Source organism: Sceloporus occidentalis, unplaced genomic scaffold (assembly GCF_023333645.1).
Source record: "Sceloporus occidentalis isolate IW3139 unplaced genomic scaffold, rSceOcc1.0.p SCAF_18, whole genome shotgun sequence".
Taxonomy (NCBI): Eukaryota; Metazoa; Chordata; class Lepidosauria; order Squamata; family Phrynosomatidae; genus Sceloporus; species Sceloporus occidentalis.
In genome coordinates, this window is record NW_028316998.1 from 13305195 (window position 1) to 13377283 (window position 72089).

Sequence of the window (72089 nt, forward strand, 5' to 3'; positions counted from 1 at the left end):
ATCTATCTATCTATCTATCTATCTATCTATCTATCAAAATGTTGGCTGGTGCAGTTCATTTATTTATTTTTCATCAAATTAATCTCATTAAATTCAACTCATCAAATCAAGTTATTTTATTTGGCTGGAGGGAACATTTTCATCCTGGCAGCAGGTAGATTTAGGTGACAAACATATAAACATTTTCTTACTCAGGACAGGTTAAGCTATTTACAGATTCCAAGTTTAGGGCAAACCATGCATCTGATCACACAATGTAGTGGTAACAACTCCAAACAAATCCAAAATCATTAAGAAAAAGCTCCCCACTCCCCTTTGGTAAATTCATCCAATATATGTGATTGTATATACATGTAGATTGCACATACAGCCTATGTAGGTGACAGTACACAATACAGTTTGGGCATAATTTAAGGAAAGAACCGTTAGAACAATATATATATATATATGTAAGTCCACACATATGCCATCATTTATTGCTCCTCTGGTGCACCCATAAAACTAAGAGTTCTGCCGGGATCACTATGGCATTTGGGGTTGGTAAGCCTTGGTCTAGTTCTGTCCTGGCTCAGCTATTATTACTTAACCTCAGACACCAGCTAATATCTATGCCAGACCTTCTGCGCAGCCACTGGGAGCACACTTTTGAAATTAATTAATTTCTAGCAGCTGAGCTCCGCAGTGAACACAGGCACACCCTTATCCATGCCACTGGCATATTAGCCGGCTAGACAGATGTGCCATTCCCACTGTAGGGTGGAATATTTGGTTCTGGAATTTAGGTGCTCTGCAGAGCCTTTCACATTTTTATAGCTGAGGAACAGTCATTAGGATGACTGGATGCTTTAACCAAAGATGCTTATATCAAATATTTGGTGTCCTATATAACCCATTCACGATAAGAGCCACCTGTTAAAAGGACATAGATGAATACCCTATAAAGTACTTTGTGAGCACTTTAATATTCTTTCTTTAGCTGAAAGAAAAAATACTCATGTTTAGAAGAAGCTGCACTACACCGCTCCCTCTATTGTGCGTTTTTTGTGAGGGAAAGTGTTGTCATTTAAATAAATTTGAGTGCTTTCTGAAGCATTTGTGTCAGGGGTCTCGTTGAGCAAGCCAGTGCGGGAGCTTCCTGCCGGTGACAGTTATTTTGTTTCTTCCATGTGTGAATAATCGCACCAACTGTTGTCACCTTCTCACCAAGCTGCTTGGTGATGGTCTTGTAGCCCATTCCCGCCTTGTGTAGGTCTACAATCCTGTCTCTGACATCCCTTGGACAGCTCTTTGGTCTTGGCCATGGTGGAGAGTTTGGAATCTGATTGATTGATTACTTCTGTGGACAGGTGTGTTATTCTGGATTTTTTGTTGTTATTCTGTCTCTCACTGTTCAAAAAAAATTATAGACTGATCATGTCTTTGTCAGTGGGAAAACGTACAAAATCAGCAGGGGATCAAATATTTTTTTCCTTCACTGTATCATGCACATTAAAGTGCGTTTGATGCCTGGAGTTTCCCATTAAAAGAACCATCTGGTCAAAGAATCATGTCAGCAACAACAATTAATAATAATATGACCGTTCCTTGAAGCCCAATTGTTTTCATTTAGAGGTTAATGTCTTCAGTGTAATGGTAAGCACCTGACATGGATGAGCGTTGCTTGCCTGAGAGAGAGGAGCAGAGAAACGCAATAACCGACCTGTCAGGTCTGGGGCTATGTAGATTATTTGTTTTATGTGGAATTGGGTCTTTTGCACAAAACCTGTTGTGTAAAATTTGCAGAGGAGCTAAATCTATCTGAACTTTATATCCGGTATGATGCCGCAAGATGTTGGACTCCAGCTCCAATAGCTTTTGGCCAATATACCACCTTCAAAGTACATTGGACAGACATGGTTTCACTCATAACCATGGGCGTAGGAACCCCTAAAAATCTGGGGGGGACAGCATTTTCCCCCATCAGATCCCCACTTTCTCCCCATCCCTCACACTATCTACCCCCTCTCCCCCTTCTCACACTATCTACCCCCTCTCACACTTTCTTACTATCTACCCCCTCCCTACCCTCCCTTCTCACACTATCTATCCCCTCCCTTCCCCCCTTCTCACACTATCAATCACTAGCAATCACACTCCTATCATGCCAAGTCAGCCAGTACATGCTGGTACAGGGTGGCTGTAAGTGATGTGCAGACCCCATACTGCTGGCAGCATCAATACACAAGGGGGGCAGCTAGCTAGATTTCAGCATGTACTGGCTGACTTGGCACGATAGGAGTGTGATTGCTAACAGCAATCACAGTCCCATCATGCCTAGGTTCCAGCACTTACACATCCATGCTATCACACACACACACTCATTCATTCATATACTCATTCATTCACAGATTCATTCCCTCACTCACGCATACTGATTCAAACACCCTCCCCACCCCCTTACCTACACTGCAGCTCCTCGATGCCGCTCACAGGCTTCAGCAGGGGGCGCGGCCTCCCTCTGCGTTCTCTGGTACTGCACAGAGGAAGCAGGATGTGATGTCACGTGAACTCTGCTGGGTTCCGCTTCCTCTGTGCAGTACAGAAGACCCTCCCACAGGTAAGTGGACCGCGTAAGATCGGTTGCCCTGGCTGCCGATCTTAAGCGGGCCGCACCTCGAGGTCTCGCGGGCCGCATTTGCGGCGTTTCTATTGGGGGGTGTTCCTACGGCCCTGGGGGGGATTTCTTAATTATCGGTCCCCCCCGCATGAGTTACTGGGGGGATCTGTCCCCCCCGTCCCCCCCGGTTCCTACGCCCATGCTCATAACCATACTAACCCTAGTGCTAAGCACAAAATAACTAGACCAGGCAAGGTAGCCATAAAGGTAATTTTTTGTGTCCACATTTCAATTACTTCTAATATATTTTTTATTGAAATGCTTCTTGTCATCAGTATATTATGCCTCCTAACTGTCCTACTTTACACAGGACACTCCCGATTTTCACCACTCTATCCGCTGTTCAGGACATAGGTAGAGCTCAGCGGGATTCATGGTAGAAGTTGGGAGGTATGAATATGCATGTCCTTACTAAAATAACAGCATGCATTGAATTCAGTGCATTATGTTTATTTGAGCTATGCACTAAGCAGCCATATCTGTACTTTATTGATATTAATAATATTATTATTCCTTTTAACAAGTAGATCATGTAACTCTATCGCAATGTGGATAATATACAAAATTAATAATAACAAGTTCAATATATGAATCAGCAGCACTTTCTTGCAGTAAAAGGCAGGTCTCTCCTTATTCCTTCGCAGGACATGCAAATTCAGCAGCAGGTAGTAACATAGCCGACTTAATGTATTAATTGCATACTGATGGTATTGAGAATTTTGTTTAATCATTAAAATTAACAATATATATATTTATATATATATAAAATAACATGAACAAAGGAGACATACAAGTACACATGGAGAAGAGGGTCCTGGTCTTGCAAGCTTAAAATCTGTTATATGTTATGTATTTTAATATGTACTTTATATACTAATTTAAAAAACATCCAATCATTACTGCAGTTTTTTAATGCTATATATATTTTCTTTTTTAGATTACAAAGATGGAAGAATGTCAGATAATTGTTCATTTAAGTAACAGGATCAGGGGATGTGCTAAGAAAGCTGCTAGTATATAGAAACATAGAATTTGCTGGCTATTAGGAACTATTTGGCCCATCTAGACTGCCTGTTTTTTTATGTAAAGACTCAAACCTTATCCAGTCCTTGTTTTTAGATTCAAGATATTGAATAAGATATTGAACACTAAACCATGCCTGTTTAAATCCCCTTACTGTGTTAACTTTTACCCTTACTGCTGGGAGACAGTTCCATTTATCTACCACCATCTCAGTGAAGTAAAATTTCCTTACATTACATCCAAGTCTCTGAACCTTATTTCCTAACATTTCTACTCCTTTAAAAATGTACTTCCCTCTATTACATTGTTTAAATTCCTTTTCAGTGTCCTGTCATTCCAGCTATCTTCAGTCGGTCTTCATTCATCCACTCCTGTCTAAGTGTAACAGGTACATGTGATGCCCCCAGTTGGCACACATAAAATGCGGCCGTTACAGACAAGCGGTTAAGCGCTACAGAGTATAGGAGGTGGTTTGCAGTGCCTGCCGTTGCATAGGACTCAGCTTATATAAAGTAATATTTGTAGAGCTAGAGTATGAATTCAGTAGAAGTATAGAGTAACTTTGCAATGGTCATTACCAATGTGCAAACAGCGTGTAGAAGAAACGTAGGGCTTGATTACGGGATGATTGTTCCCTGATCAGGCGGGGCTGTTAATCTTCAATGAACAATGTTTGTTCCTGTTAGTGTGTGCTGCATGGTACAGTATCGGTGCTTTCATGTTGTTAGTGGAAGTCAAATGGACTGGGAAGGAGGGGCACCAGTTAACTCTAAACCCTAGGACACAGGCTAACAAGCCTCTACTGCCTCTACTACAGGCTGCGTATAATCACGCACTGATATGTAAAGTTGTTGGACAATGTCAACTTGTGCTCGGTATAACCCTTTGTATGGCAGACAAAGGTGCTATACAATCCTCTGAGGACTGCTCCGACACTTGAGTTCCGAATTACGTGAGATGGTTGAGTAATCTTGTCGTGTCACACGTACCTGCCGCCTACTACTGAACTCACTCAGTCGTGCCTCCAATAAAATGGTTAAAATACTTGTTAGAATGAGCAAATGCGGTAAGATGAGTAGACAGGTACTTTGTGTCTTGCAATGCGGAAGTAACGTGACATTAGCTGCGTGACAGTGGGAGAAAGACACAGATTTGGGGACAAGGTCCTCTCTACCGTACCTTAACCATGCTTAAGAGGTAAGACTCTGACATATTACAGAATGCACCTGTGAACAATCACAGCTGGTACCTGGTAACGTACCTTTGGATGTATGTTGGTTAATTTGATCTTGGTTTGTTAATACAAGATAGTCATTAACGTACAGCTAATTGTGTGGCCTCAAAAAATATAGACTTTGGCCTCAGGCCAGGGAGTGGCAAAGGTGTAGGCGATGGATCAATCCTTCAGCTTTCAAACAAATGTTAATTTGACGTGGTTACATATTATTATTATTATTATTATTATTATCCTTTTATTTTGCTCTGGTTAATTGGGTACATCTATTGCTGCAAGTAAAGGCTGCAGAGGAATGAATTAAGCTATAACAAGAACATTTTTAAAATATGATGGTTTCATTGTCATCATTGGAAAATCGGGGAAAACACAAAAAGCACAAAGAAAAAATGCGAATTGCTAATTAATCAAAATTTTGTGTGTTAATAACTGCTTAATTCCTAGACAATAGCTATCGGCACACTAATATATTTATGCACATAGTTCATTTTTATCTGGATGTTTCACTTTGTAAATATTTGTGAATGCTCTGTTTTAATCTAATAAATAAGTGTCAAAAACTATAGGAAAGCGGTATTGTTATTATGTTTCCATCACATCTCCCCTCTCTCTTCTTTCCTTTTGGGCTCATATAGTTAATATGTGAGTATGGGTCTATGCTTCTTTGTCCACAGTCCCCTGATCTAGTATAAGGCTAGCAATGCCTCCGGCATTACTGACTTAAAGGAAAACTACTTCCAATAAATATAGTTTAGGTATTTAAAAATACATAAATGTAATGACATAGACCTTGATGTGGGTGGATAGCTACAAAAACATTTCAGTATTCAGTAGAAGGTCATATGTTGTGTTAAAATTTTCACCAAAATATTTGTAGTAAATTATTTCAACCTATCTGCCGTATGATTTTGGCACATACCTAACCCTGTGGTAGTATAAAAATGTTGCAAGGATTTAAAAAGACACAAAAGACTGAGTAGCCAATCAGGGAGTGGACCTCCAATGCATGATGGGAAGTATTACATTTTAAGTAGACTGCAAATATGTCATCAAAAACATCTCACAATGTACATGTTTGGGTCTTTTGTGTAACCCCTGGAGAGTTTGTAGGTGATAGGTTGGAATTTTTTTTTTCTTTCAAGGAAAAAAAAAAGTTGTAGAAGTTTTTGTAAGTAAATTGCAGAATATATAGTGATACTGTATGCAATCCTTTTACAAGAACTTTTTCCAACAGAAAAAAGTGAACAGACAAGCCACTTTCCTGTTAGACTCAACTGGCCAGTATGGGCATGTATCTGGTGGCTTTGTTTTGGCACAATTAATTAGGGTAGGAAACCAGCAAATAACTGGTTGTCCCTAAGGCAGTGGGTAACTAACTATGGCCTCTTACTGAACATGGACAGGGTCTACAGAGGTGACCTTTACGGCTGGTGTCATTCAGGGTTGTGCTAAGGTGGGTGCAGCAGGTGCACTGCATCCAGGGGCTCACTTGGCAAGCTTGCCCTCCAGACCCCGCACCCCCCAAGGGGCCAAGTGAAGGAGATCATAATATCTCCTTTCACCAACACACTTTAATTCAGTAGTGCATGTCTGAGGCTGGGCTGGTCCCATGCGGCTATATCAGAAGTGTTCAATGTGATGTCACATCCACCGCTTCTGATACAGCCGCGGCTTCTACCCCAGACCACAAGGGAACGGTGCCCCTTTCAAGAAAAAAAGTAGGCAAGTTGATTATAGGAGCTGGTGGGGACAATACAGAATTTACTGTAAAGTTATTTAGTGGAAGAGAGATAATATGGAGGCTGGTGTTGGATATATGTTAGAAAGAGAAATGATATGGATGTTGGAGCATGTGACTTGGTGAAAGGAAAGAAAATATAGAGGTTGGTGTAGACCAGATCTACACAACTGTGGAGCGACAGATTGGATTAGTGAGTGGCGCTTTTGGCCAACAGCCCACTGGACATTTGCCTGGTGTGGAAGATGATCAGTCTGGACATTTATATGTGTGTGTGTGTGTGTATATATATATATATATATATATATAATATATCAGTATGACACACACATATATATCTATATTAAAATTCATTCGGCTTTGGCTATGATTTATTTGCAAGGGCTTGACTTCCTTACAAAGTGGGGGGTGCTCATCTGGATCACGTAACACAACACTATGTGACCCTGCATTTGCGGCTCGGCAGCCTGTTCAGCCTGCTCACCCACCTCTGCTTTGCTTGGGTGGCTAAGAAACTGCATGTTCCGCTTGAAACGTATATAGTTCTTTGAAACCTTATTAACAGGTTAAATACTAAAGCGTCATATTGTCAATATTTAGTGTTGTAGCCGCCATCAACGGAGGAAAAAGAGTATGCATATCATTAATGAAGATATCTATTAAAAAATACTATTTTCACATATGAGTATTATATTTCTTTTAACGGGTGTTCTCTTATAAGGTGCTTTTTATTATTAGAAGGACAAGACTGTAACAACGAAAGAATTGCTAAATGATCTTAGTCGTGTTTTTTAATTTTTAAATGAACACATTTTGAGTGCAACGCGCAGAAATCGTGCTATGTTCAGGTGTATGGATGTGTCATCTTTCAGAGGTGGAGGGTAGGGCTGGGAGACAGACAGGATAGTTCAGGGAGTTGCCAGCAATCCTAATACTTTGGAAAAAACACAGCGAGAGAAACAAAGGTGTGCCTCTGGCCTTTAACATGAAGGCTGGATAAGACCTGCCACCTCCTGCTCCTCCCCTGAGTCTGACTCCAGACTCACCCAGCACACAGCACACAGAGCTGCCGAGAGACGAACAGGAGGGAGCTCTGTGCCCGGTCTGCTTACTTTACAATATTCATTCACGCACTCCTACCCTACATTGATTTTGGCTTTGCTGTTTGTTTTCCTTGGCTGATCTTTTTGCCAGACTTTGGGAGCAGTGGCCCAGGTTGGGCTTGCCTCACCTGCTTACCTGTAAACACCCCGTTCCCCCCTCCCTTTCCTCACCTGCGATCGTACACTGCAGGTTTCTTTTTTTTTTTTTAAGCTTCCTTTTTTTCCCTCATCCTTGAATTGAATGCTTGTGCGGTTTTTGAGCTGAAAACAAAATGAGTATGAACGGGGGATCCCACACTCGGATCAACACTTTAGGAAGGCTAACGAGAGCCGAATCCGGCCCGGATCTTACTGGCAAGTTCGACATGAACAATCACCACAAGATGATGGGAGGGTCAGGGATCCAGCAGAAGATGTACTATACACAGCAGAACTACAGCAGCGAAAACACCGGGGACGGCTACGGGTGAGCAACAAGCGCCTTTAAGGACTATATTCTATAAACCTGGAGTTTGCAGGTGTATTGAACCTTTCCACCCCCTGGCTTTGCTCTGCGTAACGAAAAGCCAAACCCTTTACCCGTGAGAAGAGATGAGATCGCCCTGTATAAGGCATTGTTATTGGGGTTTACGAAGGCAAGGAACTGAAATGTTCAATTCTCTAGCACACCTCCAGTTTAGCGAATATAAGATAGGGGCTAAGAGGCTGTACAGAAGTGTTATCGCCCAAGTGGGAACTAGATCTCTGGAAACGGGTCTTTATGAATTAACTATGGTAATTGGTTGGGTGGAAGTTTTAAGAGTACTCTACTTTAGCACTTTTTGCACTTTAGATGCCCAGGTTTCAGGTTATATATATGTTAAAAAATATCCGGTTCATTATATGTGTTATATAGGTGTTGGCGCTCTTGGTTTTTAGGTTCTTTCTCATCGTTATAAGCTCCATGGGTCATGTTTGCACCTTAAGAATAATGTTTCTTCATGCAGAGAACAAGATCAAATATTTAATGGTACAATTTTAGTTATTTTTTTTAAAATTAAGCTGCAGTTTATATTTTATATATGGTATAAAGGAAAACATGCATATTATACTTTCTCATGGGTTGATCATTACATAGCAATACGTGTTTATTGTAGCATATCCTCTTATTTAACCTTTGAATCAGGAGCACAGAAATCTCTAGTTATTTGCAAAGGAGAAGACAGCAGGCCTGGTGTGTAAACCATACGACTCCCATTGTTGGCTTTTCTGGACATTTGTACGTCTGTCTTGGACTAACATTGCATAATTCCTAGCGAGAAAAGATATCCTGTTGTCTGGATAGTGAACTGGGTTTGTAGAGAGGGAACAGTATAGGAGGGATAGGTAGGATTATTGTATGGCAGGAATCTGGAAATACCGTGTTTGTTAAGCATTCCAGGTGAGGGCTTCCCTCCCCCATATCTAGGCAGAAGCTGAAGCTCCAAAGCATGAGGTCACTTCACACACTACAGAAGTCGCTGAGCAGGCAAGCTTTTGTGTGTTTCTTGCCTCTCCTGTGTCTCTGCGGGAAGAAAGCACAGTGTGGAGGAGGTCTGGCAGAGCTTCTTCTATCTGCCCTTTCCCACAAGATATGAAGCACTCCCTGTCTGAGTAGACATTGAGTGTAAATCAGATGTTAACCAAATAAACCTTAACAAACCTATTTTTTCTTTCCGGTTACTTTTTTACTCTTACAAAACAGAAACTTTTAAGAAGCTATTTTCCGGTTTACATGGCTGCAACCTATCAGCGCCTCATTCTGTGTCATGTGATATTTTGAGTGTTGCTGGGAATAAGGCAATATTTGACATGATTAAAATAAATGATTTAAATGAAAGATCTGGGCATCAGACCGTATTAGAATTGATACGCCGAATAGTGCATTATCATAATAAGTTTTACATTCAGCGAATAGGGGGAAATAGCACCTTTAAGTGATCTTAGAAAAACAAAAGCATTCTGCCTTACATAAAAGAAAGGTTAAATGAAGATTTGTTATAGAACTTGAAACCTATAAACATGATGCAAGACTCTTTAATCAGTCCTTTAGGGTCAGAATTGCTTTATCCTTATACCTATACCATGCATGTTTACATTCCCTTACTGGATTAGCCTCTACCACTTCTGATGGAAGGTTGTTCCATTTATCTATCACCCTCTCTGTAAAATGAAACAACTTTGCTTTTTATCATTACATCCCCCTGGGATTTGGTGTTGGGTTAAATTGACGCACATTAGGAGGGATACAATCTGTAACACGGTTTCTGATACTGGCCATCAGAAAGATGCATTAAAAAAAAGCGAAATCCAACCTATAATAAACGTGCCACATGGTTGACTTGTTACAGTCCTGCTGGTGGTATAAAGTGGTTTGTGATAGTTTTTCTGCTTGTAACTACAGCCGCAGTGTGTGTATGTGTTTGTGTGTGTGTGTGGTAGGGGGATAGGCACTGGTTGCTATGGATGCAAATAAACATTAAATGCAGATGAAAGAAACAAGAATAAGTCTCTGGGGGGCTATAATATTGCCAAGTTCTAGTATTTCTCAAACATGTAACATATTGTTTCCCATTATCTATCCCCGAGTACTATCCCATGTATTATTATTATTATTATTAATTATAAGTATATAGTGTCCCTGTGTGTCCTCAAACATGCCCTTCATGCCTTTTCCCTACTGCCAGGACCTGGAAGTAACAACATAATGTATGCAAAAAAGGGATGAAAAGGTTAAAACAGCTCATGTCTTTATAGAGGTATTTGAAAAGAAGAAAAATAACAAAGCAAAACTTCTTGGAATTTGAAGAAAGAGTGCTAGGGGGTAGGGTGGGGCTGCGAGCCCTCTGGATTCTTTAATGGTAGTAGTTTCATTTAACTTATGTTTCAATTGTTTGCAGAATTATTTGGGGAAAGTAATCCACTTACTGTTGGTAAGCATGTACTTGCTGTGAATATGGCAAATGCCGCGGCAACTATTTGTATTTACATTCAATTGGCAATGTGAACAAACTTTCAGATCCTGCCAAAGCACAGGGCGATCTTTCTTTGTGGAGGAATTAACTGCTGCTGCTTTCTGTGACCTCGCATTCCAAGACAGCCCTTAACAAAAGATTCTCTCCCAACATAAAACAAGTCTCCCAGTCTGAAACCACTCACGCGCTTCCACTAAAGGACCATCCATGTCCCACTGTTCTTGTGCACATTTTATATATGTTGATATTATGCGTGAAGATATATTTGCATACAATCAATAATAAATAGTGAAAACAAGTCATTCAAAATCTCCAGGCCACTGGGCTTTTGTAACATGACACTGGGCAAGTATTTAATTGGGAGGGTAAGAGTAGATAAGGGATTACAAACGCTGACCACACAATGACCCATAAACAGGCAGATATCTTAGCTGTTGAAATGTTTGTGTCTCCCCACACTGCATACAATAACAGAAAGTATTCATTTTACCATGTCCTTTTCAATGGAAAGCGTTGTAGAGATCACTCACACTGTTAAAATGTAATCAACAAACACATTTTAAAGAAAACGTCCTTTTTAACAATAACTTCAAAGAAGATAATTTTATAATGTTCCTGCTGGCCACTTCTGCAATAGATTAGATTTTTGGCAGGACAGATAATTTACCCTACAGAGAGAGTGGTAGGTAATTGGAACAGTCTCTTATCCCCAGTGGTAGAGGCTAATAGAGTGAATGAACTTAAATATAGATGGGATAAGGATAAAGCTACCCTGAAGAAGACAAGACTGGGGACTGATTTAAGGTCAGAGTCTCTACCTCAGGAAAAATGGCCAGACTAGATGTGTCAATGGCTCTCACATACAGGTTCTATGTTTCTATAGGAAGTTGATCTTTACTAGATGCCCTTTGCCCTTAGAAGTCAAAAATATTGATCACTGAGTAGGAAACTGTTCATCAGCTGTCAGTCAAGGAGCTTCAGAAGATGAGGTGTATCCTCCTAGAAAACCTCCATGGAAATGAAACAAGACTTGTTTTAAAAGTCTGTCTATTTAATATAAAGTGGCGTTATAACCACAGGGAATAGACTGTTTTAGGTAGTCAAAAAGATAATTGTGTGCAAAAGACAATTTTGGAATGGTGCCATTATAATTAGGAATACAGAAGGTTACATTCAAGAATAAAGGTATATACGGTGCTAGTATGAAGCCTTGCCAAATGATTGTTCTTAGTTGCAACTATAATTTAGGTGCCAAGAAAAGCAAATTTGCTGGGTCTGGACATTCTCCTATCATCTGATAAGTAGAAGGTCATACCGTTGTTGGATGTGTCTGTGGACCACATGCTGTTAATAAGTTTATCGCTAGGCCATTAACCTTAGCAAAGCTCAATACAATACGGCTGTATGTTGTAATAATTGGTATTTACAGACAAAGGGGAGCCTTGATGCTAATCCAGCAACAATAAAAGCATGTGTTTGATTGATATAGTGGGGCAATATGTTGGACCCCTGAAACTTGAATCAACCATAGCACCAGGAAAAGTATATGGAATAATAAAATTTAAACCAATATGTCAGAAAAGTTGAAGTTCTTCTAATGCTCAGGACAGACCTTTTTTTATTATGAATAATTCATTTAATTCTTATATAAACAACCCCATATAGCAATAGTACCTTAAAGTAAAATTTGCTTTAAAAGAGGAGTCTTATAGTAATGTTGAGATGAGTAATATAATAATACCAAGCAGAGCAGCTATATTATTTAAAGAAATGCTTCAAAGTTAGTTGAACATCTAAGAAGATATCAGGTACAGTTGATATATACATGTACACAATTTGGCCTGGGTATTTTAATGTATTTGCAGATAAAGGGTTCCAAGTTTTTTTTTTGAGCCACAATAAGTACTTCAAGTAAATGTTTGCAATTCAACTGCAGTGCCTGGAATGTCAAAGTGTAATATGAGATTGTGGCTGATATACGTGGCTGTCACATTCGGTATTTACATGTACATTGTACCCTGTAGGTGTAAAATATTGTGGACCTATGTACAGAGCCTAGCAATTCTTGTCCGCCCTCCCTTACCGTGCCGTGCCTTTCATTTTTGCCACACCCTGAGTAAGATGTGAAGCCCATAAAAATTACTATTTTGTAAGATCTCTGCTGTGACACATTGGGACAACTTGGCTTTAGTAATTAGTCATTGTTAAGTAATGTTATTTTAATGGTCCGTAGCATAACCCCATGTTTTATTCCACCCCACCCAGTGACCGTCTGGCTCTTTTAACCAGGGACACTTATAGAAAATGTATAATGTAGGGCTGCTGTGATTCCCTGCACACTATTCTTAGTATTCTTACTATGAAGAACAGCTCTCTTTGGCATCGCAAAGAGTGTCCCACAGTCCCTCTTTTCTCCTCAGAATCTGTGTTGGGTATGGTTGTATCCACTCTATAGTCACTGCGACGACATTATGCAAATGCTTTCTTCTTCAAAATGTGTTACTCAATTACTTAATCCATATTCAGGGGGGGGATTCTAAATTAGTGGACCCTTTGAGAGCCCACTGAGAAGATTCTGTGTAGTGACTCACCAAATATGTTACCCAAATGGCTCTAATACCAGCCTGCATGGAGACCTTGACATTTTGTTATTAGAAGATACATTTAATTGAGTGACTTGCATTAAAGACGGGATATCACCCATAACCTACCTAATGCGTAAATTGTTGGCACCATATAAATAAAAGATAACAATAATAATTAATAATGTACTAGGAGCAAAAGCACCAATTGGGAGTCTTATATACAATTGCAAGAGCGCAGAATAGGAAGGTGTCCTCTCCTGTGAGGCTAAGTATCTGCCCCTTTACCCTGAGACTCATGGGTAAACCCTGAAAGTCCCCGGTATGTTAGCCAATGGGTTACAAAGTCACATACAGATTCTCCATATTTTATTTAACAGAATGTAAATTCTAGAACACTCATAAGATGTTAGTCACTATTTATAGGTTTGGAAAGCATCACAAAAAATATGCAAAATATTTTTTTAATATATAATTCTTCTGAAAGAAAAAATGCACAAAAAGAGTCAAAAATCAGTGTAAAACAGTCTGGGAAAATATTTGAAAGGCAACAATGGTGTGTGATGTGTGTGTCTGTGTGAATAATATTGTACAGTTAACCCACTAGCAAGCATAGTTTGCCCCTTTACAAAATATGTAGACTGTTGAGGAAAAAAAGCTCCCATGGACCATTGGTCAATACTACCCATGGGACAATAACCATACACAAAACTATGAAATGTTGAAGCTGAGTGCATTATTTATTTTTTTAGAATTACTCAGTTGCATACTGATGCCTTTTTTCCCGGTTTATTTAGATTTTAGGATTGCTTTGGTTGTGGAGTTTTATATTCCCTCCTGCTTTCAAGGTTGTCTGTTAGAAAGTATTAATCACAATAAATGTGTTTGGGTCCAACAACTTGCACTGTCAAGGTAATCACTGTGTAATTGTTTATGTTAAGTGGCATTGTATTTATAGCTCTCTGGCACATATACAGTGGCAAACAGAAAGCCGCCATCTTGCCTCATATATCACCAGGCCTCATAAGAGCTAGCCGCGTAACTAAAGTTGATACCTAATGTTTACATAGAAAGATTCCACCTTTCGGTGCTGAATACTGTTGTGTAGTGTTTCACATTATTGGTTATGATTATAGATTAATAACTTATATATACTCTGCATGAGTAAGCCCACCAAGAGAAACATTGGGTTTTATTGATTTAGTGTAAAACCCCCTTCTTTTGACACGTTTGTGGATGTAATATACAGGTTCAGGTCGAGTTAATATGGGGTCATCAATTTACAGTGCTACGTAGTTTGAAAGGAAGCTTGTATTGTGTGCCAATATACAAACCTACTTATTGAGTAGAAAAAACGAAAACAACAATAAACAAAGCTAAAACGTTTTTCTTAAGTTTTTGAGTGAATCAGCAAAAGAGCATTATTTGCATTTTTCAGCTAATTTCATTACACATTGTAATATATAGCCCATATAGCCCATTAAACCTCCCCAGACCAGCATTACTGTTTATAAAAATATGTTCTGGGTTGCCCAAGCTCGACCCTTGAGATTCCAGGGCTGTTACAGCTATGCCATTGCTTTGGGAAAGCTGGGTGATACAAAGCTTCTGGTGCCACTTCCCCACCCCATTTGATTACGTAATAGTGTATACAATTACATCTGTGCTTTTACTCAAAACCTTACTTTTTGTAGAACTATTTTAGTCATCTTTGGAAGACGGCCAAACCGAATGTTAGTATTCTGCAATTGTATTATTGCTGAACACTCTGTGGTATCATCCACATATATGGACATGCATGCTAAATTTGGAACTAATTGGTATATATGTGTGTATATATATATATATATATATATATATATATATATATATATATATATATATATATATATATATTACATATATATGTAAGACACACCCACCCTCTGAGTTTCATAAAATAATAAAGATGATTACCGGTAATACACGTTAAGACATAGTGGTACAGAAAGAGAAGAGGGCCATGCTCTTGCAGGCTTACAATCTAAGGATGTAAGTAGAAGAAGAGATGTATGGAAAAGGTTGAAACGAGGCCCAAAATTAATATACTTCAATAGATGGCTTATGCCTGCTTTGTAGTTGACAAAACATGCTTAACATTATGTAAGCATTTTTAATAATATTCCTAGTATAAGAGAGTATCAAAATTGTCTTATGAAGCTAATATAAAAATATTTACTTCCTCGTTGCTAGGTGAATGATCTTTTGTCTGAAGATTGCAGTGCCTTCGGCTTACAAGCATGTTTTATAGTCCCTGTTGATTATAGTTAGGGTTGGGCTGGCAGAGAAATTCTTTTGGAACTAAAGAACCTCCTGCTTATTATCATTGCCATTTCTAAGTGTCTAGGTGGAAGAATCTGCTGGAGATCCCCTGTAAAGGTCTTGCATGGAATTATGGATGAGGCGACTGTCCTGATGAGTGTGATTTTGCTAAACGAATACTAGATGCCTAACCTGTACCATTTTGGGGAAAAAAAGGATAAATCTGGGCCAATAAGCATGGTGTCTGCCAATGTGCCATGTTGGAGAATATTCTGACATACAGAATAGGACCACTCCTTGATCAAAATGCACCCAGGCAAGAAGCTTCTATGTTACCCCAAGATTACACATGTCATGCCTTTTGACATTTAGAAGTCCAGTGCAGTTATACACCTCATGTATTTGTTAGCACAGATTGCAGAGATTTCCATAGTACAGATGGCAGGAGCTAGACCTACTTCTACATATATTTGACATTTTCTGGAGTGACAGAAGATGCTACCCTCTAAATCCCCATCCTTGACATTTATTGTGATTAATACAGGGATAAGGAGTAACTTTACCAACCAAGGACAGTTGTGAGGCATGTTATTTAATAACATGCATTCTTTATCCCCATGCATAACCATTATGCTTGTTGATTTTGGTAATTATTGATCTACTTAGCAGTGTATATCGGCTGTAAGTCAGAAGCTCTGTGCCGTTGGCCTCCTTTGAGAGAGTAAAGAGGAAGGAAATGTTGCTTCTCGGTGCTCAGAATTAAAGTGAGAATAGTGGTTTTTTTCCAACTTAAGTCATTAAATGTAAATGCACTCATATTTGCTGTTACAGCTGGCAGATAAAACCTTGTTCGTGCTACATTGTCTTAGTGACAGAAGGCACCAAAGAGGTTCTGCCAGCCTCCATAAGATATTGTGAAATCCTCTGATAGTAAACTAGATCTTTAGTTCTCCATTACATAAGAATGAGAAGGATGACTTAATTTTAATGCCCCAATAAGCACTGACATTTAATCAGAAAGACAAATAAAGTAACCATTATACCCACTTCAGTAACAATACTTGTAGAAGGTAACTTGGAGAACATTGTATGCTTTTATTGTAATTTAGTGGTGCTTGCTTGTTAAATTGAGATCTTACATTTTTGTGTAAGCTCCCTATCCTCACAGGCATGAGGAGTCCAGGGTATAGAATGGCTAAACACACAGCCTGGTCTTGACACTGGTCAATGACTTGTTCTCTTTTGGAAGTACAAAAGTGTTGACACTCTTTATCCAGATAATAAAAACTGTTTAAAACGCTTGACTGAATTCCCGTGCTGACTTTGTGTTTCTAATCTTTGATGGGCTTGCCGTCGATTAAAATGAAGCCTATCCTACCAAGACCTATAAATCATACCTTCCTAAATATTGTAGTCTGTCAATCTATATTCATAAATGAATTGTCTTGGACTTGACTATGAAAAGCAAATCAGGGGTACTATTTTGACTTACTGTGGCAACCACAATAAGAATTTGGTTTTATATTTTACAGTCAAACTGGCACCATGTCTCGCCGCACGAACACCATCCAGGACATGCTGCAGAACATCTATGAGCAGCTGGCACAAGCTGAAGCGATAGCACTATATGTGAGTAACAAAATGCGTGCGCTAAAGATATCACAAAGTTTTGTTGTCTAGTTATAAGGTAATATAATCTAGAGATTCTCCATTTGGGAAACATAGAGGTCCCCCATGCAATATGCCACAATTAAGTGAGAAAATGGTGCCCCCATTAAGCCCTGGAACATGTATTGCTCTCGGGGGACCCAGCTATGGTGTTTTAAATGCCATCTAAGAAGGATCAAATTATTTTAGAGCTTTATCATGCATCTTCATGAAAATGTTTTAGTAAGATGAGTTGGTACTTTTGTTAGTGATCTGCAACATTCCTCTTGATATTGCCGGATTTTCTACCATCTTTTTTTTAAGTGACAAATCAAATTTAAATATAATATTATTTTAGCACAATATGTTCGTTATTTCAAAATAAAATAAATTTAACGCACTTTACAATAATATACCATTTCCTTTAATGTAAAGCAGCACCATAGTGTGCAAGTGGCAAAAGAAAACAATGTAATTCTGGGACCCAGTTCCACATAAATTGGGAAACATAGTGGCAGAAACATAATGGTAATATGTTTTCATTTTGTTGTACTCCCAAAATGGCCAAGGATTTGTCATTCATGTAAACGAATACTCTACACATTAAGAAATAAAATATTACATTAGCACTGAAATGTTTTTCTTGTTTTCCACCATCATTTTAGGAGATGAAAGCCGGCGATGGTCAGTTTCGTAGCAAGGAAGTGGATGACTGTCTTGCGTATGCCAATGATCAGATGGAAATTGTTGATGGGATGATCCGGGAAATGCGGAATATGGGCCAGCCTTCTGATTCCTATTACAAAAGGTATTACACCTTAGAAGTACAAAATATGACCATAAGTACGTGGACACCTTACGATCACACCTACTGTATATGAGCTTGTTGGACATCCCATTCCAAAACCATGGGAATCGATATGGAGTTTACTCCCCCCTTTGCCCCTATAACAGCCTCCGCTTTTCTGGGAAAGCTTTCCACAAGATGTTGAAGTGTGTCTGCAGGAATTTGTGCCGGTTCAGCCAAAAGAGCACTTGTGAGGTCAGGCACTGATGTTGGACGAGAAGGCCTGCCTCGCAATCAGCATTCCAAGTCACAAGAACTGGTATCTGTTAAGGGGGCTCCATTTATAAACCAGGACAGACATGCTACTTGTCACCCACTGCAGAGAAATTACACCTTGTGCTGTTATGTCATTAAATCAGATTATTAATGTATGATGTTATATTGTGGAAAGCCAAATGCCCCTAAAAAGCAAACATTGAAGGGCAGATACCATGAAATTCATGATATAAGAGAATAAATATTTTTGTTACTCTCTCATACATACAACCGATCCCAAGGTAACATTGCTTTAAATGACAAGGCACCTGCACTGAAGCCTTTGTAGGTTGAATGGGGGTATGCATCGGGAGACTTCTGAATCAATTCTAAATGTACAGAAGTCGCTAATGTCTTGTTTAAATTATAGGTTGCAACAACTTCAAGATCAAATGCGTGCCCTTCACAAAGCAATGTACACGCCACGCCTACGCAAAGGATCCAAAGGAGGTGGTGGTAGTGGTGGTGGTGGAGGTGGATTTTCCTCTCAGAGTGGGTCAGGGTGGGATGACTATACGCGACGCATCACCACAGAAACATTAAATCAGATTCGGCAACAAAGGGTAAAGTACATTGAATCTACAGCAAAGTGTTCTTGATTAGTACTTGTTTGTATTCTTTTCTTGTCATATTGTACACCTGCTTTGGACAGTCCCTCTTTTGGCTTAAGGTCGGATCCCCTTACAAATAATATCCCATTAACTTCCAATTTGTTTGACTATTTAAATGTAGACCCATGAAGCGAGTAAGGTTTTGCTTGGCTGATCTGAGCTAGATAATGCTAAGGCTGAGCGGGACTGGGATCCTGGCCAGAAGACATGACTCACACAGACCTGTCTGGTCTGGCTCTTGTGAGATGTGAAGGCTCAACGTTCTCAGAGGCTGTGTGATTGTAAAATGGTTCAGCTTATTGAAATGCTCCCATTAAGCCCCAGGGGTAGGTGTATCCCAATACAGCATGCGTTTCATGCCTGAAACAGTTCATACTAAATTATACATTCCTGAATAGGCCTCCACCCATGAGTCTTACCATTGTGATTGTTGATAACAGAACTCCACCTTACTTCCACACCTAATTCACTCTAGTAGCATTCACTGTAATCTTTGCACTGTGTGCAAAAAAGTGTTTAAAGCAGTGTTTTTGTGTGTGATGAACCTGTTAATTTTGTTATAACATAAAACTGTCCCGTTCTGTAGAACGGTCTAGGGCAGACCTGGGCAAAGCACGGCCCGCGGGCCACATCCGGCCCGCTGAATAGCTCGGACCGGCCCGCAAAGAGTGTCCTGGTGACTCACCAATGAGTCCGGTGTCCCCCCCCGCCCCGGTCACTTACCTTAAACTCCTATGTTGGAAGCGTTTGTCTCGGGTGCCGGCGCTTTACGCTGGGCGCCGGCATATGACGTCAGACGCCGGCGATCAGCAGTGAAGCGCCGGCACCCGAGACAAACGCCTCACGCTTCCAACACAGGAGTTTAAGGTAAGTGACCGGGGCGGGGGGGGAGATCCTGAGAAGGGGGGGTTAGGGAGTTAGAGGGGAGATACTGAGAAGGGGGGGTTAGGGAGTTAGAGGGGAGATACTGAGAAGGGGGGTTAGGGAGGGAGGTCTTACTGTGTGTGTGTGTCTTACTGTGTTTGTGTGTGTGTGTCTTACTGTGTGTGTGTGTATCTTACTGTGTCTGTGTGTGTCTCACTGTGTCTGTGTGTGTCTTACTGTGTCTGTGTGTGTCTCACTGTGTCTGTGTGTGTCTTACTGTGTCTGTGTGTGTCTTACTGTGTCTGTGTGTGTCTTACTGTGTCTGTGTGTGTCTCACTGTGTCTGTGTGTGTCTTACTGTGTCTGTGTGTGTCTTACTGTGTCTGTGTGTGTCTCACTGTGTCTGTGTGTGTCTTACTGTGTCTGTGTGTGTCTCACTGTGTCTGTGTGTGTCTCACTGTGTCTGTGTGTGTCTCACTGTGTCTGTGTGTGTCTTACTGTGTCTGTGTGTGTCTTACTGTGTCTGTGTGTGTCTCACTGTGTCTGTGTGTGTCTCACTGTGTCTGTGTGTGTCTTACTGTGTCTGTGTGTGTCTTACTGTGTCTGTGTGTGTCTTACTGCGTGTGTCTTACTGTGTTCATAGCTTATTCAGTTATTGTAATAAATATTTTAGCCCATTTTTTAGCTCAAAATATTTTTTCCTTTTTTTTCTCCTCTAAAATCTAGGTGCGTCTTATCAGCAGGTGCGTCTTATAGAGCGAAAAATACGGTATGCACTCCGAAGCCTTGTTCATTTTGTTCACTTCTGTGCTGTGCTAATAGTTATTCAGGCCTTACTTATTCAAGCACCTCTACCAATGACGTAGGCTTGAATAACTTTATTAAACAGCACATAAGTTAACAAAATGGACAAGGCTTCGGAGTTTGTAGTTTGTAGAGGTCTGGCCCTCTAAAACCATTCCAATTTCTCATGTGGCCCCATGGGAAAATTAATTGCCCACCCCTGGTCTAGGGTCTATGCCAGCCGGTTTGTAATATGTCTCATGAGTCCCTGCAAGAGCCTGGTGGCAGCATCCACCAGTAGCCCAACGCTCTATGCAGTTGCTTAGTTCACTGTCGCACAATAAGTGGCTTAACTAGGTTCTGGGTGTTTTTTCGTGAAGCCATACAGTACACAGATAAGCACTGGGGCATAGGGTGCTGTTGGTAAATGTTCTGCATAGGGTAGTGTAAATATTAACAAATAATATGATTTTGCATGTCATTGTTACTTACGTGTTATACTGGTTCTGCAGCGTCAGATGGAAATTGTGGACTGGGGATTTGATGCCACTTCTGTAGAGCAACAAATTACAAATCACAGGATATTCCATAATGCTATTGCAGAGTATCGGTGGGAACTTGATAAAATCAAAGTAGATCTGGTAAGCTATATTTACTTTATTCTTTAAATGGCAATAAGTGTTGCAATCCTGTTTATTAAGGCAACTGAAAGGGACACTCCAGTGCCCCATGCAGCCCCACTAATGATGAATGCATATCAGAGCACTTATCTGAGTCTTTACATCGGGAGAAACGAGCTGACTAGATCATTGTTGTTTATTAGTTTATGTAGCACCATCATATTCCACAATGCTAGATGGGCTGAATGGTTCTTATCTGCCATCAAATGGTATGTTCTAGTTCAATGGCACTCTTATTCTTTTATAGCTTGCTTCTAGATAAACATAGATCACTTTCAGAATATGACAATTTAAATTTTTACTCGCTTGTAAATACCTGTCCATATAGGAAATGAGCATGTAGAGGTAATCACAGTTTTATTTATTTATAGAGGGAAAAGGCAGCAATTTACCAATTAGAGGAAGAATATGATGCTTTATTGGTAAGTACCCCAGGTGATTATAATATGTAATTGCATATAAATGTATGCATATAAAGTTTGGGTTTTTTTGCATTTACTTTTTTGTTCTTACCTTGTTGTTTTGAAACTGCATCATATCCAAACACACATTTTGTTATTTTAAATGTATTATGATGTGCTACTCATTAAAGGAACAATAAAATGTCCCATACTGCCCCACTAGTAAAGAATGCATATTAAAGTAACTAGTAAGTACTTTAGCATTTTATACTTGCAAAAGTAAAATAAATAAAAATTGAGCACTTTAAAAAAAAAAAAATCACCAAGCACGTGCCCTTCCATTGCCCGAGTCTTGTGTCGGGTTCTTCATCTTGAAGCAGCCAAGGGGTGCTATTGAACCCTCTGGAACTCTTGCGCAATCTGGTGCTGGAGCTGGCTGGTGGTGAGTCTACAGCATGTGTGCACTTAGCTGATCACATCCCCTGTAAAGCCAAGGAGCTGAGGGAGTGGAGAACGTCTGCAAATATATATATGGAGCTTCTGCTGAGAGCCACCATGCATTTGCATTGGGGAAAATGTTTATTTAAAGGGGACACAGCTATCATATGCATTAAGGTACCTACTGTGTCTGCTTAAGGACCAAATACACATAAAATACAGCTGTTCAAACTAACTGTTATAAGCAACTACCTACCTATAACATATAACATAGATAATATGAACATTCTAATACAGGGACAATTAATAGTTCCCTGGTTGAGAGTCAAAGGAGTTGCCTTAGGGGATTTTTTTAGGTCAGGCAGAGCTTGAGATCCATGGGAGGCAACATTTGCCTGATGACCAATAAGATTCTGGTAAAAACATGCCTTTGGTACTTGTAGTGTTGATGTGATAAAACATAGTGATCCCTTTTAATTGCAGAAAGCATCATTTGAAAGAATGGATCAGTTGCGACAGCTGCAGGGCATCATCCAGGCAACCTCTAGAGAAATCATGTGGATCAATGATCGGGAGGAAGAAGAGCTGGTGTATGATTGGAGCGACAGAAACACCGATATTCCAAAGAAGCAGGAGGCCTTCTCTGTAAGTTAATTAGGATGGACTTTTACACATCCCACCTATTTTTATCATAGTCCTCACCTATACGGAACAAAACAGTTTGGGATTTGGAACTAAAGTAATGTTTCATAGTCTTGTCTGGTGTAAGTTTTTTTTTTTGGCCTTTTGTGGGCTAAGTTGGAATATGTAGGTGCTTAAAGCATAAAGTATTCTGCTACAGAGATGTATAGTCTCCTTGTTATTTTTTTCTAGAAACTAATGAGTCAGTTGGAAGTTAAGGAGAAGGAACTCAACAAAATCAAGCAAGAAAGTGACCAATTGATTATGAACCAGCATCCTGCATCTGACAAGATTGAGGTAAGGCTATGTCAATAAGCAGTTAATCATCATTTTAAATAAGCACGAATGGTTGGAAAATAATATGACTCTATAGGGAATTGTACTTTGTAAGAATCTTACAAAAAGAAGTAAGATTAGAATGTAGCAGTAGAGGGCAGAACAAATTTAGTAGTCAAAAGATTTAACACCATCTTCTCATCCACCCTGCCTCTCTCTTGCTTCAGACACACAAATACCTTTCTTTTGGGTTTTGACAGTAATGATGGCTCGTTAATGATGAAACACAACCTAGTAGACCTGAACAGCCAAGCATTCACAGTAGAAAAGTATTATGTAAGATACTGTGGTTGTCACTGTGAACAGTTGTGTAGGTATTTGTTGGCAGCATAACACTGTACCAAGTTCCTTGGGAATTCTGTGGGTATGTGTTCATGCTGGTATTTCATGTACTGGAAAAACATTTAAGGAAAAAAGAAACCTATATACATGGATTTACCATTCGACAAATCAGGATGACATAGCCATACATTGCATGCTTCCAATGCATAGCTCTCTCTTCAGACTATGCCGGGTTTCTGTTATTGTGATCACAGGAAAAGCACAAGGTGCCATGCATAATAGTCAGTGGGATGTGGGGAATTATTTTAAACAACCTTTTAATGAAAGCCACAAAGATACCATTGTACAGAAAGGTATAGAAATATATTGCCCGTGTTACTTATCTACCAAGACCACGGGTAAAGTAGATGCAACAGCAAATAAACATTCTCAACAGAATTAAAGGAGAATGAATACAATGCAGAGTGAGTACCTGCTGCAAGACATTAAATGAGACCTCACTGTGAGGGGATCACATGGAAGGGGGAGGCCACTTCATACAGTCCCCTGCATATTGTGCGTTGTGTGATTTAGTTTGGCCTCCAGTGAATTACTGGTCCAGTTGAAGGGCCATCCCAGCCATGTTACTAGAATAACTGACCTTACCGGCTGCCCGTACCGCTTGAAGTGGAATGTATATTTGTAGCCACAGGAAAAGGCTGCTGTCCCCTTTGCAATGTTCTATTTCTTCTCCAACGTTGCATCACTGTAGATCCTAGTTCTTCACACTGTAGTAGAACCTAGTTTGTTACCAGAGCCACACAAGGTTTGGACTTGGCTCTTTACAAATGTCCCATCAGAGAAGGACTTAGATGCTAGATCTTCCCTCACACCAGATTCACCCAGTTAGGGTCAAACTAATAATAAATGTCTAGCCATAGGGAAAAGATATTCAGTCATTTTAGACATTGTTATATTGGCTAACTTTTACAATCTTATTTCTAAATTAGAGGTGAATGCTGGGAGACATGCATTTGGCGGATATGGTGTATATATATATAAATGACATTATTTAAGCATTTTATATGAACAATGTTTTAGTTTTGGTAATGTGGAATCATCTAATTGTTAATGATTTACAAGAAGATATTTAAGAAATGTCCCCCTGTTCTAGGCATACATGGATACTCTACAAACTCAGTGGAGTTGGATCCTCCAGATTACCAAATGCATTGATGTTCACCTGAAGGAAAATTCGGCATATTTTCAAGTAAGAAATCTGTGATGTGGATTTTTCTAAGACTGTTGCTGAAGCTCACCATGTATCATACTTGAAACAAAATTAAAAATCAAAATCAAGATATAAACCCCATTAAAACCATGTGGCTTTCAAGCTGCTGCTAAACTACCTATCCCATAATCATCAGGTAACTTTTGAGCTTGCTAAGCATAATGAGAAAACCTACTGTTTTACAGTAGCTGGTAGGCTGCTTTAATATCTGCCCTACTGTAAATTCAAGAGTGGATGGACATAAACTTTAGTTATTGTTTTATCATTCTTAATAAAAGTTATATATTGCTATTATTAGCAATTCTTAATTGTTGGCTGGTTTATCTGCTTTATCCCACCAGACTCTGATGTTACACCCGTTCCAATTACTATATCCAGTTTAGTAAAAAAGGCTTTAAAGGATGATGTTCTCTCACCATTGCTCTTTTATTTTCTCAGAACACTAGTTTCCTTCCTTCAGAGATTCTGTTGCAGCTTATACATTATACAACACATTTATACAAACATTGTTATCAGATTTTAAAAGTTATAATCCTGTGATCTGCTCATTTATATGCTTTATTTATATTTACAGTTTTTTGAAGAAGCACAAAGCACTGAAAACTATCTGATGAACCTCCAAGACACCATTAGAAAGAAGTATCCTTGTGATAAAAGTATGTCGTTGCAACGTGTCCTGGACATGATCAAAGATCTGGAGGTACTATATATTTTACTTTAGGTTTTACTCCGACTTTCCAACCCTCCGGGTGATACTTTACAACCCTCCGGGTGATACTTTACAGGGGTTAGGTGTAGTTTAGGCCATCCTAACTATAGATATTTTAACCTAGTCTCACTTGGTTTTACAACTGCATATATTTTACATAGAGACCAGTAATGTTTATGGGCATCATATATACTTTAAACTTGTAAAGAATTCAAGATTATTACTCAATAACACCAGCCATGCTGTATCTTACCAAAGTATAGATAGGTGAGAATTTTAAATGATCTAGAGGTCTAAAAGTGATTTGAGAATGTTACTCTTAAAATCTGAATTATTTAACAAAAATCTGTAAAGATGTAAAAAATTATATCTCATAGTTCCTTGATACCTGCTTATAGTGGTGTCTTCCCATAAAGACACACTTCACATTTGGTTGGTTTTTAGTAATGTGTCAAAAAATAAATGTTTTAATAATGTTCTATTTTTTTTTCTAGAAAGAACGAGAGAAAATTAATGAATATAAAAGGCAGGTACAAAACCTGGTAAATAAGTCCAAGAAAATTGTACAGCTAAAACCACGCAACCCAGACTTCAGGAGGGACAAGCCCATTGTGCTCAAAGCTCTTTGCGATTACAAGCAGGATCAGGTATGTGCTTAGCTTTAGTTGTAGTGTACAAGTCATCAATCTGATTCATTGGAACATTGATTTGTGTGACGCGTGTGCCCTAATCTCCAAAAAAACTATTGGACTATAAATACACAGAACTGACTGTTAAAGGTTGTCCAGATGGAACCAGTAAATGAGGATATTTAAAAAGAAATTAATCACACAAGGCAGCAGTGTTTTAAATGCAGCCACATAGTATGAATGTTGCTAATTAAAGCAGAAATGTGGTCATACTAGTAGTATTGGAACCTCCGGTTGAGCCCGATTACAACTGATCAGTCCATAGAAAGTGTATTTTGAAAGCATTACCCTTTTATTCCTAATAGTTGTATGTGCATTAACTGTATATTATCGGGTAGTGGATTTGATTGATGTTGAGTGTGTGCGCCACAGGGGTTAAGAAGACATTAGTTCCATGGAATTATGTTTAACATGTAAATATATTAAAGTCAATGTAATTGGAAATCGCTTAAATCTCTAAATGTGATCTGTATCTGGTGCATTGTTCTCTATAGAAAGTAATACACAAGGGAGATGAATGCATTCTCAAGAACAACTCTCAGCGCAGCAAATGGAATGTGACTGGTCCTGGAGGCCTAGACATGGTGGTACCATCTGTCAGCTTGATTATTCCACCTCCAAATCCTGGTGCTGTGGATCTGTCCTCCAAGTATGTTACCTATATCTCTTTGCAGGAATATGGATCCTAATTATAAAGAACATTTCTGGGGAAATGCTATGGCTGTAAAACAATCACTATGAATACAATAGACATGTCTAACATTAGTTAGTTCTTGTTTTAAATGATGCCATCACATTCCACTACACTGTACAATGGGTAAACAGGACGCAACAAGTAGTATATAACACAACAATTTGACTTGCCGAGGTATGAAGTGTCCTGCTCAGACAGGCTTACAATCTAGAGGGAGTTAGGGTGTACACAAAGTAAATATATAACACTTTGCACCATGTTAGATGCCATCATTATTATCTTAAAGGTAATGTGCCATGCTGAAATCACAAAATTCCACCTTTCCTTACATTTGGGCATCAGAAATGTGAAAAACTAATAGCAAATAAAAAAATGAAGATGGTGAAGTTGGAACTTTAGCAAATCGATAGGCCCACCTTAATTTGTCTCTTCTTGTTTCACCTTGACACAGATGACTTTTGCAGGCCACACTTCTTTCATTTTGGGGTTTATATGCAATTATGTGACTCTTTACCTATATACTTGTTTGACTTGTCTGCTTCCTTTTGAAGTGGAATAATTGTTCTGTAATTACAATATATATGAACTAAACTGTTATCTACTGCATCATTTGGCTTTCTTGTGTGAGATTAAAGTATCCCTCCAAAATATATTAAAAGTACACATTTTTTTAAATTTCTTTTTAGGATTGAGCAGTTCTATGAGGCCATTCTAACACTATGGAATCAGCTTTACATTAACATGAAAAGCTTGGTGTCGTGGCACTACTGTATGATTGACATCGAGAAAATCAGAGCTATGACTCTTGCTAAGGTATTGAAAGATGTGTTGGAATTAAGAAATGACACAATGCTGCTGTGTTTGCATTTTTTTTATTCTAATTGATGCTTTGGGATGAAAATTTGTGTCTAATTTTTTTTTTATTCATTCTTTTAGTTGAAGACTATGCGTCAGGAAGACTACCAGAAGGTTTGTACTGATCTTGAAGTGCATTATCAGGAGTTCTTGAGGAACAGCCAAGGCTCAAACATGTTTGGGGATGAAGATAAAAAGAAGATGCAGTCGCAGTTCTCTGAAGCACAGAAACACTACCAAACCTTGGTGGTGCAGCTCCCTCGCCAGACTACGGTTACTGAAACAACTCTTGTGCAACAGAGACCTCCACCAAAAACCAAAGGTCTGCATACCTTGTTTAATTTCAAAATGTCATATTCCCGCTAATGAAAATCTACTTGTAGATAATTGTTTCCTTGTGCTAATGCCAGTAAAAAACCAATGGTCAAGATGGACACAACTCTCTATTGTCTCTCTCTTGCATGCAACTATGTTGCTAGAGAGGGCAATGGCTGACCTCATTGGCTGGCAGCAAGTAAAATTTCCTCTCCAGTTTTTGACTACAGCCTTGTGTTTTAACATTCCTCCTCTGAACATGTCTCCATTTGAGCTAAAATTATGTTTGCATGCTTATGTATGCTTTTGATCTTCCTGCATTGTCGCTGCTGCTCTCCAGGTTGCATGTAAGGCAGGCTTTGTGGGCACATGTTGAGCTCAGTAAAACTGTTAAAAACCTATTTAAAATGACACTGGAATGGAATCCAGATTGGTGCATATCATAGTGCAGTTACTGATTGTTATGGTTTGATCTTCAAAGTTAGGTACACATCATAGATATTCTCATGCAACGCTGATATAGATGAATGCTTTTTTTTAAGGTGTATGTGATATTCTTCATTTGCTTTAAGGTGAGCGAGTAGAAGTAAGCAGCAATGTCTCGACTGTCACTGTGGATAGCAGTAAGGAGATTGACCGTGGCAGAGAAAAACAGGAGAACTGGCTGCTACTTGAGCTACAGAAGATCCGAAGACAGCTTGAAAGCCATGAAACCAGACTGATGCAAAGAAACATCTACAATTGTGATCAAGAAACTTTTAGAGATTTTGCCTACAGAATAAATGACATAGAGGTATGTTAAAAAAAAGAATTGATTAAACCTGTCATTTTTTTAAAGTCTTTCCTAGAGGCTGAGGTATTAATTTTTTATTGAAACTATTGCTTTATGAAGCGATCACAATGAGATCATATCTATTTAATTGTGATATAGCAGTGAGGAAAGTACCAGTTGGGATGCTCAGATATAAAATCAGAATAAAGGTTTGAGGTCCTGGCTACGTGACCCTGAGGAAATGCACGCTCATTCTGAGGTTGGTGTAAAAAAAATACGGACCAGATATGTCGATAGATGCAGCTTATTAATTTATGCAACCACATATAACCATTGTCCATGTCTTCTATTACTTCCTCTATTAAGGAGTCAAGGTCCCACTGTTTTGTGTGACTAATATTATTTTCTGTGAAGAACCCTTTATTGTTTGTTTTCCATTTATGTCTTCTTGTTTCAGTTTTACTGCACCAAAGTAGATTCTGTTTTTAGATATTTCGTTTTTTTCCCTGTTTTAAGTACAAGACGTGCACTGAAACTGAGACACTTGATTATGTCAATAATGAGTGATGCACCATTGTTAAAGTGTATTATGTTTTCGTCAAATAGAGCTTGAGAGGAGAGGGCCAAGGACTGTCGTCACAATTCAGCATCATTAAGGAGACAATGATGAACCTTAAGGGCTCAGACAAGACTGCGTATCTGCAGTCCGAGCTCAATTTGCTCTTGAAGAAAATGGAGAACATTAATGGCTTTTCCGTGGATCACTTGGAGAGGTATTGTAAAATATCTGTACTGTATCATGTAAAATGATTTTAAATCAGCCTGAAGCTAAACGGTCTTTATCAGGGAAAAATCATTGTAAAAGAGCTAATAAAATTTGGCTTAAGGAAACCTAGGAGTTATGGAGAACATCCAAGCATCCTGCAATTTAATTAAATGTTTGTTTTATGTATAAATATTTTACACATTATTTACGGTTTCACAACATAAGTCTTCCATTATCGTATGCCAACAATAGCACTTGCATTCTAAATCAATATATATTACGTCTCTTCCTTCTGTGCCAATGAGAGTAGCTGCCTAGTTATAAGAAAATCAGGACAGGCTTTTGTCTGGCATGGTACTGTCAAGTCTTTGTATTAGATAGTTTGAAACACTTCTATTATATGTTTAATTAAGCAACATGTGAACATAGAGTTTTGATTTTCCTATTTTGTTTAAAATTTAATTCAACACCAATTATGGCTCATTAAACATAGAGTTGTCACTGCAGGCCTCAGATTTGTTCTGTTTCTCTTAGTGAATGGTGAGGAGCAAGTCTTTTATTTGTAATTGTTTTATTTTTTCTTAAATTTAAGACTTCAGTCGTTGAGGCTCCTTCTTCAAAGTATCCTTCAGACTGAAGATCTGATCAAGGTTTATGAAGCTAGGTTGACCGAGGAAGAAACCATTTCGCTTGACCCTGCAAAAGTTGAAGCATACAGAAGTACACTGAAAGTAAGAATAAAAAAACAAAAGTTAATAATTGCTTCGATATACTTAATGTTGTGGGAAATTTCAGGGGGCAAACTGCAACTATAAGCTCCAATTGCCATGTTTTTTTTCTCAATGTTTAGCTTTGTCTCACATAAACATGTATTTGTTCCCATGCAGAAAATGAGAATGGAGTTAGACCAAAAGAAATCCCTCCTGAAAAACATGGACACAGAGATGAAGAATGCATTGCAGATCAATGACCGTGTGACTCAAGCCTATCCCTACTGTGACGTAGACATCTCGAAATTCACTGACAAGGCCAACCAACTGACAGACCGCTGGCAAAGAATAGAAAAGGAAATTGATGACAGGTAGCCAAGCGTGGCTTCATGAATGCTAGAATAATTTATAACTAAAAATACCATAAAAACAAAAAGCAGGTCAGTTGGATGACACGGGAGAGGCTTATAAGTAGAGCAGATGAACTACTTTTTTTATAGTTGGAAATAAATCTATTATTTTTTAATTAGTAACTTCTACCCATTAAAGGTACAGTTTCCTGTCATTGACAGCCTCACTAAATAAGAGTGCATATTAATGTACATGTACCTGTAACATGCATTTTTCTGAAATAATAAAAAAACAAATAAATAAAGCACTTGAGATAGAAGTTGCAGCCCTGCAGCTGCCCTCCTCCTCAGTGGTCCTATGATTCTAGCCACTCATAGGAGGGACTGGAGGGAAGTATATCATGGGCAAACACATCTCCTTCATGGAAAAATACTTGGGGGGAGGGGCAGATGCATATGATTCTGCAGAATCCCCCCCAAATTTCCAAGCGGGACACCAAGAAAATGCAAAGGATCCATACAGCTATCATATGCATTAAAGTGGCCCGTGTTTAGTAGCACACGTTAATGTTAGAACACATTCCTAAAGATATTGGTCTAGAGTAATAATATTGAGGTCCAATGCGAGACAGTGAGTGGACAACTTGAGGGTCTTCAAAAATGCATTGTACCTGTGATTATTTGAGCATATTGAATGACTTTTATTACTCATTCTCTTCAGGTCATGGGAATTGGAGAAACAAGGAAAGCAGCTGAGAAATTACAGAGACATGTACCAGGCACTGAGCAAGTGGATCGCTGACACCAAGCACAAACAGGACTCCATAGAATCAGTCAAACTTGCAGATTCAGCTATCATTGCAAGATACCTAAATGAACAAAAGGTAAGCATGTGCATTTCTATCAGTTATATACCAAAAATATTCTAATTACTTTGTACTTACTATGACGTGTTAATGTTCAGAGACAAAGGCTCTGATGGGCAATGTACCTGTTTCAGTAACAGAAAATCATAAAAGCTGATTTGCAGCAGAAAAATGTCGAAAAATAAGATATCACGCAGCAGTATCTCTGTTGTGAAGAGATTTTTGCTGTAAAATACCAGATCTGTGTTAAGTGTGAAAATATACTTTTTTTTAATTTTTTTGCAGAGTTTAAATTCTGAAATCCAGGGTAAAAGAGACAAAGTAGAAGAGGTCATGAAGACTGCAGACCAATGTGCTTCATCCATTAAGGTATGAATGTGAAAATGCAATGTTGAATGTTTAGAATGTATATTGAATAGAATCCGTCCATATTTGCCTAGTCAATGAATTAGCTGTGAAGTGTGATTTTCAAAGTCTGTGTAGGTAGATTTCTCCTCCATTTAAACACTGTTCAGCCATGGGAGATCTTGTAGAATTACTGTATCTACAGCTTTTATGATCCATTACCAACCATCAACCAATATATCTGATTTTTCTATTAGCCACTGTCTAGCATTAAAGGCTTATCTTTTATGCCCCTGTATTTTTTTCCTTTAACTAAATCCATTTAATATTTTTGAATCACATCTGCAGAGGTGGATACAGTAAGGCCCTTTAAGACTCCACATAAATGCCATTCACTAGATTATATAGATTATGCTTGCCTAGTACATCTTTATTTAAGATGGGCTATTATGTTGTATGCTTTGCTTGTGGCTGGAGTATTCCATGCTTTTGAAACGTGGGATGTGTTTGACTTCTCTAACAAACCCATATTACGTTCCAGGATTACGAGCTACAATTGGCATCCTATAGCTCAGGGTTGGAAACTCTACTCAACATTCCGATTAAAAGGACCATGGTGCAATCTCCGTCTGGAATCATAATGCAAGAGGTAAATATGTCATTAGTAAATTAATTGTATTAAAATTTTAAGGGAAGATCATAATTTAATAAATAATGTGCAGATATATGTCATAACAGTGATCTATCAACCTTTGGGGCTTCCATAGGCCAAACCTTAGGCAGCACCCCTGGCAGACTCACCATCCATGGTTCGGCCACCCGTTTTAAGAAACAGCGCATTGGAATATGGTCTAGGCTTAGGATATGTCACTGTGTTATAGATATTTTTTTCAGCTCGTAGGCAAGGGAAAATATCCAGCCTCCATAATAATAATTTGCTATTCGATGTATAATTAAGTAATGTTTATCATAATATTTATCATATTAAGGACTAAAATGGATCTTCAAAAACATATTAACCAGTTAATGTTATGTATTTTTTTTTTTCAAATGTAGTCTGCAGAAATACAAGCCCGATACATTGAACTACTTACCAGAGGAAATGATTATTATAGATTTCTGCATGAAATGTCAAAGAACATGGAAGACTTGAAGGTAAAAAATAATTTATAATAATAAAATCTCCATTATCATGTGAAAACAGAGGGTATCTTACCATTATAATGTACTCTAATTTATAAAAGGAATATGTAACAATTAGCTTGTAAAGTAATGGTTGTCCTTTGGATAATGATGAGAAGCTCTTGAGCAAATGGCACACACACCGTGTCTGAAGGATAGGAATGGTGTATGTATTAATGCAGGCACAAATAAATGTCCAAAAGCAGCAAAACAAAAATGTCAAATCATATAAAATACATTCTTTAAAACTTGAAATGCCCCCTTTCAAAACAGTTCCGTGTTAGTTCTCAGAATTGTTAATTACAACTAGATCTCATTAAATGGAAAGTTGCAGAATCCTGTTTATAGTGTGTCTAGGGCCGGATTTACAGCTGTGTTAACACTAGGCAGTCTTTTCATTCCATGTTGCCTTCAAAGTGATTTAAGAGTATTTGTCAATAGCAATGCAGGAGCTGAGAACCAAATGTAGGCCAGATCAGCTACTTTTGGGAGAGGGGGATGGAATAAAAATTGTAATTTGAAATGCAGTGTATTGCAAGTTATGGCCAAATTAACAGCAACCTTCCCTACCTTTCTTACCTATTTTTTCACAAGTTGGGAAATTTGATGCAAATCTGCCTGTGTTAAGCTCAGTTCCAAATACAACTGATGCTCAACTCTGTACGCTCATGTCTTTCCATGTGTTTGTTACCATTTAAGCCCAGTTTTAACATAAGGTAGCCTAAGGGTAAGTGAACAGACCCCATTGCTTTTCAAGTCTGAGATACTTAGGAATGTCCTTGTAATGTATGCAGTTAACCAGTGTATCACATTGGCATTGGGGCACCCTTGCTGACTATTTTACTTGTTTACAGATGAAAAACACACGGATTGAATTGCTGGAAGAAGAGTTACGACTTGCCAGAGATGCACATTCAGATAATTCCCAGAAAAATAAATTCCTTGATCAAAACCTGCAAAAGTACCAGATAGAATGCTCTGAGTATAAATCAAAGCTCCTTTTGCTGGAGGATATGAGAAGGAAATTTGAAATGGATGGTAACGCTGCTAAGCAGAACTTAGAGAAAAGCTATAGCCAGATAATCGAGCTCAATGATAAAATAACAAGGCTCACCTATGAGATTGATGATGAGAAAAGGAAGAGAAAGGCAATGGAGGACAGATGTGAGCTACAGAAGAATGAGTTTGATCAATTTCAGAAACAGAGGCAGAATGACCTTGAAGGTGTTAACCGTCAAAAAATAGAGATTGAAAAGATAGTCAAGGAGAAAGAATATGAGATTGAAAAACTGAGGATTCTTCTTCAGGACGAGGCCCAACGGAAGCGGGAGTATGAGAATGAGCTGTTAAAGGTAAGGAAGCAGTTTAATGAGGAGGTCGGTAGTTTGAGGAACAAGTATGAGTCAGAAATAAACATTACGAAGACCACCATTCAGCAGATAAGCATGCAAAAGGAAGAAGACACACATGAACTCAGAGCACAACTGGAAAAACTTGCAAGGGAAAATCGAGACTTGACCCAAGAAATTACCAGATTAAATGATACCATAGTTCAAACAAATGATTTGCGAAGAAGGGCAGAGGAGGATTGCCTTCAGCAAAAGGCCTCAGGTTCTGAACTATCTCAGAGGAAGCAACAAGTTGAGATGGAACTGCAGAAATTGATTCATACCCATTCAGAAGAGACTGCAAGATACAAGATTTCACTAGATGATGCTGCCAGAACAATTAAAGAGCGAAACAGTGACATTGAAAAATTAAAGTACCAACTTCAAGAGGAGGCTGCACGTCTGAGAGAATACGAAAACGAGTTGGTTAAGGTAAGAAACAGTTTTGATGAACAGCTTATAACATTAAGAAACAAGTATGAGACAGAAATAAATATCACAAAAACCACCATCCATGAGATAACAGTTCAGAAGGAAGATAACATCAGTAATTTGAGTACACAGGTTGACAGTTTAACAAGAGAAAAGAGAGACTTGCTGGCCGAAGTCAATAGACTGAAAACCTCCCTTACACAAATGACTCACAACCTCAAGAAAACAGAGGAAGATGCTCACCAGCAGAAATCCTACTCTTCTGAGATATCTCAGAGAAAACAGCAGCTGGAACTTGAGCTAAAACAAATCCATAGCCTTCGTCATGAAGAAGAGCAGCGATACAAAAAATCACTTGATGATGCTGCTAAAACAATTCAGGAGAGAAATAAGGAAATTGAACGTCTGAAAAAAGTCAATGATGTTGAAACAGAACAAAGAAAGAAACTTGAGGATGATCACGTGAAATTACAGAGAACACAATTTGATCTGCAGAAGGCAAATAGCAGTGCTACAGAGACTATCAATAAATTAAAGATCCAGGAGCAAGAATTATTCCGTCTTAAAGCAGACTATGAAAAATTATCTCTAGATAAACAAGTTAAAGAAAACGAGATTAACAGACTTCAGGTCAGTTTGAAAGAAACGCAGACACAAAAACAAAAATTAGAGGAGGAGATTAACCGACAAAAGCGAATTGCCACAGATGAGCACGCCAATAATAAAAAGCTGAAAGATGAGTTGGACAGCCTGAAGAGGACCAACAGCGAGCAACTGAAAAAAATAACCACTCTTACGCAGCAAGTAGAACAACTAACCATTGTTAAAAGACAAACTGAAGAAGATTTGAGGCAGCAAAGGGAGTCCTTAGACAGTCAACTGAGGGAGAAGCAAAGAAACGTCGATGAGTTGAGTAAAATTGTAGCTGAGGCGGAAAATCTACGACGACAGCTGCATGTTGAGCAAGAAAACTTACGTCTGGCTCATGGGCGCAATGAGCATTTACAAAAAACGATTGAAGAGAGAAATAGGAGCCTAAATGAGTGTAAAATAGAGATAGAAAGGTTGCAGTCCATCACGGAAAACCTTACTAAAGAGCACCTGAGGTTAGAAGAAGAGTTGCGATACGTGCGACTGGAGTACGAAGAAGTGAAGAAAAGTAAAGATGAAGTAGATGGTGAAAAAAATGCAACAATTACTGAGTTAAAGAACCAGCTTCAAACAAGCAACAAGCGATCCTTGGAGCTGCAGGGCCTGATTAATGAGTTACAGAAAGAGAGACAAAATTTGAGACAGGAAATTGAAAAATTCCAAAAGCAAGCATTAGAGGTACTCAAACACACTTCCTCATAATCTGTGTCTTTTCTGCAGAGGTCCACTAACTAATTGTTGATTTTTATTTTCAGTATTACTCAAACTAATGAATAGAATATAATTTAATCATGCCAGGGAAAAAAATAGATGTGAAGCATTTTCCTATCCACATTTTTTGAGGGAATATTTCTAAGCCTGTAGTCATGCGACATGTGCACGGATCAACAGTTTAACCTTATTAAAAGGGGCATTAGCAAAGAAAATTATTTTTATTTCCACATAGTATACTGTGTGGTATAGTGTATTATGCAGTTATATGAAAGAAATAAAAATGTGTGTTATATTAAACTTGCTTTGTAGGTAGACTTAGAAGCTAGTCATAGATAGCCATGTGATATGCACAAGGTATTGATCAAAAACGTATGTAGTCAATTAATAGTAGTTCATTTTAATAATAAAATCAAGTGGTATCTTTTTAGGTGATTTCTACTTACAATCTATTTTTTATTTATGTATACATTAATAGTCAAAGGGCAGGTGTTTGTAAAATGTATTTATTCCCAAAGCTATGTTGCAAGGCTAGCTCCTGTTTTGATTTTGTTAGCCATTTACAAGGCTTGTAGTCAGTAAATGCATAATCAGCTGGACCACCAAGGCATAGAGCTATTCCATAACATGGCAGTAATAATAGTATTTATGTAGTTTAGAAAGTTATGCTATCAGTATACAGAATAGAGCACTTATAAAATGCATACATAATATAATAAACAAGTTAAAAATGTTCTGTAATCACAATAAATGTCTTGAAATAACACTTTACTGTTAAACACATACTCATCTTCCAAATAACCCAATTTTCTTTCCTTTATCTTAATTTAATTAATATGTCTTCCATTAATTCGTGCTTGGGAAGTGTGTTTAATCATATGTTATTTGTATGGATCCGGTTTTCTATCAAAATCAAATTGTCTATTACTGTTTTTGTAAAATCTTTTTTGCCTGATTTTGTGTAATCTCTTATTGTGTGTAATGTTTGTTGTCCATTATATGTCCCACAATAACACATGTATTGGTTTAAATAAAGAAGCAGTTCACCATTACCAAAATAAACATGTCTAACTTAAATTCACAATCATATTAGAGTATTAAATGGCTAAATAGTATCCAGTAGTGTACCAGTGAAATGGCTTTTGTTGGGTAATTGATAATTGTGTCACAATAAACAATATTCTTCATCCTTTTCTTTAATATAGGCCTCTAATAAGATACATGAAAGCAGTAGCAAGTATTCTGACGTTATACAAGAAAAAGAGAACCTCCTAAAGAAAATAAAACTTCTTGAACAAGATAAGGCAAGACTGCAAAGACTGGAAGAGGAGTTAAACCGTGCAAAGGCGGCACTAGATTCTGAGAACCGTGTTAAGCAGCGCCTAGAAGAAGAGAAACAGCAAATCAGAAATGAATTTAATCAGTGGAAGAGTCAGTATACACGCAGGGAAGATGAAGTGCAGAGAATTGAAATTGGTTTGGAAAGGAGTGAGAGAGAGAAAACCACATTGAAGAGTGAAATTGAAAGACTGCAAGCAGAGATCAGGTCAATTGAAGAACGGTACAAACGTAAAATGGAGGAGCTACACCGAACAAGCCAATCCGAAATGGATGCCCAACGATTGGCGCTGGAAAGGGAGCTAGAAAACCTTAGGAAGCGCCCTCTTGGCTCAAACCGTCAGACCCAAACTGATGAGGACATGTGTGTTGATGCGTCCAAATTTATATTTGAAGGGCTTCGGAAGAAAATTACAGCACACCAGCTTCTTGAATGTCAAATCATAACAAAGGCAACATTTGATAAGCTTATAAAGGGGCAAAAATCAGTAGAAGAAGTTGCCGCTGAAATTGAACCATTTCTAAAAGGTGCTGGTGCAATAGCTGGAGTCTCCGTTACACCTAAGGAAAAATATTCCTTTGTAGATGCCAAACGAAAGAAGCTCGTTTCACCTGAAAGCACAGTAATGCTACTAGAGGCACAAGCTGCTACGGGAGGAATAATTGACCTTCAGAGGAATGAAAAGCTCACGGTTGACAATGCCATAGCTCGAGATCTCATAGACTTCCAAGACAGAGAAGCCATTTATACAGCAGAGAAAGCAATAACTGGCTTTAAAGACCCTTTCTCTGGAAAAATAGTAGCTGTTGCAGAGGCTATCAAGAAAAATCTAATCAGTCGAGAAGTTGGCTTGCGGCTTCTAGAGGCTCAGTTGGCAGCAGGTGGAATAGTTGACCCAGTTAATAGTATTTTCTTACCAATAGAAGTTGCGCTATCACGAGGTGTGATTGATAGGGACATGCACCGAACATTAAATGACCCCAACGATGATGCCAAAAAATTTATTGAGCCTGTCACAAAGAATTATGTCAGTTATGCACAGCTTAGGCAGAAATGCAGAGTTGAGCCTCACACAGGATTTCTTCTGTTACCTGTAATGAAGAGAAGCCTCTCATTCAAGGGAATTCGACAGGCAGTCACACTGCCTGAGCTGGTGGAATCTGGAATTATAAGGTCTTCCACAGCTGATCAGCTGGAAGCTGGGCAGATATCAGTGGAAGAAGTCAGTGAGAGAATCAAAGATTTTTTGCAGGGATCTAGTTGCATTGCTGGTATTTACAATGAGGCAACAAAAGAAAAACTAGGTATTTATGATGCAATGAAGAAAGGCTTGTTGAGACCTGGAACTACACTTGAGCTTCTGGAAGCTCAAGCTGCCACAGGATTCATAGTTGATCCTGTTAATAATCTAAGACTTACAGTGGAAGAAGGCTACAGAAGAGGTCTTGTTGGAATTGAATTCAAGGAAAAATTAATATCTGCAGAAAGAGCAGTTACTGGATATAAAGACCCAGAAAATGGAAATATTATATCATTGTTCCAGGCAATGAACAAAGAACTGATTGAGAAAGGTCATGGAATCCGCTTGTTGGAAGCTCAGATTGCCACTGGTGGAATCATTGATCCCAAAGCAAGCCATCGTTTGCCTGTTGATGTGGCCTATAAACGTGGATATTTCAACAAAGAATTGAATGATATTCTTTCTGACCCAAATGATGACACTAAGGGCTTTTTTGATCCCAACACAGAAGAAAATCTGACTTACTTGCAGCTAAAGGAAAGGTGCATAGTGGATGAGAAAACAAATCTATGTCTACTGCCCCTGAGAGAGAAGAAAAAGTCAGTTCAAACAACACAAAAAAATACCCTTCGAAAGCGTAGGGTGGTAATCGTTGATCCAGACACAAACAGAGAAATGACTGTGCAAGAAGCCTATAGTAAAGGCCTAATAGATTATGCTACATATGTTGATCTTTCAGAGCAAGAGTGTGAATGGGAGGAAATTACTATTTCAGGATCTGATGGTTCAACAAGAGTTGTTCTTGTTGACCGAAAAACAGGAATCCAGTATGATGTGCAAGAATCAATCGAATTAGGTTTAGTAAACCAAGCCCAATTTGACCAGTATCGTTCAGGCTCTTTAAGCCTCACTCAATTTGCAGATATAATTGCCAGCAAAAATCTTAGTGATGATGTGTTAATTTCATCAAAGCATGACTCATTATCTTCCTCACCCAGGTTACGAAGTGGCTCTTACACCAAAAGCGGCTCTTTTTCAGAACCATTAGAAGAGTCAACTCCTATTGCAGCAATATTTGATAACGAGAACTTAGAGAAGATCTCCATTTCAGAGGGAATTCGGCGTGGAATTGTTGACACCATAACTGGGCAGCGTTTACTGGAAGCACAAGCTTGTACTGGAGGCATCATCAATCCTACTACAGGGCAAAGACTCTCACTCCAAGATGCCGTTAGCCAGGGCATAATAGATCATGATATGTCAGCTAGACTTAAGCAAGCCCATAAGGCCTATACTGGTTTTGACGGAGTAAGAGGCTCAAAGAAATTATCTGCTGCAGAAGCAATGAAAGTAAATTGGCTACCTTATGAAGCGGGGCAACGTTTTCTTGAGTTTCAGTACATAACAGGGGGTTTTATTGATCCAGAAACACAGTTGAGAGTAACTTCAGAAGAAGCAATTAGAAAAGGCATGATTGATGGTCGGACCGCGCAGAAACTACGTGACATAAGTAACTATCCCAAAATTCTGACCTGTCCTAAAACTAAACTGAAAATATCCTACAAAGATGCACTTGACCGCTCTATGGTCGAAGATATTACAAGCTTGAGGATGCTGGAAGCTGCTTCAGTTTCGTCCAAAGGCATAAGTAGCCCATACAATGTTTCTTCTGCACCTGGATCACGCTCAGGATCCAGATCTGGGTCGCGTAGTGGATCCAGAAGAGGAAGCTTTGATGCTTCATCCTCTTACAATTATTCCTACCAATCTTTTAGCAGTTCTTCTATTGGTAACTAATAACTAGAAGCCTTTTCATATTTGTGTTTTGTTTTTTTTTTACTTTTGCAATAAATGCTACTGGTTATCTTACGTAGAGCACATTGTAGGGAAAGAGAGAAAAGCCCACCCCCCATATTTTCCTCATATAGAAAACGTATTATAGGTGCACTGATATTGTGGTGTTTTGACACTGAATAATTTTCTACTGGGTTTTTCTGATATGAAACTATTAGACATGAATTCATGTATTCTGACGTGTTTTAGTAGCTAGTGTAGTTAACATTTTTCTGTCTTTTTCTATAAATGCAGCCCTATATAACAATCCAAACTTTTCTTGCAATATTTTGAAAATATTTTAGAAAGTAGCCTACTAATACAGGTGTATTTGCAATTCATTTTATGTAATATTCTGCACATTTTATGGAGCCTGGTGGAGCTATACCTTTTTATGCAATACTCTCCACATGTTATGGTGCCTTGGGGAGATACATCTTTTGTATTCATCTTTTGCTTATTTGTAATTTGTTATGGTGGCAATAAAATTGAAAACATTTCACTTGTTTTGATGTGCTTTTTTTAAGGTAAACATAGAACTTACACATACCAGGCAAATCTCTTACAGACTAGGCCCAGGGGTGCGGAAGCCCCTTGTACAAAACTAGACACCTAATGGGATGGATTCAACTGGTCTATTTATGCTATGGAGGGTGTGCCGGCTCAGCACAACCTTCATTGACTTTATTATCCTTCATATCCTAGCACTCTGTTTCTTATTGTATGGAGACCCTAGGTCAGGTCTAGGGTGGCCCCAAAGTTAAATACACCACTGGTCCTACGTATTCTAACAATGTTTAAAATAAACAATTTTGGTGATTCATATATTAAGACATTATGGACTTGCAAAGATTTCAGTCAGAATTTTTAAAGCAACAGAAAATTTAAGATCCGAAGGTTATGCATACATATTGGATCTGCTCACTCTAGAGGTAGGGTGTACACAAGGGCACGTAACATTATAAGGTATATGATATACATATTAAAGTTCAATACAAATGCAAAACACAAAAGGGAATCCAATGACAAATAAAATGGTGGTAGATTTAATCGGTTCTCTGCACACTAATACACACATGAAGTACGGGTGTATAGGGGTATTCTTGAATGTCAGGTTTGATTGTAATGGCATAAAGAAATTATGAATTCAATTGAAAAAGATATACTGCCTCAATGCTATGGTACTTAGTTTTCATGATTTTTTTTTTTTTTGCTTACAGTAGTAATACAATCAGTAAAATTCCAACCTTTCAGAAAAGTTGGCTGATGGGACTGAGAACACAAACACTAACAAAACAATATCCAGATTCTGGAGGCAAGGCATCTACTGATGAAAAACCAAATACACGTTCACCTTAAAATATTAATATAATTACTTTGGCACTGCATATCCACATAGCATGCATCCTGCAAAATGTGCAAAGGTGTACAGCAGACTTGCGTCCAGCACAAATCGTCTTGACAAACTTTTTATAATAATAATATAGTTCTTTTTTTCCACTACAAAAACAAGAGATAAGAGAGACTCATGGAGATATGTGACCATGTGACCATAGCATTATTATCTTACCCACAACTCTTGCAAAAGCATGGGCCAAAAAGTATCAGGACACCTGACCTTTACACCAGTAGGGACTTTGATGACATTGCATTCCTAATCCAGCGACATTAATATGTAGTTGTTCCCCTTTGCAGCTATAACAACTTTCACTCTCCTGGAAAGTCTTTCCACAAGATTTTGGAGTGTTTCTTTGTGAATTTTCCCCATTCATCGTCGGACGAGAAGGCTCAATCTCTTTTCCAGTTACCTACACACGCACAGTAATATATTTACACAGACTAACATTCTTACACACATGTAATAACATGCATACAGTAACATAGCTACACAGACTAACATACTTATTGATGCTTACACACATACAACCTATCTTTGTTGGCACAGTAATGGTTGGCCAGTGCCCTCAAGGCCCAAAGCACCAGCCTAGCAGTAGGTATGGAGGGGGTAGAGCTTGTCTTGGGGGCCCATGGAGGCCTCCTTTACACCATTGTTTGTACTACTGCAGAGTCACATAATTCATTCACCAACGGCGCCTGCCTCGTCACAACCCTGTGCCACTATATACACGCCAGCCCCCCTACTTTTATTCTTCAGCCCCTGCTCAATGAGTCAGATCTTCTGCTGGAGGGTGTAATTTACCTTGCCGTTTGATTCTTGACTCAGTTTGTATTAGTGACTTCAAATCAAATTTCTCTTGCTCTGAATCATGGTTTTGATTTTTGTTTATCCTTTACTACCTCATCCCTGGCTATTTATATATATATATATATATATATATATATATATATATACACTGCTCAAAATAATAAAGGGGACACTTACATTACACATCCTAAATCTGAAATAATTAATTAATCGTAAGACATACTTCCGTCTTTACATAGTTGAATGTGCTGACAACAAAATCACACAAAAATTCTCAATGGAAATCAAATTTATCAACCCATGGAGGTCTGGATATGGAGTCACACTCAAAATCAAAATGGAAAATCACACTACAGGCAGATCCAACGTTGATGTAATGTCCTTAAAACAAGTCACAATGAGGCTCAGTAGTGTCTGTGGCCTCCACATGCCCGTATGACCTCCCTACAACGCCTGGGCATGCTCCTGATGAGGTTGCAGATGGTCTCCTGAGGGATGTCCTCCCAGACCTGGACTAAAGCATCCGCCAACTCCTGGACGGTCTGTGGTGCAACATGGCGTTGGTGGAGGGAGCGAAACATGATGTCCCAGATGTGCTTACTCGGATTCAGGTCTGGGGAACGGGCGGGCCAGTCCATAGCATCAATGCCTTCCTCTTGCAGGAACTGCTGACACACCCCAGCCACATTAGGTCTAGCATTGTCTTGCATTAGGAGGAACCCAGGGCCAACCGCACCAGCATATGGTCTCACAAGGGGTCTGAGGATCTCATCTCGGTACCTAATGGCAGTCAGGCTACCTCTGGCAAGCACATGGAGGGCTGTGCGGCGCCCCAAAGAAATGCCACCCCATACCATTACTGACCCACCGCCAAACCGGTCATGCTGGAGGATGTTGCAGGCAGCAGAACGTTCTCCACGGCGTCTCCAGACTCTGTCACATGTGCTCAGCGTGAACCTGCTTTCATCTGTGAAGAGCACAGGGCGCCAGTGGCGAATATGCCAATCCTGGTGTTCTCTGGCAAATGCCAAACGTCCTGCACGGTGTTGGGCTGTAAGCACAACCCCCACCTGTGGACGTCGGGCCATCATACCACCCTCATGGAGTCTGTTTCTGACCGTTTTAGTGGACACCTGCACATTTGTGGCCTGCTGGAGGTCATTTTGCAGGGCTCTGACAGTGCTCCTCCTTGCACAAAGGCGGAGGTAGCGGTCCTGCTGCTGGATTGCCCTCCTACGGCCTCCTCCACGTCTCCTGATGTACTGGCCTGTCTCCTGGTAGCGCCTCCATAACACAGCAAACCTTCTTGCCACAGCTTGCATTGATGTGCCATCCTGGATGAGCTGCACTAACTGAGCCACTTGTGTGGGTTGTAGACTCCGTCTCATGCTACCACTAGAGTGAAAGCACCGCCAGCATTCAAAAGTGACCAAAACATCAGCCAGGAAGCATAGGAACTGAGAAGTGGTCTGTGGTCACCACCTGCAGAACCACTCCTTTATTGGGGGTGTCTTGCTAATTGCCTATAATTTCCACCTGTTGTCAACAGCATGTGAAATTGATTGTCCATCATTGTTGCTTCCTGAGTGGACAGTGTGATTTCACAGATGTGTGATTGACTTCGCGTTACATTGTGTTGTTTAAGTGTTCCCTTTATTATTTTGAGCAGTGTATATATATATATAACTACTCAGAGGCCGTGATACTACCGTTCTCCCTTGTGGTCTACCAGTTTCTGGCCAGTGCAACAAAAATGAAATAACATACTGTAAAATTATAATAATAAAAACTTCATTACTATCTGTTTTAAAGTGATTATTTTAGATCACTGACTGTTGAGCTAAACTGGCCAACTCCCAACATTTTGCTGGCACTCTGCTTCTAAAAGCATTGCAAAGTGGCCACATAAGAGCTGCAATGCAGGCCAGTACTGCTCTCATTTAACAATGGCCTGGGCTGGTTAGATGAGATCAGAGGATGTCCCAAACTCTCCTATGATCCTCATTGCTCACAAAAGTGGGAAGGTGGGATAGTCTAAATGAGCTGACCCTGAAATTCTGGAAATATTAACCCTTTAATGGGGATTCATGATGTATATGGGCTTGCCAAATATGTTATCAAAATGGCTCTAATACGATTCTCATGGAAATGTTGACTGGAAACAAGAGAACCAATTGGGAGTCTTACATATGATCCCAGCATTGTAGAGTAGGAAGGAGTCAGTTCCAGACTGTGTGACCCTGAGATTTTGGCCCTTCGCCCTTTGATTGGGGCAGAAACCCTGAGAGTTCCTGGCTATGATTACACGGGGCGATCAATGTTTTTCTCACAGCAGAAGCTCACTGGGCATGACCATCTCAAGGTTTGTTGGAGTCTCAGGGTTTTTTTCCCAATCTCGGCTTCTCAAGGTACAGGTACAGATTATCCGGGCCAGTCTGAAACCGACTCCTTTTTATTCTACACTGCTGTGATTCTATATAAGATTCCCAAAAGGTGTGTTTGTTATCAGTATCTTAAGGTGGATATGGAAAAAATAAATCTTCCAGGTATGCTGACCGCCACACTCCCCCCTCCCGCAGTCCCTCGGCTATGAGCGTCAGCATGAACACAGCCTCAGGGCTGGGGGCCTTTGGACCCATGATACCTATCCAAAGCTCACAGGAACAGCACAAAAAAACACAGGTCTCACACTCCAAATGTAAGAAGTATCACAAATCTTTATCAAATAAAGTGCCAAAGAAACCTGAAGAACTAATTGCTTAACCCTTAGAGTTTATGAGTAAGCACTTATTTTAGTGCGAAATGTGTCTGGATTCTTTGGCACTTTATTTAATAAATATATTTGATACTACTTACCGTACATCTTAAGGTGGATATCCTTGTTTGAATGCAGGTCTATTTTTAATTAATGAGAAGTCAAGTTTTCCATACGGACATTTGTTGAGTTGATACATAAAATCTTCACCCCCCCCCCATCGAAGGGTTAGTATTTCAAGAGCCTAAGGGGCAGCTTGTTGAGAAAGTTCCAATGCATGGGGATGACATTTCATAAAATATAGAGAAGCTGGTACACTGAGACCACACTCTCCTGTAAGTTCACCTGCTGAGTGGGAAAAAAAACAACAAAAAAAACATATAAAGATATAAATTAACTAACCGTAGCAGATATCTCATAAAAGCATCAATGAGTATACAAACCCTTCTGTGAGTATATAGATTCCACATACTGCTGCAAACCTCACTGCATGTGCAGAGCCATGCCAGGGAAAATGCCAGCTATGCAACAGCGGGGAAATGCCCACAACGTCGATGGGATCGGCAACCTGCATAAGCGGGACCCTGTATATCCAGAGGCAGAGGGTTCCCAGGTATTTAGAAGCCCGGGGAAGCAACGAGAGAAGTAAGATCCCCTGATGTCTGAATTCCACTCATGGCTATAAGGGACCTGGGATCACACTGATGTCCCAAGGACATACACCGAGGGGGCAATCTCTCCCTATCCTGCTCCTTATAGGAGGCAAGAAGCGGCATTGCAATGGAGTGGAGATAACCTGGCACCCCAGACATTCATCACACTGACCTAGATGCCTGGTAAGGAGCTCTGGACGTATTGGTGAAATCTGGAGTGTCTCAAGGTATAAGAATCTGACTTGTGTGTCTACGTTAACATTTAGGATATATTTCAGCATTCTCCCTCCATAATATGTTGGAATAGATCTATGACCATGTATGACGATGTTACAGATGGGTTTCACCTTAAACTAGATGTCAGTAGTACTGATATGTGACAATTCATTAAGATTTCAAGCTTGCGAGCATAGCCCACTTTGTCGTCTGTCGGTTCTAGTTTTGTCATACCCTTTGAATATACTTACTGTAATAAGCACTGCATATAGATATTAATAACAATAAAAAAGCAATGTATATAGCATTTTTGCTGACCAGTGCCATAAATACAGGACTGCCTCATACCTCCCAATACTTTCAATGACCAAAGAGCTATATTTTAGTTTGATTGGGGTATATTGTTTGTCAGCAGGTAGGATTTTGTAATTGATAGCTGTTTCAATAAACAAGGCATTTAGAAAAATAATGTATTTTATTCCCATAAACGCATTTATTCCCATTTGTATAAAAACCTTTCTGCTGCGTATTTACACATTCTTGCCACTTTTATGGCTGTAGAATACTGAAGCATTTCCTTCAGCCTAACCAAACCTGATGTCTTACAAAAGACTGACCGGGGGTCACCCTCCAGAACGGGGAACCCCACTGAAGCATCAATACCACACGTCCACTACTTCTAACGTACATCTACTTCCTTATTTGTCTTCCACTCCAGAGCGAGGCTTGAAACGCTCCGGCTCCGCCCCCTTCTCGCAGCGAATTCCGGTTGCGGCGACACAATGGAGGAAGCGGAGCCTGGAAGTCGTAAACATCTGCTCCGGGAGTTACAAGAGTTTACCGAGCAATGTCAGGGCCGTCTGTCTAGGCTGCTGGAGGAGCTGGGGTGGGAAGATGACTTCGCACCGGGAGAGCAGGTGGGACCCATAATCCATCCCTGACCTTTGCTTGTTACTATGAATGTAATACGTAGCTAAAGGAAGGGGTGAACCCCCATTCAGTCCTATGATTCTGGGAGCAACTATTTAGGTCTTAATAGGCATTTATTTAGCAGCAGTACAGAATTTTACAGAACATTTTGCGTTTTATTTACACAATTGGATTTATAGATGTTTAAAGCTTTTATATACATGCTCTGCTACTTGGGTAAATATTCTTTAGGCATGTATAATTCAGTTATACACGTTGAGGGCAGGGGGTGGCAGTCCCTTTCTATCCTAAAGAGGGATGCTTGGTAGTAACTTGCCGTAAGCGTTCTATACTTTCAGGGCATCAAGTGCAATTTGCTACCACGGGTGTCGATCGTGCCCTAATTTAGTGTGTTCAATGCCGCTTACAGAATTTATCTGGTAGTAGATCAGAATATACTAATTAAAGAATGAATGGAATGAGATAAATTGCTATGCAATCAGCTGTGTAGCTTGGTTCAATAAGTTGTATTTTATCTTCGTTATAGGATACCGCGCTATGCCCATACGACAGTAATCATCGAATGCCTAAATCCTCACTCGAGAAGCACGTAGCTAAATGTAGGCTCCGGAAACTGGGTTATAGCAAGGAGGAGGAGGTAGGTTATGAAAGTGCCTTGCGATGGCTTGTGGGTTATCACTGAATGGCCCCTTTTCACTAGTTAAGTCTTTTTTTCTTTTTCTTTTCTATACAGGCAGAAATATACGATCCTCGCTTTTTCTATGAAAAAGCAAATGTACCTTGGGTTGTCATAGGTACGTCTATTTCCATTCACTTCTAGCCAATAACAAAACTGCTGCAATACTAACTTTTCTTTCACTGTTTTGCATGGCTTCTTTACTGGGAATCAGGTAACAATAGCCGACTTTAGCAGACCCTTACATGGTGTCCATTTATATATCTAATGTGATAACATCCCCCTTTTTTTTTTAAGTAAACAAATCTGATTATTCAAATTCAAGGCATATACGCTACCCTGATTCTCTTGACAAAATTATGAGGGGGGGGAAAAGAAGGGAAACCTTGCTACTATATGTTCAGCGGACTGCATCCCAGTCACTGTTATCTGGCTTATCTCCTTATTCGATATCGGTTTATTCTTGTTAAAATGGGGACTAACGTTTATATACCCGAATTTCCCTTCACCGACTGATACTTAAAGGAAAGGTTCGATGTCCCTGACAGCCCCACAGAGTACTTTAATTTGCATTCTTCCAACTGCTTGACCAGGAAGATGCAGCCCTGCTGCAGCAGCTCCACTCTACCTCCATGGTCAGGCTATTCTTGCCACTGATTAGCTGGTTCAAGCAGCCAATCAGAGGCAGGAAAGTGCTCCTTATTCAAATAAATTGTAACACTTTCCACTCATGCGTTAACTTTAAACTTTAAACGGACGATGCAGCTATCATATACTTTAAGTTGCATATGAAGGCTGGAGTGTCCCTCTAAGTGTGTGCTAATTGCAGTTTTGATACTACATTATAGAATGTATTTCCTTAGATATCCTTGTTTAAAGGAGTACTTTGATCCTGATACCATTATTGCCACAGACCCATCCGTTTATTAAGAAGAAACTACTTTATCCCAAGTGAGAGCTTATCACAGTCCATTGATTTTTCTGTGTGACATTAACTTAATTGTTAGTAATCTTTCCTTCCCTAACTATTTCTTTCTTGATTCATGGCTAATGTTAATTTCAACTGGCATTTATGAATCTAAAATATGTTTCTCTATTTTATGTATTTTCAACATAGACAGGAAAACATATGTTTTTTTACTTAAAAGAAAAATTGTTCATACGGTTTCTTTTCTCCAACAGACAAAGATAAGCAGTTTCAGATAATTAAAGAAAATAGGGATAATGCGACAAGTGGCAGAGATGATGGAGTTTACGACAAAAGTAAGTGTGGCGATAGCTACTTGTAAAAGATAAACAAGTGTATTTATAAGTGAAGTACAGATGCTGACAACGCCGCCATCAGTGGTTCATGAGAAATCAAGGCTTTCGTGAGAATGTGTGCTCGTACCAAGACTTGCTTTATTTTATGCTCATCATGTGAAGGAGTGCACCAGGGAGCATATGGGAAGTTATGCTATATTACGTATTTTTCACAGGTTGGACAGCATCATCAAATTTGACAAGATATGTAAAAACAAATCTCATGCTATCAATACCTAAATATGTTTGGAAATGCATGTTTTCCATTAAACTCAATATACCACTGATGATAATAAAACATCAGCTCATCATTTTATTACTTTAAGCACAACAATGGTTGTCTTTGGTTCTTTCTCTTTTTATAACAGGGGTGAGTATAAAATGGATATCTTGCCATTTTCCGATACGATCCCATATGTATGTACGGTATCCTTTTTCCAAGTGATATCCTTTTCGAAAGACACGATTTATATCGCCGCCGTCTTAGTAGCAGAGTCGATTCTGGGCAACCATGGTTTTGTATCAAGAGCGATCCAGTTTGCTTTTGCAGGCTTTCTGGGGTGTTTTTTAGGTTACGTAAATTCTCTGCTTGGTTTCAGATGTCTTAAATTTTTAGCCTGGTCCAATACATGTGACTTTGCCAGTGCCTCATCTTATGATTATGGTCTAATTCAGTCCATTTGGAGGGTGGGCAATAGTGAAAAATAGTTTCTGCTAAAAGTGGTTGCAAGAAACCAAGAAACACATTTTCCTTTGAACCTTCCCTGAGTATTAAGAAAAACATTTTAGCGTATAACCTTGACTTTGAATCCTTCCAAATAAGAAAAGATTTGCACTTGTTTATCAAAATGTAATGGATGTGATGCAGTTGCCTGTATGATGTATGGTTTTATCCATTATTCTGTGCAACCTGGTTACTATCGGCAGTGTGCTCACACTTGCGCTGAGAATTTTGGTTCAATAAATTTAATAAATGGATTCACGTCTTTCACACCCTTCTGTGTTAATTTGTGGGTATGTTTTCTGTGTATGTGAATATGTGAAGGATTATGTCAGCAGCTTTGTTGGTAAATAATCTCCCACCAATGCCAATCTTTTCATGAACTGCAGGTGCATACTCCTCTTCTCCTGTTGAGGTTCCTCAGAATCACAAGCATGCCACCTGTGACCTGACACCGGCGGACCGACTGGCCATCTATGACTATGTCCTTTGTGAAAGTAAGAAGCAGAGAGCTATAACGCTTCTGGATCAGAATAATTCTGATCTTTTTGAGGATTTTGCTGCCAAGATCAACCAAGGTAAAGGTTCTGTGTAGTTTGTTTCTAATGTTTTTTTTAGCACGGTAGAGAGTTGTAGCACTAAGAGGGGCTGAATTGTATAATTCTTAATGGTCTGTAGGTATTGATTAGTAGTACGGAATTTCGGCTGAGTAAAGGGACAATATAGACTATGAAGTCAAAATGCTTTCTTTGTAATATTTTAAGACAAACTATTAGAAGTAATATTTGATTCATGTGACCATAAACGCCTCTTTACAAATCCAGCCACACTGGTCAGTATAGTTCCATGGATGTGGCTATTTTATAAGTTAGCGTTTTGACAGGCTTTAGTTTTTGTAAGATTTTGCTCTGGTACTTCTTCCTTATCTCTGTAGGAAGTACAGCCATTAAACCAAGACTAGAATCCCCTTCTTTTTGTAATTATACACAAGCACAGCAATTAACACACTGAACGAATGATGTCCTGATTATTTTCCCTGTTTGTTTGTTAGATGATGGCCAGAAAGTTCCTAAATCGCACCTTGAAATCATGGCAGAAATGAGAGATTATAAGAGACGAAGACAATCTTACAGAGCAAAAAACGTTCACATAACTAAGAAGTCGTACACAGAGGTAAGGCGCTTCAGAAACAGAGTTACCGGTAGTATGGCTTCCTCAAAATACAGACTAAAATATCTTTTGAGTTACAATCCTGTAGTTTTTTGGTTTTTTTTATGATGATGGTAGTTATGGACAGCGTGATATTATTTGGCTTTCTGTGAATCGGTACACCTTTTGCTTTTGATGTCTCCAGATTCTTAGCTAGGAAAAGTGACCGTTCTATTTAGCATAAGGGCATTATAATTTTTTGCTTCCGTTTTTTGTTTCCAAGAAGAAGTCACTGATTTTTCTTTACAGATAATACGAGATGTCATAGATGTGCACATGGAAGAGCTGACCAGCCACTGGAAGGATGAAGCACATGATGAAGCAAGCTCTTCCATTTCATCATCCTCTGTTAGACGGCAAGTGATGCTTTTCTTGAGTAAATGTTTATCACCTCTCCTTTATTTATTTTTTTTATTTAATCAAAATCGCTGCCTTGGCCGAATTGCAGAAGGAGCCATGGGGCATATGTCGCTTTTGCTCCTGTCTGTGGGTGCTTCTGAGCCTTGGTGTAGGTTATGTTCCTTTAATAATGTTCCCTTACTAAAGCAAAAGACCAACAGGGGGCGGAATATACCTTCAAGACTGAACAAATAGTGTAATATGTAAAACTTCTTACTAGAGGGAGCATAGTGCTGCTGTGTGGGAGACATGTATGCTTCGCCTGCTATCTCCTACGTAACTCGCACCCATGATTTAAAACGTTTGTTCCGGGAAATTATGTCATGAATGTGTTGCATCATCACACTTTGCACTGTTCCACCACAAGAAAATTCCTCAACGCTTCAGCGCAATAGCGATGGAATTCTAGTTTCCTGGATTACATAAAACCAGATATTTTAATCATGTCTGGTTGTCAAGCATCCAGGGACCTGAAAAAGACACAAGACTGTAAATCCAATTAAATCCAAATGTGTTTACCACAAGTAACTGACTCGTGAAGTACCAGGCTACCATACGGTACTAAAGAACTCAATGGGCATGCAGGAGAACAAAAAACAGGCAGACCCATTATTTATATATATCTATATGTAAGTAATTTGATGAATTGTTTGTGTTTCCTGTAGGAAAGAGTTGCCGAGGTCACCTTCCCTAGATTCCAGGCATTCCACAGATAGTCATAGGGACAGCCGGCATTCTGGACGCCACCGAGAACACAGCAGGAGCCCACGCAGACACCGCAGTCGGGATAAAGAGGACTCTAAACAGAAGAGAGACAGGCAAGATTTACATTAATTAAAATTACAGCTCGTTTTGGTTATCTGAACCATCACAGACATAAAGAATGAGCTTACAAATGCATATGGAAATCTTCTGAGTGTTTAACCCCTTCAATCCCCTATAGACGTGCCGGGACGTCCAAAAAACACCTATTAAGAAACCCCTATGGACGTCCCGGTACGTCCAGCCTTTCTTGCAGCGTCAGGGACACATCCCTGCCGCTGCACGGGAGATCAGACTCCCCACTGACAGCAGAAGCTGGATTCGCCGGCTTTCTGCTTTCCGATCTGCTGTAACAGCTTCCGGCATGGAAGCCGGAAAGCTGTTACGTTTCAAAGTGCCCGATCGCGCATTCCCTTCTGGGTTGCGTCACTGCTGACGTAACCAGGAAGGTCATCGGAGGACAAGATATCCCCTGCAGGTGTGATCGGTGCAGGGGGATCGCGGGGAAGGGAGTGAGAAACCATGTCTCTCACTCCCCCTCCCGTCCTGAAGCAGTGAAGGAAAAAAAAGCAGTTAATTCATTTAAAAAATAATAAAAAAATCATTAAAATAATAATATAAATAATAATAATAAAAAAAATGTGAGCTGTGATGTCATTGTGACATCACTGGCATGTTCAGGAGGTCCCTAAGAGGACCTCTAACCATTTTTGTGTAAAAAAATATATATAAAAAAATACAAAAAAATAAATAAAAATAAAATATAAAAAAAATAAAATTATAAAACTTTACATCCCATTGCCTTAGCATAACATCTAGCTAGTATAACCCTCCTGCCCCCGTTCACAACCCCCAAACCCGTTAAGCCATAGGCATAAAAATTATACAAAAAATGTACACCTTTTTCAGCTAATCATCCAACTAATGGTATCAAAAGAAATCTCTATCTCTCCTTGAAAAAACAATATATAGTTTACATGGGTACACTATTCACAGGAAAAGAGAATAATCTCTGAACCGACTGCGCAAAAATGGCAAAATTGCTCTGGGCTTTGAGGTACCAAAAACCCCTGGGATTGAAGGGGTTAAAGAGATACTATGGTATCCTAGACAGCCCTTTCAATACAAGTCAATGGGTGTGCTTGCCAAAATGTGCAAGGTGGGGTTTCATTAGAAGCAGACCCCTTCTAATGGCCTTGAATGTACACATTACAGAAGATGTGTTCAGAGATGTAGAATCCATGCAATTGCATGTATTTAACCCCTTAATGACAAAGCCCGTACATGTACGGGCTCAAAATGCATTGTTTTCAATGGGTTTAGGGACCGCCCATTGTCTTTAAGGGGTTAAAGATCCCACCCAGCTATCGTGTGGTCTCTCTAAACGTATACTATGTTTTGTTTTATTTCAGGGAGAAAGAACGCCACCGCAGTCATAAAAGAAGACGACACAAAGAAGACTAAGCAGTGTTTGATTCATTTTGTAAATGTAATATTTCTTGAAACATATTAAATATGAGTTACAGAGCAAATTAACCCGACTGTGCTCTTAATTTGAGACAATGATATGTTAACAAACACTTTGGTCTATTCACTAAAGGGAGAGTAGTCGGGGTTGTGTTTCAGCTACTTGACTTTATGCTATTCATTATGAGGTTTGAAACACCAGTAAGCTTTTGCTGGCGCAGGCCCTGTATAATGTATAGTTGAACTATGAATTATACAGAGCCAGCTTAGCCTTTTGCTGGGAAAAAAGGCAGTTTGGGCCCTTTTATAATGAACTAAAACACCAGTTAAGGGACACTCAAAACTCCATTTCAATGCACATGATTTTGGAATGAGATGATCGACCAAATGTCCATATATTTTTAGTAATGTAGCATTTATCATTTTCATAGTGAATTGTTTAATGTGTCATGTATAACTGACATGGGCTCTTCATCTTTAATGACTAGTGATGTGTTCTTAATATGCTTATGGCTTCATCACACTGTCATTTGTACGTTTTTTGAATGCTTGTGGCTTGTACTAGAAATGCACTTAAATGAAACTAGAAGCATAACAGAACATGATGCATGGGTGAACAGTGCTTTATTCGCTAAATGCATCGTGCAAGGTTAATGCAATTCTTGGCCAAAGGCTAGTAGAATAAGCATTTTGTATAAGACATGTGTAACAGAGAGATATTTGACAGCTAGGTGCCATTTTTGAACATGCATGTTATGTGTCATGACCAAGCCATCTCATAAATCCTATGTCATGTGATATGCAGTAAGACACTGACGTTGAAAACTTGACTTATTTGGAGATATTTGCATTTCTTAGGTTAGGTATTTCTCACCCATTGAGATGTTGCTTCTGAAGCTCTGAGACGATCAGACCAAGTTCTGAGGGTGCTTAAAATGCTGCTGTAAGGACGTCTCTCCCTGAGCTTGGGTAATTCATAACGCAACAATAGTACAATAATGGTGAAGCTGCTAGAAGGCTTGTAATAATACAAAAAAAAAACTAATTTTAAAGAAAAAAGAATCAGAAATAGCTATCTTTATTTGAAGATGACGATTCCATCACATGCAAAGGTAAGAGGCTGTTTAAAACTTTTTTCATGAACATATTTTAGGCAAAATTGTGGGTTTTCTACACTAATCCTAATCGGTTGCAATATAGAATATGCATTTAAAAAAGGTTTGTACATTAAAAAATCCCATTTTTAACTGTATACTTTTTAAACTGAAATATATATTTCAGTCGGTATTTCTATGTTGCGTTTCAAAGTCACCCGTAAACTTGTACATGGGGTGAGCTAATTCATTGTGGCAACATTAAGTCAACTCTTATGGTTTCAAAGATGGCTCAAAGTCAAGTGTCTGTATGGAAACTAAATTTGATGGGAGAAAAGAACATGGTGATCCGCTTTTCTACCCAAGACCTCAAAATTGGTCCTTGGTCTTGTCTTACATTCATGAAAACCTTATGGCTGTCTTCTAAATGCTAAAATCTTCTGGTTTCACGCTAGGTTCTCTTATTCTAGCATTTATCCACCTTTAATAATAAGTAATTCCCCATTGCAGTTATATCCCCTCTCTCATCTAGTCTGTGTTTTGAAGCAATTTTATTAATTCCTCATCATTTTAATCTGTGGACCATTTGAAATGACATCTAAATTTTACTATCGCACAGGTCTACACTTTATTTTTTATTTTGTTAAATTTGAAAGAAAAAAAAAAGATAAAGGGGAATTGTCGTGATACAAAACAAGAAATCTTGCATTGTCAATTAAAATGCTGGTTAATTACTTAAATCAATAGGCATTAAATCTGTGTTTTAGATTAAATACTCACCACCCATAACACAAAATGTGACCTAAATAAGTCACATTTGGTGCTGAGTTTTTTAAGCAAATTACCCCATTTCTCTGGATTCACTTGTTTTTTGCCACAGTGTTGAGTAACGTGGGTTTTATCTCGACTTCAGCTCAAGTTCCTTTGTGTTAGGTGCCTACTAACTTGAGGCACATGAGGACTGTTATTTGATAGCCATCTAGTAGTCATACTCCTAAATTATTCAATCAATGTCCTTGAACTCTTAATTTCAACATGCATAACTAAATATTCACTTATCCTTCTTATTTGTATATTATGTATTTTAGCACTCGCAATGAAAGATCCAGTCTGATTTCTCAGTAACCAATTAAACACACAAAATTATTTTCCAGCTACTGAACTTCCAGTTCTAATGCCATGTCCCATGCTGTGCACTATCCATTCATAAGGATTTGCTTGTGTCATTGTGTTCCCAAAGTTATCTTTGTAACCCTTGATGTTGAAATTCGGAATCTTATTTTTTTCCATAAATGTACTGACTTTCTCATTTCATGTTTAAATGTAGCAGATTAGGACAACAAAATACCAATTTAGGCTACCTACGATATTTTGGTTGACTCCAACCTCTCTGTGTGTTTCACAAGTTAGCAAGAACAAACAGAGACCTCAAGTTTCTGAAGGACACATTTGTTTTGCTTCTGTTTGCACTTATCCATAGCAGACATACCAACCTATAGAATGGGATGTTTGGTTTCCCAGACAAAGGTCTCTAACTTGCCAAAGGCCCTGGCACCTTTGCTTGTCAATCATTACATTGTTCTGTGGGCTGCAGGGCTCACAGGACATTCCAGGTCCTAAACTAGTGCTAAGAATATGGGTTGATGTGGGTCTTTAGAGGCTCGTTAGCCAACATAATCCCTCTTACTATTTCTATCTGTATATACATCAAATATGTTTTCCAGTTTATCATCTTGGCAATTATCTAGCACTGTTATCTAGCACTAGTTAAAATGATCATACTCGCAGAATTTTTGTTCTTAACATAAAATTCTTACATTTTATATTACTAAGCAATATAATAGGTGTTTTTGGTTGGGATTTTGGAAATGTAACACATTGTACCAGCCTCCACCTCTTCTCTGGTGCTAAAATGCAATTTCTTCATTTTCCACTAAAGAAGCATACATTTTGGAGCAGGCCTTCATAGATCTTTGGTGTATACAAGCAGAATATGCTTTATTCATATATTTAGTTGTATCAAACATTTATTATATGAAGATGGATTACAATATCTGACTATTGCGTAACTGGTTTGTTCTAGTGGTTCTTCTACTAGGTCAGGCTCCTGGAACATTTGATTTCAGTGGATGTAATCCATCTGTGTAAGTACCTGTAGTGTGAGTTATATTGTATTTAAATTAATCATTAATTCTAAAAGAAGTCATAAAATGAGACTTCTCAACATTTTATTGTGGTTATTTCAGAAGCCAGTATGGGATGCTTAGTCTGCTACTAGACTGGCCACTAGTTCATGAGACATATTGTTGTTGGATCTATGCACCACTGTAATAAACAGCACACTATGTTTATCCTTTTTAATCTATGGCAATGTCCTGCTGAGCTGGATTAAAAAGCCTTAAAGCCCCATATACACCAACTTCATATTTTTTTAATTGCTGCAAGATCCGGTGAAATATCATCAGAATGAGACGGATATCAACAGAAGAACTTTACACTCATTGATCTCAGGTGATGAATAGGTCTCCATTACCAACTCAAATTGCATTCTGAATGTTACTTGAGGATGTTATGATATCACATCCCATTCTGGTCATCACATTGTCCAATCTGAGGATCAGGCCCATTGCAATGGGCAATAGTTTGAACTTAAGTCCTACTTTCAAGACGGTCTCAACGAAACTTGGAAAGGCTCAAAAAGTTGCATTATAATTATACATCCTACATCAATCATAATCAGTATATTCCAAAGAAGTCAAAGCCAAAGAAGTGGCGGTGTGTATGCGATAAAGAAAAAAAAAGAATTTGTTTTGTACAAAAACCCAAATAACAACAACATGCCCCATCAAATGCAAATGCAAAAACTTCAGAATACCTGTTATACATAACCCATTGTGCCTTATTGTAAGTTATGTAATAAATAAGCATATTTGAGGGACTGGTGGTACCCTGGCTCGTGCACCATCTCCTAACAGAGTGCTGTATTCTCACCTTTCATTTTGTTATTGTAAGTTATGACTGGCCTCCGTTATAAATGGAAGTGTCATTTAAATAATCAGTCCTTGCTCCTGAGCCACTACATTAAGTAATAAGTAATCAGAGATGATCCCATGTTGCAAATCAAAGAAAGCCTATTGCATTGTGGTAAATCTACGCACCACTGGAATGTCAGCTGAAACCTATACCCTCTAACCAACCAAATAGTAAGATAAATGAGATGGAAGAGCTTTTACTGACTTGTGGATAGAAAAATAAAACACCACCAACGTTAAGAGAATTAATATGATTTTTAAGCATTTGACGAAAATATAATTCCCAATTAGAATGTAAGAAACCTAGCTTATAAAGCTATGATTCCTGATAATATGAATAAAATGTACCAGCTTTATGCTTGGGCCTTTAGTTTTACTTGTGGTCAGTTAATAACTGGGAAGTTCAGAGCATAATTTGATGGAATACTTTTTAGCCTTCATAAGTTTCGTGTCTTCTTCATACAGCGTTAATGATATGGTATGCAATGTATAGACTGCTTAATTGTCACATCCCGGGCAGAACTCTTTCTGCACCCCACCTGTAATTCTCCCCTTTCTGTGCCAACGGCTACAGTTCAGATCCCCTCTCCTTAATACATACACTCTCACTTTCCCCCACCAGAAATACAGCTCTTCTCACTCACATCAGTGGAAGGGAGGGCTGGCACAATTTAGCCAGGTGCCAAGTATAAGCTAGGAGACCATTAATAGTGTCCCAAACCATTGACACACTAATTCTACTAGGCACATAAAGGTATTAAAAAAATAAAGAATTCACCGCAAAGCCAGCAAGTAAAGGGATAAAAATTGGAGATTCCGTCACGCTTTATGGCTATATAGTGCCAGCCACTACGTCAAAGTACCCTTGTTAACGGCTAGCCCTGACTCTTCAATATGCCACAAGACTGTCAGCTCTGGTTAGCCTACCCAGGTATAAACATACCTGGAAAGCAAATAAATTTAATATTGAATATGTACCTTCTTAATATATTTCCTGGCCTCTTGATTGATTACTATTACGATTGACCCTCATGCATGTTTCACTTGTTTTGAGAGCTGAGAATGTTTAACATTTCTGAAATTTAACAGAAACAAACAAAAAAATGACTAGTGGCACCCACTTGGTTGATTTGCTTGACTGAGTTTATTCTGAGAGTCATTCTCTGTTTTCATTATTCATTGGTAATAATTCCCAGCATGGGGGATCCATATGTAAACTCAAGATTAAACATGCACAACAAAAGGGTGCATCTTCTAATAAAGATATATGTAAATATATATAAAGATATATGTAAAATGATGCATTGTACAAAACAGGAAACTCTATAAAAAATCAAAATATAGAATTTCAATAGAAATTTTATGTAGGACAATTTCAAATGATAATATTTTAAATGGGGGGCATTTACAAAGCTGGAATCCTTCACACTCAAAAATAATTTTGGAGATTCCATGGCATTCTAGACAGCATTAAACACAGTGTTTTATATGGTAGTAGTTTAATACTGGAGTAAAGTGGGTTTTAAATAAAAAAAATGTAATTTGAAGGCTCATCTAGTGTACATATTTTTCCTAATGTAAGTATTCAGACCTTGGTCTTTTCATAGATTTAGGGAGCTCTATGCCTAGCCCTTGTATGCTTACATCCCCTCACTGATTTATCCTATTTCAGTCCAGCCACCCTCTCAGTAAAGTAAAACTTCCTTACATTACAGCTAAGCCTCTATTTCTGTCTCATTTCTTCTCTCTCTTCTTTCCTCCGAGCGATTCATACTGAGATCCCTTACTTACGTACCTCTAAATCCTTGTGGGGCTTGTTTCCTGAGGAACGTCTACCCTGTTGCAGACCTCTGTATCATGTGGACAAATACATACTTTACCATTAAGAACTTCTGATATATCACTAATAAAATAATAAAGATAAGTCCCAATACGGATTGCCTAGGCATCCCACTAGTAACAAGACCTTCTGTCTCCTGTCAACCATTTCCTTATCTATATTATTTTAATGTCTATTGGGGACAGTGTCAAATGTCTTACTGAAACCTAGATAGGCTATGTCTACTATTTCAGCTATCCTGTCCAAAGATAAATTCAGTTACAATGACAGGATCTCCCCGAAGTAAACCCATTATGTTTCTCATCTTGCAAACCACTTATCAGATATTTAACAATCCTATCCTTTAGCATGGTTTCCATTCATTTCCCAACTCCTGACGTAAGACTTAAAGGTGTGTAGCTGGCTGAGTCTTTGCTGCTACCTCTTTATGTAAAGCAGTACTACAGTCGCCAACTTCCAATCTTTTAGAGCTACTGCTGTCAACAGGGCCTGCGCCACCTACAGGCAAAGTAGGTGCCCGCCTAGGGCACACTTGGAGGGGGCGCGAACAGTGATCATTCATTAGAAGTGCAGCCGCGGCTCGCGGTCACTTGCTGGGAGGCAGGCATCCTTGCACCAGCCCTGGCTGTCAACAGTCTACCAACAGTTTTGCCAGGACACGTCGAAGCTCTTTCAATAATGTTGGGTGTATCCTATCAGGTCCCATGGACCTGTCTGTTTTTACTTTGCAGAGTCCAAGTAGAACTTCTTCCTCTGTGAATGCACATTTTACATGTCTCTCTATTTTTCTTTTCTAACTGAGGTCCCTCTCTTTAACCCCTTAATGACAATTGCCGGTCCTGGCACGGCACGGAAAAGCATGTGCTTTACGACAATTGACGAGGCATTCAGCAACGCCGCGATCGGCACGAAGGGGCCATCTCTGGCCCCTCCACGGGGCGTCAACATCCGCCATACTTTGTATGGCGGCGGACGCCCGTTTTAAAAGCGTTTAGGAGGCGATCGACGATCGCCTCCTAAACTTAAATGGTGTCGCTGGAATGCCTCGATCAGGAGGCATCCAGCGACACCAAACACTAACCTTTTGATGGGCTGTGACCGCTCCGGAGAGCGGTCACAGCCGCAGCTGCCGGCAATCTTCGCCATCAAGGAAGATGGCCGCCGTCCTGTAACAGGAACCACAAATTTTAAAAGTTCGCTAGATGGTCCAGACCATCTAGAGAACTTTGGCTCCACTTGCAGGTTGAATACAGGTACTGCATTCACCATGCAAGTCAATGGAGCCCAGCTTTCTAATCACAGTGTGATTAGTAAAAATAAATTAAAAAATAAAATAAAATTAAAAATAATTAGAAAAAAATAGTAAAAAACAGTAAAATGTAAAAATCATTTCCCACTGATGTCACTATCAGGGGAACCTCCAAGTTGAAAAAAAATGTTAAATTTTTTTTTAAAAAAAATAATAATAAAAAAAAATATATATATATAAAAAATATATTTTTGTGAGCAAGTCCTAAAATTAGCATATTAGCTTAAAACAATTCTCGCATGGAAAGAGTTAAAATACTGGCATATTAAATGCCCGTGGGGTGTCTACTTTTAAAAAATGTATGATTTGATGGGGTAAATTGAATGGGCCAGGTTCAACAACGTCCCAATTAACACGGGGGGAAGGATGGCCACACATCTAATTTCCAATTAGAAAAATGCACACGTACCAAATGTGGCCTTTTAGTTCCCCCAAAAAATGACACACCCATGCATGTGGGGTATCACTGCACTCAGGAGATGTTGCTGAACACATTATGAGGTGTCGTGTGACAGCGGCATATACCAGGAGCTGTAAATTCATACATAAAGTAGGTGTGTGTGGGAAAAATACACACACAAAAATATTACTGCAAACTTTGAAAAAATGCTGGTGGTAAAATATGTGCATGCAAAGAGTTAAAATACCAGCATTTAAAATACCCTGTGGTGTCTAGTTTTGAAAAATATATGGTTTTGTTGGGCACACTGAAATGGCCTGGCTCAAAGATGTACCAAATAGGGCATGGGCAGTGGATCCCAAATGCCAAAGTTCAACATTGAAAAAAGCGCATGCCCCAAATGTGGCCCTTTTGCCCCAAAACAGCCAGGCAAAATCATTCATGTGAGGTATCGCTGTACTCAGGAGATGTTGCTGAACACATATTGGGGTGTTTTGTGATAGTGACATATACGAGAACATTTTAATTCATACCTGAATTAAAATGTGTGTGGAAAACCAAATGCAAAAAAATGACTACCACAAAGTTTGACAAAGACTGGTGGTAGATATGGTGCATGGAAAGAGTTAAAATACTAGCATTTGAAATACCCTGGGGTGTCTAGTTTTCAAAAATATATGGGTTTATTGGGCACACTGAAATGGCTCGGCTCAAAGATGTACCAAATAGGGCATGGGCAGTGGATCCCCAAATGCCAAAGTTCAACATTGAAAAATGCGCATGCCCCAAATGTGGCCCTTTTGCCCCCAAACAGCCAGGCAAAATCATTCATGTGGGGTATCGCTGCGCTCAGGAGATGTTGCTGAACACATATTGGGGTGTTTTGTGATAGTGACATAAACTAGAACATTTTAATTCATACCTGAAGTAAAATGTGTATGACAAAACAAATGCAAAAAAATGACTACCATAAAGTTTGACAAAGACTGGTGGTAGATATGGTGCATGGAAAGAGTTAAAATACTAGCATTTGGAATACCCTGGGCTGTCTAGTTTTCAAAAATATATGACTTGATGGGGTAAATTGCATTGGCCGGGTTCAAAGATACCCGAAATGGCACATGGGGGGAAGAATTACCAGATTTGGAAAAAATGGCTTTGAAATAGCAAAACGCTACCTGTACTTATTGCCCCATAATGGGTAGAAAAAAGCAAAAAAACATAAAAACATTGGGTATTTCTAAACTCAGGACAAATAGTAGAATCTATTTAGCAGGTTTTTTCATTACCTTTTATAGATGAGTAAAAGATTTTTCAACTAAAAGTTAGAAACAGTCATTTTTTTCTAAATTTTTCACCATATTTTATAATTTTTTTAATAGTAAATAATATGATACAATCAAAACAATGTCATCTAAAGAAAGCCCTTCTTGTCCTGAAAAAAAACAATATCTAATGTGTGTGGGTTCAGTAAACGGGAAAGAAGAAAATTACAGCTAAACACAAGCAGCGCAGAAATGTTAAAAAGGCCATTGTCACAAAGGGTACAAAAAGTAAAATCAGCCTTTGTCTCGAAGGGGTTAATCTTCCTCTGTAAAAACTGAACAGAGTTACCTACAGTATTTAGGCAGGTGGCTAGATCTTTAGTGTCATTCATATAACTCCTTTTATTTGTCTTTATCTTACTAATAATCTTAATATTCCTTGTTTAAATGTTCTCCATTCACTTATATTTCTAAAAAATGTTTTATCACCATTTTTTGTTAACCCGGCAATTTTTCACTCCATGCGTGCTTTGGTGCATCTAATAATGGTGCACGTGCAGTGTGTCTGACATCAACTCATGCGACTACGTGCCCCTTAGTATCTGAAGTCCAGTTACAAAAGCCGACATGATGAGTCCAAATCAAACCCAGATAACAAATATAGTCATTATGAGGCTATTTGCAGAAAACCTCAGCATTTGTGTTGAGTATTCCATTGGTTGTCATGGTAATAAGGCAACTTTTGAAACTGTGCATTAGAATCTAGGAGCATGAACTGCAACATGTTCAATCTGATGTTTATTATAAAAAAATGACAGTTTAATATCTGTTTCAGGGATCTCACGGGCAGAGAAAGTCCGTAATAACATGGCTGTCTGTTTGTTTACTGCTTGCTGTGCAGACGGATCGTATCTCTGGACAGGAGAATTCTGGAGAACATTCAGGTAAATAAAAGTCCTTCTCAGGAACGGTATTAAAAGACTGATGTAATATTTGTTTTATTGCTTATTGAATGGACATTTAGTCAGTTTCGCAAAATACAATTAGACAATAAGATTAACATATTTCAATACATACTAAGTCTACAGCACAAACACTAACCTTTGTTAACTGCATCAACAAGAATATTAAGCTGCCTGAACTTCATGGGCATTGTAGTTATAGACTGGGGTTGTGGTGGCCGACACTACACACTAACCGCAGCTTCCATGATATCCAGTCAGCCATTACTGGCCGAACACCATAGGAATTATAGGCTGGGGTAGTTGTGGATAATCTTTACCGCCCCAGCTATTGTATTTTTCTGGTACATGCTGGTCTGTTAGCTACTACTACTGGGCAGAGTAATAGCATTTTTATTGGGTAACTAACATTTGCCTCCTAGCCAGGAAACCTCTCCCCTGAGCCAACAAAGGTACGTAATGGGGAGGAGGTATTGGGGTGGAAAAGTGGAAAGTGGGGTCAATTTGCCCCCTCTGGAAAAAAATCCTGCGGATGCCAATGTCCATAACATCTTTATATTAATCAAAATAGATTTAAGCTTCATTTTTAAGGTCATACGGCTAAAATGTAAGATGAATTCTGCTTGTCATTCTGTCTGCTTCAAATACAAGGAGACTTTAGTGATGTGCATTAAATGTCCACATGTCATACTGGCAAATGGAAGATTCTACGATATTGTCTATAACCCTTCTGTATGTTCTTTCACATATAAAATCCACCATGTGACGTAAGGGGAAGTAATCACACAACTAAACGTCATTTAAAGTAATTGCTGCAATTAAATGCTGTTGGTAAACATAAAATTATGATGCAATGGACACTTCAAATTGGAGGAGATTCGTTTGACATGACATTTCAACATACATCAGTTTCCAAATGACACGTAAATGCTGGTTTGACCCACCTGTATAAAACCTCCTCTTGTTCAATTGAAATGTATAGGTTGACCTATTGCATGTCACCGCTCACAGGCAATAGCTTTATGCTCATTAATACCATTACAGTGGAAAATCTCCATCATTATATCAGACTGGACCCACCTGCACAGTCTAGATGCAAAAGGCAAAACTCCTCTGCCTATTAACCCCATATGTATATTCATGCAGGGGATAAGTGGTTTAGTTACTCCCAATACCCCTTCTCCACTACACATCAGTTAATAGGGGTTACATTGGACCTCTTTTTTAAAGTAATGTTTCACAAACTTTTGTGAATTTCAGGTGAGGCACACAAGTTGTGATTAAACTTTGCACACACTTGGATGTACTTAAAAAAAACAAAACCTTGTAAGTCCATGAATATATGAATTGTTTTTGGAAGTGTTAGAATGGAGGGTCTTGCAACCTCAGCCAGTTTACAACTCCACCATTAAGTGAACCGACACAAACATATTTCAGTGGTTATAAAAAAAACTTCCCTCCATTTCTATAAACAGTGTTCTAGAATGAGCTATATGAGTTTCTATTGGCATTAGTGAGTAAGAATACAACAAATAACAACAAAGGATATATAGCATATAGGCACACAAATATTATACGTTTGGGAGGTCATGCATGACATTTCATACCCCGATTGTCTTAGGTTGAACGTCACAAATTTTTTTTGAATGTCACTGAAAATTTTTATTGAAAATATATTTAGGTTATAATGAATACAAAGAAGAGATATATTCAGACCTACATGAATATGGAAGCTCTCCGTACAATAGCTATGGGTCAGGAGATGACTATTCGGTTACAGCAACTGACATACCTTCAAGCACAAATGTTCCAGATGGGATATATACGGAGGAGGTTACATTTTCTGGGTATTCACCTGACACTCAGATTGTAACAGAAGAAGGGGGGCCTTATCAATCTCCTACTGAACCATTTTTTGCTGCAAGAGATGTGACCACAATGACCACAACTTTTCCATATTATCACCAAACTACTCCAAGAGAGAATGAGGATATCCTACCGGCCCCGGAGCTTTCCCCATATCATGAAGGTATGTCATAATATTTGCTTTGTCATCAATCATCGCTATCATCAATCATCCATTTGCTAATAGTTATAAAGTCTGTCATTGTGAAGATGCAGGTAACAGGTCTGTGTCACCACCTTCTGCTTGCTCACGCTATACCATATGGACTGGCCCTGCCTTTTGGACAACTTAATGTGCTAAGCCTATAGTGGGTACCATCATGAGGTTCTCTACTTTGTAGCAGAGACAACTTGTAACATTACTCTTACTTAAACACAAATCCTGAATTCCACCAAAACTCCTTAGTTTTGCAGAATGTGTCTGTGTGCGTGTCTATATTCATATTGGGCGTGGAAGTGCATGCAAGGTGCCATCAGGTGTTGTTTGCCCAATGTCTTGTCCAGGTCTGCCCTGCTTGCCTGCACAAGAAAAATGGCACTCTTGTCCACCAAAAAATAGGTAGAGAACTGCCATGGAAGTAATAAGTAGCATTATTTTATTTAGATACGTTAGAGAACCACAATTTTTTTTTAAATCCTTTTTTTTAACTTTACAGTGTATCTATACTGTGAACAATTGTAATTATTTGTCGACATTAATACCTATTCTAAATATGAATATTGTCATTTCATTTTCAAACTTCCCTTATCATCCAAACTACAATTAATTGAAAATATGTGCCCTAGGTAGCCCCAGCAATTTATGTAGTTATGTTATAACTCTTACAGTAACAGATCTGATTGAAGAATTTAGACTTGGAAGTACTTCTGGAGTGAAGATCATTACAGGATCACAAGCAAGCTTGAAGGCATATGAAGTCGGAGAAAGAGTGCAACTAAGAAAACAATCAAGGTGAATAGAAATGTTATAAATGGAAGTAAATGCAATTATACCACGTGGACTGACGTCCATACATAAATAATTATTTTTATTTTCTTTTAAAGCCATTTCTCTAGCTGAGTGCCAAGATCCCATTAACTGTAATATTGAAGGGATGTTCTTTGGTTACCCTACTCATAACCCTTCTTAAATGGATAGGTTGAGGATGAGTTTTGAGATGATTTGGAGCACTATGCATTAAAGGGCCAAAACCGGCTAACTTCTCCTCTAAGACAGAGCGAGCTGGCCCTACATAATACAATGTTCAGTTTATTAAAAGTCACCTCACAGATTTAAATATATATTATGTGGGACAGAATTTTTAATTGGATCGATTCTTTAACCGGATTTGTTGTATATATGCAGGTTGATTTTCCCAAATGGTTTCCCAAGGGAGTTCTCAATAGTTTCCACATTCCGTATGATGGACAAGACACCAGAAGAGGTTTGGAATTTGTGGGAAATGGAAGCTCAAAATGGAGTGGAGCAATTTAGGTTGCGTCTATATGGAGAAACCAATGCAGTCGATGTATACAGTTCAGCCGCCATAGGAAGGCAAAGTGTCATAACTTTTGAGAATGTGGGAAGGCTGTTTGATAACAGGTGGCACAAGCTTTCACTGAGTGTCAGGAGAAATCAGCTAACGCTCTATGTGGACTGCCAGCAAGTTGGTTCCTCTCCTGTAAGTTTCTATGGAACCATCAAGTTAGATGGCTTCAGTACTCTGGCTCGGAGAGTAAAGAACACAGCCACTGCAAATGTAAGTGAAAATAATGTTAAGCCAATTTCTATAATATTAATAACTGTTTATTATTTTAAATTATTAAAATATTTTTGTAGGTTGAAATTCAACACCTTGAGATCTCAGCAGATCCAGAAAGAGCACGTGAAGCAACCTGTTGTGAGCTGCCTGGAGCGGTATGTATCCAGAATCCCATGATCTATATAGTGGTGGTAACTGGTAATAATGTTTTTGTATTGGAGAACATCTTGGGATCAGTATAAACTCTATAGTGCCCTTTTATGTTCATAGTACTGAACATCAAAGGGCACTATAGAGTTTATACCGATCCCAAGATTATGCTTTTATTTTATTTTTGACAATGCTATCATTGTTTGTTTTCTTCCTTTTCTAAAGTGTGCTGGTGAGTTAGTTACCTCAACTAGTTGCAACTGTATGCCAGGAGACCCTGGGTTTCAAGGATTTCCTGGATCCAAGGTAAAGCCCTTACTTCTACTGTATAGCAGGATTCCATAACTCATCATAGGACAAAGGAGAGCATTTCATTATATCATTTTATTTTCACAGGGTGAAAAGGGTAGCCAGGGATTGCCAGGTCACACAGGAATCCAGGGTAGACAGGTATGTCAACAAAACATTCTTGTATTCATTATTATAACTGTATAATTTCAGGCTGTATGTTCCCTGGACTCACCTCTGTGACTATCGTCTACACAGCTGAGCTATGGGATATGAACATAGCTGGGAACATCCAGGCTCCCGTTACTCAGAGCCTCCCCTCTTTGGGATGTCATTGGACCGGTCTACTCATGTCAGTAGTGGTCTGCTAATGCCAATGGGGGTCCCGCTGAAATACATGGGTGGTCCACTGACGTTGCATGTGGAGCTAGCCCTAAAAACATAAATATTGAAAGTGGTAGTTGGGGAAGTGGGCGAGGAGTGAGGAGTGCCTCAATGCTGCTCCCATGACACAGAGAGTTTCTGCAGTGCCCCCGAGACCCAGAGAAGTGGTGCTTCACCCAGAGTCTCCAGGTGAAACCCCAAGAGTTCCCAGGTATAAATATGATGGTCTAGACATAGTTCTTCATAGTGTAAATGGGCTGATTAGAGAGAGATGAGTTATCTGAGATGTAGCCAGCCCATTGAGCAGTGGTGCACTGGATAGATAGCACCTAGGCAAAAAATGCTGCTTTATAAATGGAAGGTAATTCCATTACACCTAAAAATAGGCACCCTGCTTCTATAATTGCATATAATTAGCAAATTAAATGGGACAAGCAGGCCATTTCTTTAAGTGATTTCATGTAACTATTATTGTCTAATAGTGTGAGTTGGAATTATTTTTTTTAAATAGAGCATTATCACGTATAATAGTATTGATTGATTTTTTTGCAATGAATACAATGTTTTAGAATTGTGGATTCTAGTATAATCTATTTTTGTCATATTAAATATTAATAAATGTGGTGATGCAATGTGGCTATTCAACTCATTCCTAGGGCTACAGAGGAGCAAAAGGAGCACAAGGAAGAAGAGGTGATATAGGTCCCAGGGTATGTATAGTTGTGTTTATTGAATCCATATCTGTGTTGGATATAATACTATGTTTGGAAGTCACTTTAGAGTGGACATTGACCCTTTAAGGACCAGTGCCTATAATTTGGCAACCGAATAACCTGTGGCGTTTGGTACATCATATTAGCTGGCCTTTAGCAATTTAGCAAATCCTTAATATGATCCATATTTTTTTTATAAAAAAAAACCAAAACAAATCAGTAATGTGGTTATATCATCTAGGTTATAAGAATGCAAACAGAGGGCCCTTTTTATCTAATGTATTGGTTTGTCTTAGTCTGTCAATTCTAGTTTTATCAGACCCTTTTGAATTTAAGTACTGCATGAAAGGCTGCTTAATAAATAATAATTTAGTGTTCTTTAAAGAAATGTTATTTAAGGTGCTACAGACACATGTGTTTAATTAGTTATCTATGTTTTTTTCATCGGTCAGCACAAATCTAAATTGCTTAAGGGAAAATATACATTTTGTTGTATGTATCATGATATAAAGTATGTATAACGGTTTAAAATATATTATATTATTACATATCATAACAGGGAGATCCAGGTCTAGATGGCGATGAGGGCCCCTCTGGGTTCCCAGGAGATATTGTAAGTAAACATGTATTATTATTATTATTATTTATCCATTAAGCAAATGTGCTGTCGAAGTGATATAACAAGGCCAAAAATGCTAGCCATGTTATTGTTTTCATTGGCTTATTATTCAACCAGGAGAACATAGGCCTGATGGCAAGCCTAGATTAAAGTACAGGTGTCTCAAAGGGGTTTCAGCCCTGCTATTCTCTTTGCCTTCAGCGGTGGAATGTTTTTATAGTAATCCAATAGTACTGATGTACTAACAAAGAATTTTCAGGTATGATCTGAAAGCTGTAATTTAGAGGCATACTTTCAATGAAATCACTGGCAATATGTCCTGTCAATGGTTGAAGGCTTACACAAGCAGTCAGTAGTAGGAAAGTACTCCCATTGAAATTAATAGGAAGACTTTACACATGCTCACTGGGTTCTAAACAGCACCCTGCAATCAGCAAAGGCGCTGGAGCTGGTGGTGAGTAGATCATGTGCATTCAGAGAGATGCGCTCGGCCCATTCTCCTGCAGGGCATTTAATTGGGGGGAGTGGGGAAATGGCAAATGTCCTTTTTGGATGGATTCTGCACAATCCAACAAGTCTAACGGGCTTCCTTGGCACTTGAAAACCGCAAGAGATGTTAGTCAGCTAAGAAAGTAAGACCCTAGAGCCATTAACATGGCCTTAACGCAAGGTGTTTTGGTTTGCTTTTTAAAGGGTTTGTTTGGACTACCTGGACAGAAGGGGGAACAAGGTATTCCAGGAAGACAGGTAAAAATATAATGCTTTATTGCAGTATTTTAAATATTTTCTTCTTTTGAAAACATTTGCTTATTGCACAGTGATTCCAACATGCATTCAAAACAAAGGCTAAGTGATAATAATTCATTAATAAACTTATATTTTTAATTGAGAAAAAAAACAGTAATTTTTAATAATTATTTTTTCCGAATGTTGTTTTGCATGTAATCAACATTAAATGTTAGTTAAGAGCAACACTTTTTAAAGCATTTCTCATTAGACTTATATGATTATGCTTGTATTGAAAGGCTTTGCCATGTTTTGTCACTATAAAGCCACATTGGTTATTGTTAGGAATATAAAACCTATGTGGGTAGATCAGGATTTGGAGGAGTAATTCCAAATATGCAGCAGTAAGAATTTAATGCTATGCAAACTGGTAAGGTTAACAGGATTTAAAGTTTAACGTGATAAATAACATGTAGAGTACATAATGTGAAAACCATAGATGTTTTATTAAGCTTATGTTAATCAATTGAAAAGCTACAAATAATGACATCAAATGAATTCTTGTAATGAATCAGCATGGGGCCACCTTCTAGAAATATGGCATCCACTGGCCTTCCTGGCTGCTTGTATAGACACACAACATTAGATTCACATGTCGCGTTCTTCTATGCATTATTATTATTATCCTTTATTTATATAGTGCCAACAATTTACGCAGCGCTTAATACAATACATATATTCAAGGGGTATGACAAGACGAGAATTGACAGACTAAGACAAACCGATACATTAGGTGGAGAGAGCCCTGCTCTCCAATCATGAGGCTCGTCAGTTATCTATCCCACCTAAACCTGCTTTACTTCTCATCCACTAAGATGCATGCCTATGCAATAATATAACAATAATATATAATATAATATTTTACAGCGATGTGATATTCAGTCCCTGCTTTTATAAATTGAGAACCCAGTTCTGTGTAACAGATCAATGTGGTTGGTTTGACACAATAATCCACATAGCTCAATGCAAAATAGAAAATATAATACTTTTTAGTAATACATTTAAGGACAAAAAGTAACCTTAACTTGCATTCATGGTGGATTTCTGCCCTTTTAACTGACAATGCATAGAAAGCTTTATGGTGCACATTCAAGGCTTCCATATTGATATGATGTAGAATGTACCCAACTGGCCTTCTATTATTATCAAACAGGGAGATCCTGGACTGACAGGGCCACAAGGAGAGCCAGGACCTAAAGGAGATCCTGTAAGTAGTATGATAATTGTATTTATAATATATATTTTCAATATTATACTTTCTATTAACTTTCTACTTTCCTATTAAAGCATAATTATTAGCATAACTGATAAATTATTGTGTATACACTGTCCTGGTCTTCCCTTCCAGTCTTCCAGACATGGCAATCATCTGTCATACCCATTGGCCCAGTGTCTCAGGGGCATATCTGCAGTATTGCCAAGTATTATGACCAGACTGACCTTTTACACATGGTCAGCGTTTCAGATATGCCTTGGTATTTAACCCCAGCAGTTATTTAAGTATCTATCTACAGTTTTACTCCATACACTATTCTAATGAAATGATAATAGCATTGATCTGTATCTAAATTATTTAATGTTTATATATCATTTTACTATTTGCTTGATGTCAACAGTGAGGACTATCCTTATATTTCAGGGTAATGCTGGTAAAGTAGGCATTGATGGCATTGATGGCCAACCGGGTGAGAAGGTATGGACTATTAATATTTCTGTGGATCAATGTGTAGGAG

The 72089-nt window shown here is 38.7% G+C and overlaps 2 protein-coding genes across 4 annotated transcripts; both read left to right on the forward strand.

Moving 5' to 3' along the window:
- The first annotated feature begins 8026 nt into the window (after positions 1-8026).
- LOC149302675 (desmoplakin-like) lies at positions 8027-40535 on the forward strand. Of its 3 annotated transcripts, none has more exons than XM_089482203.1 (24): positions 8027-8220; positions 17163-17259; positions 17943-18085; positions 18750-18942; positions 21149-21277; positions 21688-21738; positions 22639-22800; positions 23029-23133; positions 24608-24703; positions 25299-25424; positions 25928-26080; positions 26617-26771; positions 27503-27629; positions 27753-27964; positions 28578-28779; positions 29365-29531; positions 30117-30255; positions 30412-30605; positions 31306-31468; positions 31736-31819; positions 32337-32444; positions 32852-32950; positions 33832-36126; positions 37365-40535. In XM_089482203.1, exons 1-24 carry the CDS (start codon positions 8027-8029, stop codon positions 40533-40535), a joined length of 8565 nt encoding a protein of 2854 aa, XP_089338329.1. The 3 variants fall into 3 exon arrangements, with proteins under 3 accessions (XP_089338329.1, XP_089338331.1, XP_089338332.1); XM_089482205.1 differs by having other exon boundaries at positions 33832-34797; XM_089482206.1 differs by having other exon boundaries at positions 33832-34329.
- A 5511-nt stretch (positions 40536-46046) lies between these two features.
- Positions 46047-53864, forward strand: LOC149302676 (U11/U12 small nuclear ribonucleoprotein 48 kDa protein-like). The gene is made up of 10 exons (XM_089482304.1): positions 46047-46177; positions 47120-47318; positions 47858-47972; positions 48069-48125; positions 49190-49270; positions 50420-50608; positions 51082-51203; positions 51489-51595; positions 52304-52456; positions 53813-53864. Exons 1-10 carry the CDS (start codon positions 46047-46049, stop codon positions 53862-53864), a joined length of 1206 nt encoding a protein of 401 aa, XP_089338430.1.
- Positions 53865-72089: the final 18225 nt, after the last annotated feature.

Bases quoted from the DNA above. Each gene is read 5' to 3' on its own strand.
- LOC149302675 (XM_089482203.1), top strand. From the start codon at position 8,027: ATGAGTATGAACGGGGGATCCCACACTCGGATCAACACTTTAGGAAGG. The intron at 21,278-21,687 runs GTAAGCTATATT...ATTTATTTATAG, and splicing joins ATAAAATCAAAGTAGATCTG to AGGGAAAAGGCAGCAATTTA. The intron at 25,425-25,927 runs GTACTATATATT...TTTTTTTTCTAG, and splicing joins ACATGATCAAAGATCTGGAG to AAAGAACGAGAGAAAATTAA.
- LOC149302676 (XM_089482304.1), top strand. From the start codon at position 46,047: ATGCCAGCTATGCAACAGCGGGGAAATGCCCACAACGTCGATGGGATC. The intron at 49,271-50,419 runs GTAAGTGTGGCG...CATGAACTGCAG, and splicing joins TGATGGAGTTTACGACAAAA to GTGCATACTCCTCTTCTCCT. The intron at 51,204-51,488 runs GTAAGGCGCTTC...TTTTCTTTACAG, and splicing joins CTAAGAAGTCGTACACAGAG to ATAATACGAGATGTCATAGA.